General features: G+C 50.1%; 1 protein-coding gene across 2 annotated transcripts; it reads left to right on the forward strand.

Annotated features, from left to right (window-relative positions):
* Nucleotides 1-8,591: 8,591 nt before the first annotated feature.
* On the forward strand, nt 8,592-54,417 carry PARP1 (poly(ADP-ribose) polymerase 1). 2 transcript variants are annotated; one of them, XM_008268352.4, is made up of 23 exons: nt 8,592-8,827; nt 12,584-12,749; nt 24,670-24,785; nt 25,963-26,177; nt 27,632-27,731; nt 29,821-29,937; nt 30,653-30,829; nt 33,033-33,180; nt 34,533-34,673; nt 35,206-35,445; nt 35,740-35,808; nt 36,011-36,143; nt 37,546-37,741; nt 41,723-41,851; nt 45,298-45,381; nt 47,885-48,007; nt 49,154-49,282; nt 50,680-50,778; nt 51,260-51,412; nt 52,285-52,412; nt 52,859-52,920; nt 53,481-53,595; nt 53,875-54,417. In XM_008268352.4, exons 1-23 carry the CDS (start codon nt 8,708-8,710, stop codon nt 53,954-53,956), a joined length of 3,042 nt encoding a protein of 1,013 aa, XP_008266574.1. In that variant the 5' UTR covers nt 8,592-8,707; the 3' UTR covers nt 53,957-54,417. The 2 variants fall into 2 exon arrangements, with proteins under 2 accessions (XP_008266574.1, XP_051677349.1); XM_051821389.2 differs by lacking the exon at nt 8,592-8,827 and adding an exon at nt 8,912-9,623.
* Nucleotides 54,418-70,287: the final 15,870 nt, after the last annotated feature.

Raw genomic sequence — 70,287 nt, forward strand, 5'->3', positions numbered from 1 at the left:
GAATGGGGAAAAGCTGAAGGCTCTCTCTGTTCTGGAATGATACAGATATATTGATCCAGACCTTCTTCTCACCCTTATTCTCTTTCCTGCCCCTGCTGCCCACACCTTGGGGCCACCCGCGCTCATTGCCTTTGCTTCTCTGCTCGTGCTAAGCTGCTTGTGGCTGCTCATAATCAAACACTCACCACATGTGGCTCTTGGCCTGCTTTCTGCTTGAGATGGACCCCAACTTAATTTCTGGACTTTTCTTTCTCCCTTAAGGGCTTCACTCCCCTATGCATTTCTCTCACTAAATAAAAAGCTTAAAACCATATAAAACATATTGATCCTACATCAAATTTTGTACAGATTCAATGTCCTAACAAAACACTAACAAAAGACATCCTATGTTCATGGATTGGTAGAATCGATACTGTTAAAAATATCCATACGACCTCAAGTTATTTTCAGATTCAAGGCTCGATTGAAACACCAATGATGTTCTTCATAGAACAACAAAAAACAATCCTAAAGTTTGGAATCAGAAAAAAAAAAAAAACCATGAATAGCCAAAGCAATCTTGAGCAAAACGAGTAAAGCTGGAGGTATCACAATACCTGACTTCAAAATATATACTACAAAGATACAGTAATTAAGGTGGCACAGAATTAGCATGAAGAAGACGTATGCACCAGTGGAACAAAAGAGAGAAACTACTAGTAAACTTATGCATTTACGACTAACTGAACTTTTTTTTTTTTTTTTTTTTTTTTTTTGACAGGCAGAGTGGACAGTGAGAGAGAGAGACAGAGAGAAAGGTCTTCCTTTTGCCATTGGTTCACCCTCCAATGGCCACCATGCTGCGGCTGGCGCACCGCGCTGATCTGAAGGCAGGAGCCAGGTGCTTTTCCTGGTCTCCCATGGGGTGCAGAGCCCAAGGACTTGGGCCATCCTCCACTGCACTCCCTGGCCACAGCAGAGAGCTGGCCTGGAAGAGGGGCAACCGGGACAGAATCCGGCGCCCTGACCGGGACTAGAACCCGGTGTGCCGGCGCTGCAAGGTGGAGGATTAGCCTATTGAGCCGCGGTGCTGGCCTCGACTAACTGAACTTTGACAGGCCTGCTAAGAACATGCATTGGAGAAAAAGCAGTCTTTTCAAGACATGGTGTTGGGAGAGTTAGAAATCCAATACAGAAAAATGAAACCAAACCCTACTTATCACCATATTAAAAAATGGATGAAAGACCTAAGTCTAAGATCTGAAACTATGAAAACTACTAGAAGCAAATACAGGGGAATTGCTTCTGGACATTGGAATGGGCAAGGCTTTTTTCTGATGACATCTAAACGAAAGGAAGAATAGATAAATGGAATTTCATCATACTAAAAGGCTTTGTACAGCAGAGGAAATAACCAATGAAGACACTTTACAGAATGGGATGACATATTTGGAAACTATACACGGGGTCTTCAAAAAGTTCATGGAAAGTTCATATTAATGGAAAATCTAGAGGTGGATTTCAAAATTTTCTCACAACAAAATAAATATTTTTAAATTCCATTTCTCATAAATGTTTTGAAGTACTTTCATGTATACAACAAGAGGTTAATAACCAGAATAAATAAGTTCAACAACTTAATAGCAAAAAAAATGGCTTAATAAATGAGCAATTGATGTAATACTTATTTTTAAACAAAAACATGTGTGTGTCCAGTAGGTACATGAAAAAAATGCTCACCATCACTAATCATCAGGAAAATAGAAAGCAAAATTTACCTCAGTACAATTAGAAAGGATATTAGCTAAAATATAACAAGTGCTGGTGAGGATGGGGGAAAGTGAACACATGCACGCTGTTTGTGGTAATGTAAACTGAAGACTAGCACAGCCATTGTGGGAAACAGTATGGAGGGTCCTGAAAAAATTAAAAATAGAACTGCCATGTGATTCAGCCATCCCTGCACTAGATATATATCCAAAGGAAATGAGAGCTGTCTGTTGAAGATACATCTCCACTTCCATGTTTATTGTGTCACTAATCACAATCACCAAGAAATGGAAACCACCCAAATGTCTACCAACTGATAAATGGATGACATGTATAGTAAAAAAATGTACACAGTGAAATACTATTCAGTCTTTAAAAATGATGAACTCTTGTCATTTGCTACAACATGAAAAAAACAGGAAAAAATTTTCACCCATGATTAGAAGGACAAAAGGATGGTTAGGGAGATGCAATATTGCTGGCTTTGAACACTGAAGAAGTACCCACAAGGCATACTCAGGAATACCAAGTGGTCTCTAGAAGCTTGAATAGGAAGGGACATGAATTTTCCCAAGAGTCTCCAGGAAGGAACACAGCCCTGCTGACATCTTGATTAACCCAGGGAGACCTGTTAATTTTCTCATGTAAACTTCCAAGTTTATACTTAATTTTTTAATGACTGAAGTAAAAATTAAATATAATGCAACATAGGAACATCCCTAGGAAAATAATGATAATAATTTATGGATTATTTTCATTCAATATTATGTTACAAAAAATTTGAAGACTGTAGAAAAAATTTACTTATAAATGAATACCCATACACCCATCACTTATTCTATAGGAAAATTTTTGCTATGTTTACTCTATCACATATATATATATATATATATATTCATCTTGCCATCCTTTTTTAACATTTACATTTCAATGCAACTTGCAGACATCAGTACACTGCATAATGATACATTTCCTACATCTTTGCATTCTTTGCAGCACAGCCACAAACCAAATACTTATACACATACATCAAAGCAAAATTTTTTTTTTTTTTTTTTTTTTTGACAGGCAGAGTGGACAGTGAGAGAGAGAGACAGAGAGAGAAAGGTCTTCCTTTGCCGCTGGTTCACCCTCCAATGGCCGCCGCTGCAGCCGGCGCACCGCGCTGATCCTGGCAGGAGCCAGGAGCCAGGTGCTTTTCCTGGTCTCCCATGGGGTGCAGGGCCCAAGCACCTGGGCCATCCTCCACTGCACTCCCTGGCCATAGCAGAGAGCTGGCCTGGAAGAGGGGCAACCGGGACAGAATCCGGCGCCCCAACCGGGACTAGAACCCGGTGTGCCGGCGCCGCAAGGTGGAGGATTAGCCTATTGAGCCACGGCGCCGGCACATCAAAGCAAAATTAACTTAGCACAGTGAGTACCACTTGTCCCAGATGAGATACCACCCATAGGGAAAAAATCTGGCAGTGCCAGTTGTTAATCCCTTGATTTATAAATCTGTGTACAAAAATAATTTATATTACTTATATTACTTATGCCTAGTCATTTAATGATCAAGCATGACAAGATTACAGGGGAATTTCTTTTTAAGACGTTCTTTTTTACTAATTTAGCTATATATATAAGAATACATAGAGGTAACAGAGCCTTAATATATGGATAATGCATATTTCTTGAATTCCTTTTTAACATTATCTGTACTTTTTCAAAAACCTATTTATTTGAAAGGTAGAATAACAGAGAGTGAGGGACAGAGAAGAGAGAAGTTCCAGATACTAGCTCATTCTCCAAATGGCTGCAATGGCCGGGGCTGAGACAGGCCAAAGCCAGGAGCCAGGAACTCCATCCAGGTCTCTTCTGTGGGTGGCAGGGGCCCAAGCACTAGGGACATTTTCTGCTGCTTTGTTGGGAGCATTAGCAGGGAACTGGATCTGAAGTGGAACAGCTGGGACTTGAACTGAGAGTACCCAGGTTTAATTCTTGGCTCCAGCTTCTGACTCTAGTTTCCTGCTAATGCAGATCCTGGGAGGCAGAGGTGATGACTCAAGCAATTGGGTTCTTGTACTGTGTGCTCTTTCTCTCTCAAATAAATTGAAAAAATTAAAATCCAGGAAGTTTTATTTAAAAAGAAAATGTTTATAACTTTGGTACAGCTACACCAAAAGAAATGAAGAAATGTAATCTAACAACAAGAAGTGAAAAACCCCAGCCATTAGAAAATATACAATATAATGGTTAGAATGTGTTCATTTGTGATAGTAATCAAATATTGAAGACACTATATCAGTCACTGTGTCAGAAGACAGCAACATATTCAAAGGGTTACTTAGGGGTGAGCATCTGTTCTTGGGGTTAAGAGGCCAGGTAGGACACCAGCTTCCTGCCTGTGTACACCCTGGGAGGCAGCAGGTGATAGCTCAAGTACATGGGAGACATGACCTGAGTTTCCAGACCCCAGCTGTGGCCTACCCTAGCCCCAACTATTCTGGGCATTTGGGGAGTGAGCCAATGGAACTCTCTACCACCTCTTAAATAGAAAAAAAATAGGGAAACAATTTCCAAAGGGTTCCTTAAACAGAATATAGACAAAGGTCTCTTTACAGAGGTGAGGATGAGGTTAAATATAACAAAACTGGAAGAGTTGGTTGTCTTATCTAATACACAGAAATCAACACAGAGAGTCAAGGAAAACAGAGAAATAGGAAAATCTATTGCAAAAAGAAAAATAAGATAAATCTCCAGAAACTGATACTAATGAAATGGAGACAGGTGATTTACCTGACTGGGAATTCAAAACAGCAGTCATAAAGGTGCTCACTGAAGTCATGAAAGCAATGCATGTAGAAACAGAACATCAACAAAGCGAGAAAACATTAAAAAGTAGCAAGTAGAAATCATACAAGTGAAGGAGACCATAACTAAGCTAGAAAATTCAATAAAGGGGATAACAGTAGGTGCAATTAAGTGGAAGGAGGATTAGTGAACTTGAAGACAGGTCACTGGAAATCACTCAATCTGAGGAATAAAACTAAAAAAGAATGAAAGTGTGAAGACAGAGGAAAGGACTTAAATCATGCAGTGAGACAATTTATGTAATTGCTGATATACCAGAAAGAGAATAGAAACAAAAGAGGGCAGAAAACATGTCGAAGAAATCATGGCAGAAAACTTCCCAAGCCTAGAAAATGAAGTAGAAATCCAGATCCAAGACCAAACAGGATGAATGCAGACACCTACACCAAAATGCATTCTAATCCAACTGTCAAAGTTTAAAGACACAGAGAATTTTGAAAGCAGCAAAGGAAAGGTGATTTATTAACTACAAGGGAATCACCATAAGACTATCAGTAAGTTTTTCAGGAGGTTAGAGCAAATGGATAACATTTTAAAAGCTCAAAGCAAAAATTGCCAGCCAGCACTATACATGGTAATCTTGTGCTTCAAATCAAAGGAGAGATCAAAAACTTTCTCATATATCCAAAAGCTGGGGGAATTTATCATCCCTGGATTTTTTTTTCTACAAGAAATACTAAAGGAAATTTTTCAGGGTGAAGGAAAAGAATACTAATTATAGTAATATGAAAATTATGAAGTTACAAAACACTGATAAAAGTGCATAGTCAAATTTAAAATATAACACTGTATAAATCAATTATATACCCAATTATATCTCTAGTATGATGGTTAGTAGACAAAACTAGGTATAATCATTTGTTAAGGTACACAAACACTTCAAAAACAAATCGAGGGACGTACATAAATTAGTCAATGTGATCCGCTGTATTAACAGAATAAAGACAAAAGCCGCATGATAATCTCAACAGAGGCAGAGAATCATTTGACAAAATTTAACACTGGTTCATGATGAAATACTCTCAACTAATTAGGCAAATAAGGAAAGAACCTGAATGTAAAAAGCCTATTTAGGAAAAGCTCCAGCTAATGTTATAGTCCATGGTCAAAAGTTGAAACCTTTCCTTTACAAAGAGGAGCAAAATAAGGAAACCCACTCTCACTTGTATTCACCTTAGTACTGGGCGTCCCAGTCAGAGCAATTAGGCAAGAAAAGGGAATAAACTCATCCAAAGGAGAAAGGAAGAGGTGAAATCATTTGTTTTGCTGATGACATGATATTATATGCAGGAAAGCCTAACGACTTCACCAGAAAACTCTGAGACCTGATCAACAAATTCAGTAATATTGCGGGGTATAAAATCAACACACAAAAACTTTCTCTTCATTCCCATGCACTAACAAATCTGAAAACGAAATTAATAAGACAAATCGGCGTACAATAGCATCAAAAATAAAACACTAAATTTAAATTTAACCACGGAAGTTAAATAAGATCTGTATATTGAAAACTAAAAAATATTGATAAAAGAAATGAAGACATAAATAAATGGAACAATAACTTGTGTTAGGGGACTGGAAGAATGAATATTGTCAAAATGTCAGTACTAAATCCAGTCATTTGCAGCAAAATGGATGAATCTGAATAACATCATACTTAATGAAATGAGCCAATCCCAAATATGTTCTCCCTGACCTATGATAACTAATACAGCACCTAAAAGGAAACCTGTGGAAGCGATATGGACACAGTGAGAAGCAATGACTCGAACAGCCTTTGTCTTGACTGTCAAGGAACAGTTTTTTTTTTTTCTTAATGGAGAATGGATCTGGAAATGGGGGGTTGGGAGGGCAGGTATGTTGGGAAGAATCACTATATTACTGAAGTTGTACTTATGAAATGTGTGCTCATTAAATAAAGTTTATTTTGAAAAAAAAAAATGTCCATACTACTCTAAGCAACCTACAAATTCAGCACCATCCCTATCAGAATATCATTTTGCATGGAAACAGAAAATCTGCCCCCAAATTCATATGGAACCACAAATGACTCATGTGTTGGAACTGAATCCCCACTGTTAAGCTCTAAACGGGGGAGACCTTATCTGAGTATGGGGCTGGGAGTTCATGCCTTTGGGAGGTGATGAAGATTAGGTAAGGCCTGTAGGGTCGATGTCATTGTTTGGATCCTGACGGATTTCTAAAGAAAAAGACAGAGACCAGAAGAGGCACAGACACATGTGTACACCGCCTATCTCCTGCCATGGGATTCCCTAAGCCACCTCGAGACTCTGCCAGCAAGGAAGCCCTTCAACCCCTTGACCGTGCACTTCCAGAACTGTGAACGAAAATAATTCTCTATTTTATAAAGTAGCCTGCCTGAAGTATTTGGTTAATAGTCATGAAAATCAGGCTGAGCAAGACTCTGAAGAACCAAAGCAATCTAAGGCAAGAAGAACAAAGCTGGTGGGATCACACCGATTTCAAAATGTTACAAAAGTATAGTAATCAAAATAGTATAGTACTGGCATAAAAACAGACGTATTGATCAATGGAACAGAATAAAAAAAAAACAGAAATAAACTCATTGATTTATGGCCAATTGATTTTCAACAAAGATGACAACAATATATGATAGACTAGGGCCAGTGTCATGGTACAACAGGTTAAACTGCCCATCGCAAGGTGGGCATCCATCTCAGTGTGCCAATTTAAGACTCTGCTACTCTGCTTCTGATCCAGCTTCCCCTTAATGTACCTGGGAGGCAGCAGAAGATAACCCAAATGCTTGGGCCTCTGTCATCTAGTGTGTAACTTATGCCCATGTCTCCCAGCCTACTAAACACCCAAGATTCTCAAGCTACTAGCTTCCTTCTTTATGCTTAACTCTATCCAGTTGCCTTCATCCTGTCTTTTCTTGTCCTCTGTAAGCATAACTGAATATTCATACATACAGCACGCTTATGTTACAATGTTTTAAGTGAATAACATGCACGGGATTTCTTTTTAAAGAATCATTGGGTTTATTTATTTATTTATTTTTTTGACAGGCAGAGAGGACAGTGAGAGAGAAAGAAAGGTCTTCCTTTGCCGTTGGTTCACCCTCCAATGGCCACTGCGGCCGGCGCACCGCGCTGATCGAAGCCAGGAGCCAGGTGCTTCTCCTGGTCTCCCATGTGGGTGCAGGGCCCAAGCACTTGGGCCATCCTCCACTGCACTCCCTGGCCACAGCAGAGAGCTGGCCTGGAAGAGGGGCAACCGGGACAGAATCCGGTGCCCCGACCGGGACTAGAACCCGGTGTGCCGGCGCCGCAAGGCGGAGCATTAGCCTAGTGAGCCACGGCGCCAGCCAGCGGTAGTTTTTTTTTTTTTTTTTTTTTTTTTAAACATAGTTCTAGATTAAATCCGACCTAGTGGCGACAGGTCTAGCAATTACCACAATTTCAAGTTAGCGAGGAGCTTAATGTTTAGAGCGCTCGCTCTGCACCACTGCACGTGGCTAATCCTCCCGGGAGCTGCGTCCTGCATTTCTAGGCCAGAACCAAGGAAAATACACTTCCGAGGCTGTTCGGTCCCAGCCGTCTTGGGGCTGCAAATTCGCATGCCTGCCCAGGGCCGGGCCAACGTTTCCTAGCCAGCCCCTTGCCTTCTCGGATCCCAGAGGGCACCTTCTCAAAACGGGTCGGGGCAGAATTCGAGGCGAGAATGCGTCAGCCTACCCCGGATAAAACAGTTAAAGAGGTGGCGCGCTCCAAGCCCCGCCCCGGCCCCCGGCAGCCGCTGGAGGAGCTAGAACCGCACACGCGGCCCGCCCCGCAGACGCCCCGCGGGCGTCTGGGAAACGGCGGCTCCTGCGGCCAGCGAGGGGCGCGCGCTAGCTGCCCGCCCCTTGAACGCCGGCGCCGGGGGCGTGCCCGCGGCCAGGCATCAGCAATCTATCGGCGAGCGACGGCGGCGGTCGGCGCGGCGTGCTCAGGGGCGGCCCTAGGCGCTCGGGCGTCTGCGGGCGGCGCACGGGTGGGCGGCGCGCGCGCGCGGGGCGGCGAGGCGGCGTCGGCGGCGGTGTCGGCGGGCTCCGGGGGCCAGGGTGAGCGAGAGCTGGAGGATGGCGGAGTCTTCGGACAAGCTCTACCGAGTGGAATACGCCAAGAGCGGGCGCGCCTCCTGCAAGAAATGCAGCGAGAGCATCCCCAAGGACTCGCTCCGGATGGCCATCATGGTGCAGGTGCGGGCGGCGCGGGCCGTTTTGTGGGCGGCACGGCGTGGGAGGGCGGAGGGCCCCTCCGGGGGCCCGCGGGGGCCTCGGGGCGGCGCGCAGGGCCTGTGGGCGCTGCTGCGGCTCCCGGTGCGGCGTGCGGCCCACCTGGTGGACCCTTCCGGGAGGTCCGCTCATCCAGCATGAAAAACCCGGGAAACAGACCCGGTAGCGGGTGATTCCTTACGCGCTCGTCGCCATAAGGAGCCGCTTCTCTGGTTTTTGGGCGGTGCAGGAGTTCTTATTTTACTGCTGTTGGCCTCAGGGCGAGGAAAACGTGTGCCGGACCTTCTGAAGCGGCTCTGATTTTTGACCTGCCTTGTTCTCCAAGGTTTTTGGCCTACGTCTCCCAGCCAGACTGGCTGGTGGGGATTTTTTTCGTTTCTTAAACTAATTTTGGCTCCCCTTGCAACAGCCGCTGTCGTATTTTGAATCCTAATTATGCGAAACCTGTGCAGGGCAGTGGCATTTTTGTGTAGTGCGTTCGTTTTGGGCCTGATTTGTGGTTTTAAGGTATTTTCCCCAAACTTTCCAGATTCACACACTCATTCTTTTGCTGCATTTGCGGCTATTTCGAGTGGTCATCTGGACTTTTTGATCGATTGGGGATCCTCTGATGTTGTTCGCAGAGGTTCAGAGATGGGCAGCTGGGGGGTTGGGACTGGCCCCTGCCAGTGTGCCTTTTCGATCCTGATTCTCACCTGCCACGGAAAGATTGTCACCTTCAACGGAAAGATTCTACCCTGGCTTAGTGCTCAGGGCCCAGGTAATTTGGCTTCTGCGGTGCTTTTTAGGGGTGCTTGGCCAGCTCCTCCATAGGCTTCTCAGTACTGAACAGGGCACCAGAGCGGGACACATGGACCAAGTGGGTCCCAAGTGCCGGCTCTGCCTGCGTTGCCTGATTTCACAGCCTGTCGGGGGCTGAGGCTGCCCTCTTGGAATCCCCAGAGCCTCCCCCGGCGCAGTACCTGGCACACAGCCCCAGTACTGTTCCTCCAATGGACGTGTACTGAGTACCTGGTAAGTTCTAGGCCCTGTGTTAGGGTCTAGTGACGCAAGGAAAATCCACCCTCGGGAGCTGTGAGGAAGTGGGTGACACGAGATGGAGCTCCAGGAGAGCAGCCGGAGGTGAACAGGGCTGGGGGGGAGGGGTGAGGATAGAGGAGTACCCGGGGCTTAACAGTTGGAAGCACGGGGAGAGCCTTATCCCCCCCACTAAGTTCTTTGGGTTTGCCCTGAGTACAGGAGACAGCCTATTCAAAGTTGGCAAGGGTCCTGTGCCTGGTGTCTGGGACATTGGGCTCCAGAAGTCCTTGCATTCAGATGAGAAAAAATTTACATCTCTGTTTTCCCTGAACTCGAGGTGAAACACCTTATTTCCTCTAATCCTGATTGTAAGCAGCTACGCAAAGGCATAGTAACAGTACCTGGATTTTCTCCTTGTTTATTTCTGAGGCAGAGTTAGAGAGTCTGAGTGCAAGGGAGAGCGAGATCTTCCGTCTGCTGGTTCACTCCCCAATTGGCTGCAGTATCTGGGCCAGGCTGAAGCCAGGAATTCTGACTGGGTTTCCCATGTGGTTGGCAGGGGCCCCTGTACGTGGGCCATCATCTGCTGCTTTCCCAGATGCATTAGCGGGGAGCTAAATCAGAAGTGGAGCAGCTGGTTCTCAGACCAGTGCCCTGATACGGATGCCAGCATCACAGGCTGGAGCTTAACCCCTCTGTGCTGCAGCGCCATCCCAGACCTATGATTTTTATCACCACTGGTAATTATAATATTTTCATGCTGCTTTATGGCTGGGGCTATGTCAAAATCTTGACAAAATTACAGTAGCTATTAGCATGAGCTCTAGGTCTGGCTATTTATAACTTTAAAGTGCATCAGTTACTGTAATCCCAATTTACTTTAATGTTTGATTGTTTTTCAGTAGAATCCATTTCCTTTGTGAGCTTGCATATTTTAGAAAGGGCCAGCCTTGGAGGACTCTGTTCTAGTGGAAATGTCAGCCAGGAGGAACTTGAACCCGATAAAGCTGAATGGTACTGGGCCCTCCTTGATAGGGAAAGAGACTAGGGAGTTTCAGTTCTGAATGTCAAGTTGCTGGGATGGGCTGGGCTGTGAAAGAAAGAAGCCTTTCTTCTCCTTGCAGGAATATAAATACCTTCTTTTACATTTGTATGGCAGGATTGTTCTCTGAGAATCAAATACCTGATACTTCAGCCTTCCCCTTGTGCCTTGCCGGCCCTCCTACATTTTGACTGGGAGGATGGGTGTTCCCAGAGGGTTTGAGCGTTGAGTGTCTCCTCTCCACGGGGTGGGCAGGCCAAAAGGGTGGCCAGCGTTACACACAAGGAAATTTGAGCAGCCGGTGGGTGGCTGAGGACGTGGGTACCGTTAGCTGCTAGATGTTTGCCGGGTGCACAGAGATCCTGCGCCTTAGTGGTACAGTGTGGCTGCACATCGCAGCGAGCGTGTTTTGATGTTGCTCAAGGGCTCTTTTGCTGAAGGATAGGGCTCTGGTGATCTTCCAAGCTTGGGATGTGAGTGAGCCCTTGGGTGTGCAGCACTAGTGGTTGAGAACACAGTCCCCATGCTTGGGAAGAAACCCCACCACGGCTTACCCTCTTGCTGGGGGGGGGGGGAGGTAGTGTCATCAGTGCCTCTCATTTGGTCGCAGCCCAGTCTGGGTAATTTTAAGAAGCTGTTCTGGCAGGCAGCATGCTGGAAAGCTCTGCGGTGTCGCATTCAGATTTGAGCTGAGTCAGTTCCTGCCGGTGTGTGACCACCACCTGCAACCTCAGTGTCTCCATCTGTGAAATAGGGGTGCTGGTTGCCCCCTAGAGCCGGGTTGTAGGGTTACACAGGATGGCTTGTAAAAGGCACGAGGAACCCAAGAAATGCCAGGGCTCATCCCTGTGCCTAGTCACTGTCACCATCCAGTCTGTGAAGCCAGACAGTGCTGGGGCGTGGGAGCAGAACCTGACCCCATCACGGAGAAGGGCCCTGTGCCGCTAAGTCCCGGCCAGCCTGAGTGTGAAGGGTCACAGGGAAGAAAATGCAAGTGGCTGCACTCCCTGGAGGCCGGGGATGAGCTGACAGACCTGCCGGCCTGCTGCCCCGAACTGTCCTCTTTTGTGTTGCCCTCATACAAGTTAATTCATTCTGCTCACATCTGTGCTGCTGCTGAGAGCTTGACGCTTCTTCTGACACATTTTTTCTGCCTTGCTCATTATCTGGGTCTTGTTCCTTATTATTCTTCGTTGTGAAACCCTCACAGAGCCCTTTCTGGGCCACACAGGCCCTTGGAGTCCAGGCGTGACGGGAGCAGTTGTCTGGCCTTTCCCGGCAGGAGCCGTAGGGCCATGACACTGAGCAGGTGTGTTGTGAGAGGCGAACCACGGAAACGAGCAGTGTGTGGCTCAAAGGGACAGGGGGCCGAGCTCTGTTCTGAAATGCTGCGGGTCTGCTGGCCTGGCTTTGCGGCCTGAGAGAATGGGCTCGGGAGCAGCGGGCACGTTTTCTGAGCTCTCAGGGAAGATCTTGGGAGGAGGTGTGTTTCCTGGGTGCTGCTTCTCGTGCATTTGCAGTTCCGCGTGAAGAGGCCCACGGGGAGAACGGGTGTCCCGTGTTGGTCCCATGCTAGAAGCTGGAGCTACAGTAGGCATGGGTGAGTCAGGGTCATGGTGAGCGGCTCACTTACCTCCCTCTGTCTCCCCTCCTTCTAGTCGCCCATGTTCGATGGGAAGGTCCCACACTGGTACCACTTCTCCTGCTTCTGGAAGGTGGGCCACTCCATCCGGCAGCCCGACAGCGAGGTGGATGGCTTCTCTGAGCTGCGGTGGGATGACCAGCAGAAAGTCAAGAAGACGGCGGAGGCCGGCGGGGTGACTGGTGCGTACAGACTGGGGAGGCCAGCCGTGGGAGTCAGCCCCTTCCCAAAGCTGCCAGGGGGCACTTTTCTGAAAAAGCAAAGCCAAAGCCTCCCAGCTCGTTCTCTCTGGCACATGTGAGGATTAGGAGTCTGGTGCTGAGGTTACTGCACCAGCGTTGTCTGTTGAGTGGTATTTTTCCCCCAGGTACTTGAAATGCATTCTAGTGTTTAAATCCTTGTTTTGCTTATGTTTCTAATAGGGCAGTTTGAGGGGTTTTTTGTTTTGGGGTTTTAATTTATTTGAAAGGTAGAGTTACAGGCAGAGAGTGGGAGAGAAAGAAAGAGGTTTTCCATCCTCTTCCTAAATGGCCACAATGGCTCCCTTAATGATTCACTCCCTAAATGGCCACAACTGCTGGAGCCCATCCGAAACCAGGAGCCAGGAGCTTCTTCTGGGTCTCCTACATGGGTGCAAAAACCCAAACATTTGGGCCATCTTCCACTGCTTTCCCGGGCCATAGCAGAGAGCTGGATCAGAAGAGGAGCAGCCAGGATATGAACCTGGTGCCTGTATGGGATGCCGGCACCTCAGGGGGAGGCTTAGCCTACTACACAACAGCACCAGGCCCAAGTGCAGTTTGAGTTTGAAAAGAGAACTGAGCAGAGTTCCTGTGTACCCCCTGACCACCGTTTCCCCCGCAGCTTCCTCTGCCATCCACATTCCCCAGAGTGGCACATTTGTCGCAGTCCGTGGACCTGCCTTGACACATGACTATTTAAGTTAGGGTTCCCTCTTGCTGTTGTGACTGTGTGGGTTTGAACAAATGGAGAAAGACACATTGCCACCCTTAGAGCATTGTGCAGAAGAGTTACCGCCTGGACAGTCGCCTGTGCTCTGCCTGTTCCTCCCTCTTACACCTCACCCTGACAGCCACTGTCTATTTACTGTCTCCATAGTTTCCTCTTATGTCTTGGCTCCTAGTGCTGTCTAGAGGACAGAGCATAAAGCAGAGATATTAAATGCCTTAATCAGAGATAGAATCCTAGGGCAGCAAGAGAGAGGGTAGAAAGGGAAGCAGGAAGGCAGATATAGTTGTCCCTCCATGGCCACATCATCTGTAGGAATTGGTTCCTGGACTCCTGTGGGTACCAGAATCTTGAGGCCCTTATATCAAATGGCATAGCATTCGCATACAGGGATAACTTGTGTGCACCGCACATGCTGCATAGGGTTGTTACAGGGTGTTGGTTAGGGAATAATGACAAGGAACGAAGGCTGTCACTTTCAGGACAGGTGCAGTGATTATTTTGTGAAAATGTTTGATCCTTGGCGTGGTTCTATCTGTACTTGTGGGCCTGCTGAATAAGGTGGGGTGTTTTCAAGCTGGCCACAGCCTCAGAAGAACCAGCCAATTGCTTGGTCATGCAGGATGCCTCCAAACAGGCCTTGGCTTCTGCCACTGAGCTGCAAAAAAGCCCCGCGGAGGAAGCAAGACGCCTCGTCCGTTACACATTTCTGTCCTGTCTCTTGTCAGTCCGGGCTCACCCCAAGTGCAGTTACTGCAGTACACTCCTGCTCGCGTTGCTCTGCCTCACGGCCCACAGCCGCACCTGCATCTGGGAGTAGCGGGAGAAGGCAGAGGCTTCCCAGGTCTGTCAGTCCCCTGTGGTCAAGGTGCTGAGCCTCCTGTGGGGTGATCTTTGGAGGTGAGGCCAGGCTGGCGCTTCCCCGAGGGTGGCGGCATCAGGGCCTGCAGCCGTGGCTCTGGTGGTCACTGTTCTCAGTGGGGCAAGTGGCCCAGGCCTGGAAAGGGGAATGTGCTGGGCCCAGTCCATGCAGTTAATGGGTTTTTTTCTTTCTTTCTTTTAAAATTCAAAGACTTAACCTATTTGGAATTTGTCCTTATGTGTGGTATGAGGTATGGCACGGTTTTGGGTTTTCTCCCCCAGGTCACAGCTTGGATTCCCCAACTCCGTATGGACTAGATTACCTTCTCCCCCACTGCTTTGCCTTAGACAAAATCCCTTTGCTTTGGGTCCTTTGAAGAATTTCCATTCCATTGGTCTATTTAAGGTGTTTTGTATTTTTATTATTTTATTATTTTACTTTTAAAAAGAAAGAGATTTATTTATTTATTTGAAAGGCAGAGTTACAGAGAGGCAGAGACACACAGAGAGAAAGAGGGAGGGAGAGGTCTTTCATCTGCTGATTCACTCCCCAAATGTCTGCAACAGCCCAAGCTGGACTGATTCGAAGCCAGGAGTCAGGAGCTTCTTCCAGGTCTCCCACATGGATGCAGGGGCATCCCATATGGGCACTGGTTCCTGACCTGGCTGTTCCATTTCCCATCCAGCTCCCTACTGATTTGCTTGGGAAAGTATAAAGTGACCCAAGTGATTGGGCCCCTGCTCCCCATGTGGGAGACCTGGAAGGGGCTCCTGGCTCCTGGCTTTGGCCTTGACCCTGACCCAGACCCAGCTGTTGCGGCTATCCAGAGAGTGAAACAGCGGCTGGAAGACCTATCTTTCTCTCTCTCACTTTCAAATAAATCTTTAAAAACAAAGTAAAATATGGGTAGGTTTTTTGTGTAGATATAAACTTTCAGCTCATTTAGGTAAAAACCAGGGAGTATGATTAGATAAATACCAGGAAATCGAATGGTAAGTTAATCTTATAAGGAACTTCCAAACTGTAATGGCTAAACCATTTTTGCATTCCCACCAGCAATCAGTGAGGGTTCTATTGCTCCACATCTTTCCTAGTGTCCTGTGGTTCAGTGTTAAGAGTTCTTTGTATATTTAGATAATAGCCCTTTTGTCAGATATGTCTTTGTAGATATTTTCTAACAGTCTGTGGCTGATCTTTTTCAGCATCTTTCACGGTATGGAAGTTTTCAGTTTTAACAAAATCTAGCTTATTGAATACTTTTTTTTTAAAAGATTTGTTCATTTATTTGAAAGACAGAGTTAGACATAGAGAGAGATCTTCCATCTACTGGTTCCCTCCCCAGATGGCCACAGCTGCTACAGCTGGGCCAGTCCAAAGCCAGGAGTTTCATCCAGGTCCCACACATGGGTGGCAGGAGGCCAAGGACTTCGCTGCTTTCCCAGGCACACTAGCAGGGAGCCGGATTGGAAGTGGAGCAGCTGGGAATTGAACTGGTGTCCAGGTGCTGGCATCGCAGGCACCAGTCCTGATTACTTTCATAGATTTTGCCTCTGCTGTTTCTAAAAGTCACCACCAAACACAGGATCATCTAGGTGTTCCCCGTGTCATGCTGTGGTTTTGTGTTTTACATATAAGTCTGTAATCCAATTTTTTTTTTTTTTTTTTTTTTTTTTTTTTGGACAGAGTGGACAGTGAGAGAGAGAGACAGAGAGAAAGGTCTTCCTTTGCCGTTGGTTCACCCTCCAATGGCCGCCACGGCCGGCGCGCTGCAGCTGGTGCACCATGCTGATCCGATGGCAGGAGCCAGGAGCCAGGTGCTTTTCCTGGTCTCCCATGGGGTGCAGGGCCCAAGGACTTGGGCCATCCTCCACTGCACTCCCTGACCACAGCAGAGAGCTGGCCTGGAAGAGGGGCAACCGGGACTAGAACCCCGTGTGCCCGCACTGCAAGGTGGAGGATTAGCCTAGTGAGCTGTGGCGCTGGCCTATAATCCATTTTTAGTTACTTTTTGTGAAGGATATAAGATCTGTGTCGATTCTTTTTTCTACATGTGTATGTCTAGTTATTCTAGCGCCATTTGTTGAGAAGATTCTTTTTCCTCCTTTGCAAGAGATCAGCGGACTGTATTTGTTTGGGTCTATTTCTAGTCTCTCTTCTGTTCTGTAGGTCTTTTTATCCTTGTGCCAAATACCACACTGTCTTGTAGGCTGTAACTTTATAATGTCTTCAGGTTGCATAGAGTCAGTCCTCCAACTTTATTCTTAAATTTGTGTTGGCCACCTTATTGTGTTAGCATCTTTTTGCCTCTCCATATAAACTGTAGGGTTGATTTGTTGATGTTCGCAAACTAACTTGCTGGCTGCCTTTTAATTTTAAAAAGTCCATTTTCATCACTTTTGGAAAGAAATCTTCTGAGACTGCATTCTCATTTCTCTGCCTTCCTAAATTGACCCAGTTTAACCTGTTCTCATGACTCTAGAATGCTGGTGGGAGCTGAACTGTCCTTCCTGGGGAACTGCTTCTGCCATTGTTAAATTGTGTTTTATCTGCCTGTCCTTTTTGCAACTCTCAATGGGTTTGACTCAGCTGCGTTTGGACTACTGTGAGATTGAGATACCTCTCACAGTTGTGAACAAAATTATAGGGAGTTTGCCAAGAAAGGATCCAGAGGTGTGTCAGTTTTAGAGGATTGGTATAGGAAAAACTTTCTTAAACTGTGGCTGATTTCTCTTTTGTATTTAGGATTGTAGAAGTTATAGGTTTAGAGACCCAGATATGTTATATCTAGTTATAACTTGAATGTATCAAGTTATAATTTTATAATATGGAAAGGCATAATAAGTTTGCTGTAAATGTGTCTGTTTTGTTAAGGCCTTGTAACCATAAAGTTAAGATGCAACCTACTAATTGCCTAGTGTGTGTGTAGATGTTATATATACATATTAATTATTTAATTTAATGATTTAATAATAATTATTTAATACATTTATATTAAACAGTTTAATTCATACCAGATTCTATCATTCAGAAATAAGTGTTGTGAGCATTGTGGGGTTGTCTCCTTAGAAAATACCAATGGGTATGTGTGTGGGTGTGGTATTTCTTCCTTCCTGCAGAAATGGGATCCTACTCAGAAAAACTTTTGTGGTGAAGTAGACATAAAATGTATCCTCATCAGCCATTTTTGGCTGTGCGGTTTAGTGGCATTAAATGCATACACTGCATCTGTCCTCAGAACTTTCTCATCTTTCCAACTCCCTCTTTTTTTTTTTTTTTTTTTTGACAGGCAGAGTGGACAGTGAGAGAGAGAGAGACAGAGAGAAAGGTCTTCCTTTGCCGTTGGTTCACCCTCCAATGGCTGCCGCGGCCGGCGCGCTGCGCCCGGCGCACCACACTGATCCGATGGCAGGAGCCAGGAGCCAGGTGCTTTTCCTGGTCTCCCATGCGGGTGCAGGGCCCAAGCACCTGGGCCATCCTCCACTGCACTCCCTGGCCACAGCAGAGAGCTGGCCTGGAAGAGGGGCAACCGGGACAGAATCCGGCGCCCCAACCGGGACTAGAACCCGGTGTGCCGGCGCCGCTAGGCGGAGGATTAGCCTAGTGAGCCGCGGCGCCGGCCCCAACTCCCTCTTCCAAGGCCCTGGCAACCGCTGCTCTGTCTCTGAATTGACTACCCTAGATACCTTTACATGAGTGGATTATGTGTGTCCTTTAGTGACTGACTGATTTCATTCATCTTAGTACCTTCTAGGTTAATATCTGTTGTAGTATGTGTCAGAATTTCCTTCCTTTTTAAGCATAATATTCCATTTATGGTATGCATTTACCACATTTTGTTTGTTCAGTCATATGTTATTAGACATGTGGGGTGGTTTTCGCATTTTGGTCATTGTGAATAATGTGGCTGTGAACCTGGGATTCAAACAGGTTAGAGACCCCGCTTTTACTTCCCTGTTGGGTGTCCCCACTGTGTACCTGGAAGCGAAGTCATTGGATCCTATGAGAATTCTGTGTTTGATTTTTCAGAGAACCTGCATACTGTTTTCCACAGCAGTAGTGCCTTTTCACATTCTTGCCAGCAACACTTAGGGATTGCAGTTTTTCTACATTCTTAACAAGATTTTTTTCTGTTTTTGAGTTGTTTATAGTGGTGTCTCAGGTCGGTGTCTGCAGGGTGGAGCATGTGCTGTTCCCTCCCACCAAACTGAGAAGGAATTCTGAGACCCCAAGATGAAGGAAGCTCCCCGTAGTAAAGAGATACAGGATTCCAGATCAGGGCACTGGGCAGTGTAGGCAGAGCTGCAGCAGACACAAGGTTTTGAACTTTTTTTTTTCTTTTCTTTTCTTTTTTTTTGACAGGCAGAGTGGATAGTGAGAGAGAGAGACAGAGAGAAAGGTCTTCCTTTTCTGTTGGTTCACCCTCCAATGGCCGCCGCGGCCGGCGCGCTGCGGCCGGCGCACCGCGCTGATCTGATGGCAGGAGCCAGGAGCCAGGTGCTTCTCCTGGTCTCCCATGGGGTGCAGGGCCCAAGCACCTGGGCCATCCTCCACTGCACTCCCGGGTCACAGCAGAGAGCTGGCCTGGAAGAGGGGCAACCGGGACAGAATCCGGCGCCCCAACCGGGACTAGAACCCGGTATGCCGGCCGCAGCGCTGGCCAAGGTTTTGAACTTTTTACAAATGAATAGGAGTAGCCCTGGGGTATCTCTGTGCTGTCCCACCTTATCTGAAAGTCTCTTGATAGCATTTATTTCTTTTTTAAGATTTATTTATTTATTTGAAAGTCAGTTACACAGAGAGAGAAGAGGCAGAGAGAGGTCCTCCATCCGATGCTTCACTCCCCAATTGGCTGCAACAGCCAGAGCAGTGCCGATCTGAAGCCAGGAGCCAGGAGCTTCCTCTGAATCTCCCACATGGGTGCAGGGGCCCAAGGACTTGGGCCATCCTCCACTGCTTTCCCAGGCCATAACAGAGAGCTGGATTGGAAGTGGAACAGCAGGGTCTTGAACCTGCGCCCATATGGGATGCGGGCGCTTCAGGCCAGGGCATTAACCTGCTGTGTCACAGCTCTGGCCCCTCTTGATAGCATTTAGATTTACAGCTGGAGAGGGAGAGGATCAGCTGATAAGCTTAATTAAATAACTTAATATCCACTCTTTTAGTGTTAAAAAGTTATAGACTTCTGTAATTTATATATATATATATTTTGAATTTATTTGATTGCTGTCCCAACTGGTGGTTCACATCCCCAAATGGCTGCAACAACCACAGCTGCATCAGGCCAAAGCTGAGAGCCAAAAACTCCATCCAGGTCTCCCACATGGTGGCAGGGAGCCCAAACACATGGGCCATCTTCTGCTTTCTCAGGTGCATTAGCGGGGAACTGGATCTGAAGCTGAGCAGCTTGACTTGACTTGAACTGCCTGTCCAATGCGGGATGCCAGAGTTGCAGGCAGCAGCTTAACCTACATGGTACATACTACATGCCATACTACAAAGCTGGTCCCTGCCGTTGTTTTTTTGAAGCTACATAATATTTGTTGAGATGTTGCTGAATTCCACACACCATTCTAAGCACTTAATTTGGAGTTCTTACAGTAGGCTTGTATCTGTTTTTATAACAAAGGAAGTTTATGTACAGAGAAGTTAGGTCACCTGGGCCAAAGTTATGCTGGTGGTAAATGCCTGAGCCAACATCCAGGCTGTCTTGGCTTTTGCTAAGTTACAAATAGACGTGCAGATTTCTTATGCCTCCTGGGCACCTGAACAGTTGTTTAATTCCAAAAAGTAGAATTACTGCCCAGTATATATTACTGCCCAGATGAATAGCTTTATGGCAGCTGCACTTAATGCCAGTGATGCATAACATACCCATTTCTCTACCTCTACAGCATTCCTAAGTGTAATTGTTCTTTTTCATTTCTCTCCTGGTTAGGTGAATTTCATTGCTAGTGAGGTAACATTTTGTCATGTTTATTAGGTTAATCCCTCCCCCCTCTTTTGCATTAGTCAACCCCCCTCTTCACGGACTGATTTTCTTCTGTTGATTGAACTACGCTTAGATCAAAAATGTCATTGAAAAGAAATTACATGGGGCCGCGCTGGGGCTCACTTGGCTAATCCTCTGCCTGCAGCGCCGGCATCTCATATGGGCGCCAGGTTCTAGTCCCGGTTGCTCCTCTTCCAGTCCTGCTCTCTGCTGTGGCCCAGGAAGGCAGTGGAGGATGGCCCAAATGCTTTGGCCTGCACCCTCGTGGGAGACCAGGAGGAAACACCTGGTTCCTGGCTTCAGATCAACGCAGCGTGCCGGCCTTAGTGGCCTTTTGAGGGGTGAACCAATAGAAGGAAGACTTCTCTGTCTCTCTTTCTCTCTCTCACTAACTCTGCCTGTCAAAAAAAAAGAAAGAAAGAAAGAAAGAAAGTACATATAATTACATTTGTATTAAGCATGTATAGACTTTTTGTCATGCCCTAGAGAACACAGGATTATGTGTAAAAGCAATCTAGAGGTGATTTAAAGTAAACATACAGTGTATGCAGATACTGTGAGCTTTTATGTAAGCGACTGGCTCATCCTTGCATTCTGTTACCTCTTGGTCCTGGAACCAACCCCCAACAGATCATTATTTATGTCCTTGCTTCATTTTTCTTATGGAATATTTTGTCTTTTTCTCAATGAAGTGTAAAATAGACTACATCTTTGTCATAACATTTTGCAAATACTTTCTCATTTTGACATTTTTCTTGAGTATTGTCTTGTATTTTGGCTACATATTGTTTTTGGTTAATGGTCATGTAGTCATATCAGTCTTCTCCTTTGCTTGTCTCTTTGATGTTGTCTGTTGAATTTTAAAACTATGTTACATAGGATATTATGCACATATCTGATGGATGCAGCTCAATGAGCTTGGGCACACATCTAACATATACCCTGTTTCAAGTTACAGAACATTTCCAGCCGGTGCCGCGGCTCATTAGGCTAATCTTCCACCTTGCGGTGCCGGCACACCAGGTTCTAGTCCCGGTTGGGGCGCCGGATTCTATCCCGGTTGCCCCTCTTCCAGGCCAGCTCTCTGCTGTGGCCCGGGAGTGCAGTGGAGGATGGCCCAAGTCCTTGGGCCCTGCACCCGCATGGGAGACCAGGAGAAGCACCTGGCTCCTGCCTTCGGATCAGTGCGGTGCGCCGGCCGCGGCGGCCATTGGAGGGTGAACCAACGGCAAAGGAAGACCTTTCTCTCTGTCTCTCTCTCCTCTCTCTGTCCACTCATCCTATCAAAAATAAATAAATAAATAAAAATTTCCTGTCACTCCAGGAAATTCTCTTTGTGCCTTTTTCCCCCTACCCAGGTACCAGCTGTTCGAATTTCAGGAAGGGAAGAATCACAAGTGCTCCTTCCTTCATGGGCTACCTTCACACAGCATCGCATCTGTGAGACTTTGAGACTTGTCCAGATCATCTTGTGTTGGTTTTTTCCTTATCACTGAGGGCAGCCCTTTGCTAGAATCACTATTTCTGCAGAAGTGTTTTCCAAAGTGGCTGTACCATTTTATATTCCCATGTGTATGTGAGGGTTTTGGTTCCTCCACATCCTTACTAAGAGTTGACACAGTCATTCTTTTAATATCAGCCATTTCAGTAGGCTTCCTAGTAGCATTCCTACCCTGAAGCTCCAAAATCCAAAAGTTTGAGCACTGACATAACACCACAAGTAGCAGTTTCCACATCTGAACTCAAGATGATTGACAGTCAAAAGGCAGGCACACTAAAGATGCTGTGTAAAATTACTTTTAGGCTGTGTGTATAAGGTATGCATGAAGCAAATGGGTTTCCTGTTTAGACCTGGGTCCCACCCCAAAATGTCTTATTAGTATATGCAGATATTCCAAAATCCAGAAAAATCAAAAATCTGAAATACTTCTGGTCTTGAGCATTTTGGATAAGAGATACTCAAATACTTTTCTTTATTCTTGGATTGTAAGAGTTACTTGTATATTCTAGGTGCAAGTCCTTTGCTGGAGTTAATATCATGAACACCTTCTCCCAGTCTGTGGCTTGCCTTTTTACTTAATTACTGGCATCTTTTAAAGAGCAGTCGTTTTTAATTTTGATAAACTCCAGATTGATTTTATTTTCGTTTTTTAGTTGGTGCTTACTGTCTCCTGAGAAATTTTTGCCTTCTCTAAGATCATTCTTTGTTTTTCATAAAGATTTTGTAGTGTCAGCTTTCACATTTAGCTGTGAGATCTGTTGATTTTGGCTTGAGGTGTACGAAAGAAGTTGGAATTTTGCTCTATGTGGACAACCCATTGTTCAGTACCATTTCTTGGAAAGACTCATTTCCCCCATTGAATTGCTTTGGTTTTTTGTCAGACCAGTTAATTGCTTATTAGTATGGATCTCTGTGTCATGATTGACTTGTCTGCCAATACCATTGTATTTTTTTTTTTTAAGATTTATTTACTTATTTATTTGAAAGGCAGTGTTCCAGATGGAGGGAGGGACAAAGAGAGATCTTCCATCCACCAGTTTACTCCCCAAATGTCCAAGGGCTGGGGTTGAGCCAGGTAGAAGCTGGGAGCCAAGAGCTTCATCCAGGTCTCCAGTGTGGCTGTAGGGGCCCTGACACTGGGTCATGCTGCTGCTTTCCCAGGTGCATTAGCAGGGAGCTGAATCAAAAGTACAGCCCCCGGGACTCACACTGGCACTCATGGATGCCGGCACTACGGTTGGCAGCTTAACGCACTGCGCCACAGCCAGCCCTAGTAGCATCTTGATTACTGTAACTTTGTATAAGTCACGAAATTGTGCAGTGTGATTCCTCCAACTTTGTCCTTTTTCAATACAATTTTGGCGTTTCTCGTCCTTGTTCAGTACCGTATACGTTTTGTAGCAAACATCCATTTCTTCCTCAAAAAACCTGCTAGGAATTTCGTTGGCACTGCATTGGATCCGCAGATCAGATTTCAGATAGTTGCTTTTTTTTTTTTTTTTTTTTTTTTAAGGTAGAGTTACAGAGACAGATCTTCCATCTGCTGGTTCAGTCCCCAAATGGCTGCAACAACTGTGGCTAGGCCAGGCTGAAGCCAAGAACCTGGAACTCCCTCCTGGTCTCCCACTTGGGCCAGGTGCATTGGCAGGGAGCTGGATTGGAAGTTGAGCAGCTGGGCTCAGAGGGGATGCCAGCATTTCAGGTGGCAGCATAACCTACCATGCCCCAACACTGGCCCCAGATAGTTGATGTCTTAAGTGGATCCTTCCAGTTTGTGAACATACCATTATCCCTCCTGTTAATTTCAACCAAGTCATGTCATTTTTGGTATAAAGGTCTTGCATGATTTTATTAAATTTATCTCAGAAGTTTTATGTCTTTTAATGTTGCTTAAATAGCAGTGTACTTTATTTTCCCAGTGTTTATTTCTAGTATACAGAAATGGTCTGTGTATTTGTGTCAGTATACTGACCTTGTGCCCTACAAATTTGCTAAATTCACCTAATAGTTCTGGTAGCTTTTTGGTAGCCTCCTAAGCATCCATGTTTACAATCATATTATTTGCTAATAGAAATGGTTTTGCTTGATTTTTTTTCTACATTTAGTTCTTTTTTATTTATTTTTCTTGCCTTAATGTTCCAAAACTTCTACTACAGTGTTAAGTGAAAGAGAGAAGAGAGGGACAGCCTTGTCTCATTCCTGATCTTAGGGGAGAAACATTCAACCCGAAAATTATTTTTATGTAATAAGATAATCTAGCTCGTGTCCCAGGTCATTGGCCAGTTATCCTCCTAACCCTGTTGAATGACTCAGCCTTTCCCCACTAGTCTGAAACGGCTCTTTTAGCACCTGTGCAAGTCTATTGTACATTTGTGTCTGATCTCCTTTTGGTAAAACATGTTGCATCGATACAGCATAATGGAAGTTAGAAGGGGGGTGTTTAGTATGGTGCCAGAGCTTTATAGTCAGCACATACGTAGTACTTCCCAAAGTGGAGGGGGCACTCCAGAGAAATTGGAGGACAGGAAGGCCGGACAGCTGGCCAGCAGCTAGCGTGGTGGTGTTTTAGAGAGCTTGTCTGAGGAAAGTCACCATGTTGCCAGGAAGAACGCGTTAGTGACAGACCGGGGTGGTTCCAGACGGAGATGAGACCAGTTGCAGTTGCCCAGAGCTCAAGGTGGCCTAGTGGGAGGGTCCTTGTGAGGAGGAGGATGGGTGTTTCAGCAGCTGTGGTGCTCTGGGATGGCTGACATGGGCATCGCTGTGTGTTTGACTCTTAAGGCAAAGGCCAGGATGGAACCGGCAGCAAAACAGAGAAGACGCTGGGTGACTTTGCAGCCGAGTACGCCAAGTCCAACAGAAGCACATGCAAGGGGTGCATGGAGAAGATAGAAAAGGTGAGAGCCCAGGGCCCCGGGGTCTCACTTTGCGAATCACTCACATTGAATGTTGCTGGCTGTCTCAAGTAGGGCTTTAGCTCAACATAAGCAGCTAAGTATGAGGATCTTAGTAGAGGCTGGAGATGACAATGCCTCTTCTTCCAGACAAGCCTGGCACTGCTTACTCCTGGTCCAGTGCTGTGTGTGTGGCTCCATCCACCCACCCGGAGGACACTGGGAGAGTCTGGGCCTCCTTTAGACCCAGCAGTGGTGGGGAGGAAGGCTGTTTGTGTCCTGGAAGGGTTAAGTGAGTGTTTTCCCTGGTGTGAGTCTCCAGCTTTCTTTAATCTACTCAGAGGAACTTCATTACCGTCCCCACTAATTCTCGTCCCTGAAGGCTGACAGCCAGTGAGATGGAATGGGGGCCGTCCAAGGAGCGGAGACACAGGCAGAGGGAAGACCCGTGCCCTCCAGCCTTCTCACCCTCCTCTGATGTTACATCCAAATACTAATTGATTCACTTACGGCGTTGATGGAGAGTTGCTGCCTCCTCAAGGGTGTTGTGCAGGAAATCGAGTTGAGCCAGTGAGAAAACCGTGGAACTGCTAGATCTTCTCCAGCCGTTTCCAACCACCAAAACTGTGGGGCAAGAACGACGGTCCTCTTCCCTTGCCTGGCAGTGCCGGGCGCTGCCTGGCATGAGTTAGGGAGAGCAGCAGCAGCCCCATGCTCTGAGTTCTCTGACGAGAAACTTGCAGGAACCCCAGGCCTGATCATTGCAGGACTGGGTTCTTGCCTTTGGATTTATTACTGAGTCATAGGGGGGCTTCCTAAGTGTACAGTCCAAATTGTCCATGAGAAAGTGGGAATGAGCAAAAAAAAAACTGGCTCTGCCCAGTGTACCATGTCAGGTTTTCCTGTGCCTGCCCCAGGTCGGGGAAGTTCTCCTGTGTCCAGGCAGGTAGGCCAACAGCATAATTTGGAATTGCCCCTATTAAAGATGTAGGTGCTGAGGTTGAGAGTGGTGCACAGTCCTGGGGGGCACAGGAGAGCCATGACCTGCCATGGCCTTTGAGTTGCTGGCAGAGTCTTGGCTTGGACCACGACCCCTCACTGGCTGGTGTGGAGCCTGGCCCCTGATGTTTACCCTCCTGCCATGTCATTCCCTAGAAACTACACGTGCTTTCCCCCTTAGGGTCAGGTGCGCCTTTCCAAGAAGATGCTGGACCCAGAGAAGCCACAGCTGGGCATGATCGACCGCTGGTACCACCCGAACTGCTTTGTCAAGAACAGGGAGGAGCTGGGTTTCCGGCCCGAGTACAGTGCAAGTCAGCTCAAGGGCTTCAGCCTTCTCTCTGCAGAGGATAAAGAGGCCCTGAAGAAGCAGCTCCCGGGGGTCAAGAGTGAAGGGTAGGTAGAGCACAGGGGGCCTGGGGGCTCTGGGGATTGGTGAGGGGCCTTGGGGGCCCCAAGAGCCCTCCAGATTTCACAGCTCTCCTGCGTCCCTTTGCTGACTGTCAGAAAGCCAGGGAGAGGCAGGCTGAGGGCCGTGAGAGCAGAGCTGTGGGAGTAGGGGGCAGGATAGAGGAAGACTGCAGGGAGCATCCAGTGCCTATTCCTATAGCTGTAGCCCCTGCCAAGAGCCCACTCCCCTCGAAGGTCTGCTTCCCAGTCTGAGTTTTCCCCTTGCCTGGGGCAGCTACCACATTTCCTCCAACCCACTCATGACCCACCTTCACAGGAGTGCGTGTGAATTGTGTTCCTGTGTGTCGGTCTCTAGGAATGGTGCTGGGAAAGTCTCAGCCATTTTTAAATGCAGAGTGGACCATGGGTAATAAGTTCCTGGCTTGGAGTTGGGGATGGTACAGATCTCTTGTGATGTTTTCATTTAGGATGGGAAGGATCATCAGTGAGGGTCTTCAGTCTGTGGTCACTGCCTAGTCCTTCCCGTGGACCCTGTGCGGGCTCCTTGGCCCTGACCTAGAGGTGCTTGCAAACAAGCACACTGCGCAGTGTGGCAGGGTCGTGTGCCCTGTGCTGCTTGGACAGCAACCGGACCACCGTCATGGAGCAGCCTTCGTAACGTCTTTTCAATTCACAGCACACAGATTGTTGAAGTGACAGTGGGATGAGTGAGAAAATGGAAAGTCCCTGGGGCATTGCAGCACGTGACGTGTGCCGCAGTTCATGAGCCACTCTCCTGCCATAGTGGCCAGAGTGTGCTGAGCACGTCTGATGGGTGCTATGCTTGGGCTGTTGCATTTGCCCATCACCGCGATCCTCAAAAGTCAGTGGCAGCCTTTTCCTTATTTTGTGGGTGAGGTGAACCCAGGCCTGCATGCCAGCTGAGGCTGTGTCTTAACTGCTGGGCAGAATGGCTAGTTAGCAAGGCTCCGACTTTGACTGCTTCTGCTTCTGAGCAGTGTGGCCCAGCCTCTGAGAACAGCTCCTTGGCCTTGGGGGCAGCCCTGTGTTTTGAGCTCAGAAGGCTCCGTTCTGGTGCTTGAGTGGGCTTACCTCCTGCTTTCTTTGTTCCAGCCAAGAAACAATATGGGGTTTTTGACATCGATGGCTCTTGAGCCTTGGATCTTGTTCCAAGGCCCTGGAGCAACCCACAGCCCCCTTGCTCAACTGGTAGATTTTCTTCTGAAATAGATAAAGTCTCCTGCCTTGGTGGTTGCAGGTGCTGCCCAAGGAGAGACAGTGAGCTCCTAAGAGCACTGAGCAGGATGCATGTGGGGTGAGGGCACTGGTGAGAGTGAGCAGGGCCCAACAGGTCTTAAAATACTCCGTCCTGCTTACATGTTGGGTGCCTGAGTTGTTCCGGCCCTGGGTCTTTGTCTTACATCCCATGTCTCTTGCAGAAAAAGGAAAGGGGATGAGGTGGATGGAATGGATGAAGTGGCCAAGAAAAAATCTAAAAAAGAAAAAGACAAGGAGAGTAAGCTTGAAAAGGCCCTCAAGGTAAGTTCTGTGGTCTCAGTTCTGTAACTTCTAGCAAGAAAATTCAGGGAAGTGTGTCCCACTCACTAGGACCTGCCAAGATCACAGCTGTCACTAGGTAGCCTGACTTTGCCCCAGCTTGTTTTGCTTCCCTCCTCTTCCCTCAGAAGAGAATATGCATTGGGCTATGGGTGCCAGAGCTATAGCCAGGCCCAGGCAGGCACTGGCACCCTGTCCCCTCTCCCCTGCCTCACCTCAGGATGGTGGAGATGGCAGCACCTGCCAGGTCTCTTGCATACACTGGAGGCCAAATGTTGAATTCAAGGAAGCCAGAGATTCTTAGCATAGACAGATTGCCTGAAGAGGTAGATTTCCCACGTTTTTACAATGAAGATCTCTTGTTTAAAAGTAAAAGGGATAATGGTAACAGGGGAGAAGACTGTTCAGTCGATAACCATTGACCAAGGAGAGTCATCATGGTATTGATTATGCTACAGGTGGTGAAGCAGTGTGAAAATTATCAGTCAGAAAATGCTGGGTGTTGGAGAAAGTAGGGGCAAACAGTCAGAAGTCAGTCTCTGAGGACCATGATTTCCATGAGCCATGTGCTCTTGTCTCTGGTATGAGTACTCAGGTTTTGCTTGTGGTATGAAAATTAGCACGTGATTCTTACAAAAGAATCACAGATTTGTGTTATGGGGAATAAAAATGTCCGCTCTGCATCACATCTGGCTGCAGTAGAGCCACAGCCCATAGTGCATTTGCCCTTCAGTCCCTGTGCTCTCTCCCTGATGTTGTCAGAGATGGAAAGAAAGAAACTCAAAGTGCTTCCCCACGCTTGCACCTCTGTTTCTGCTGGCTCATCTGGTGTTGGAGGTTCAGGAGTTATTCCACTTGCATTTGACCTTGTACCCAGGACTTCCTTGAAGTGCAGGGTGTCCCACCATGTGCTGAGGGAGGAGGAGGAGGGCAGGGGAGATTGTTGAGTCCCTAACAGTGGAGCTGGGAAACAGGCGCAAATGTGAGTGACTGCAGCTTTGAGTCAGTGTTCATTTGGTGCTGATGGTGAGTCTGTGGGTATCATAGGGTTGGCATTTTCGTCTCCATTTTTTCACATGGAGGGAATCTGAGGCCAAGAGGGTGAGTCCTACAGAGAGAGGAGACCCCCTGGCCTCCACTCTAAGATGGGGAGGCCCATGCTCTTCCCAGCCAGGCACTTGTGAGAGTAAGTGAGGTGACCTGTCAAAGTACACAACAAAGAGCAGGCCCTTCATAGACATTAAAAACTTAAAAGTCCTTTTTCAGGAGAACTTAAATGTGTCCCTGCATGGTACTGAATTGATACACTATTAAGAAATTAGTGTTCGGAATCATTCCTACTGTCAAATTGGTAGAGGGGCAGACATTTGGTAAAGCAGTTAAGACACCACCTGGGCTACCCACATGCCATATTGGAGTGCCTGGGTTCTAGCCCTGGCTCTGCTCCCAGTTCCAGCTTCCTGCTAATGTGCACCCTGGGAGGCAGCAGGTTAGGCTCACATACTTGGGTTCCTTCCAGCCATGTGAGAGACCCAGATGGAGTCTTATTTTGGTGTGACCCAGTCCCAGCTGGTGGTAGCATTTGGGAAATAAACCAGCTAATGGAGGCTCTCTGTAGATATCCTTTGTGTGTGTCTGTCTATCTGTCTCTGCCTTTCAAATAAGAAAAGATTGACAGAGAACAGGCACACCCTACCTCCTTTGGCCTCTGGCTATTGGTGGTCGACACATGTGGGCCATTTAGCACTTACAGGCCCCTGTGTGTCTTGTGGGCTTGGTTTCTGAGGGATGCATTCCAGGGGCTTTGGTGACTTTGTTACGTCCTTCCCCACACTTGTTAATGGTTTCTTCCCCACCTTGCACAACTCTTTGAGAGCCCATGCTTCATATTCAATTTGAGACCTGCTGGAGCATGGCAAGGACTTAAAATCTACTGCTCAGACCGTCTTTTCGGGAGAGTCAGTTCAGCTAATCCTCTGGTGTGTGCTTGAGGCCAGGCATGTCCAGGGGTATACTCTTCCTTCAGTTGAAAAGAGAGGCCTCTCACTCAGCTGCTGGGTCTTGTCCCTAGGCCCAGAACGACCTGATCTGGAACATCAAGGATGAACTAAAGAAAGTATGTTCGACCAATGACCTGAAAGAGCTGCTCATCTTCAACAAGCAGCAAGTGCCTTCCGGGGAGTCGGCGGTGAGCGGCCTTAGTGTTAGAGCGGGACACGCCTGTGAGGCCGACTGTCCTAATGGAATATGCGAGGCCCTCCGTTTGAACACCTACTGGTATTAGCTGCGAGGAGTAAAACCTCGGTGGTCATGTTGTACAGTCATCACTGCCATTGTGGTCACCATTTCCCCAGGGGCAGTTGGGACAGGCCCTACCAGACATTTCTCATGTTGACACTTGCTGTGGAATTCTGCTGGGGGCTAGAGTGGGCCATGTTTGCCTTGAATGGTCATACCACATACTTTGGCCTGAGTAGCACTCTCAGCTGCCTTCTGCCCAAACTCCCTGGGGCTGCAAGGCTTGTGGAGGGAAAGAGACCCTTCTGCAAGGTGGTATGCCAGGGTCCCAGCATTTCCCCAGCTGCTTCTTCCCTGCCCTCCTCCTCTGGAGTTGAGGTTGCCTTGGTACCTTGTGCAGGACCAGGGCATGCTCTGGGCTCTCCCTGTATTTCCCAATCTGAGGGATGGGGAAGGTGAAGGAACACTTCACTTAGAGATGGGTCTCTGAAAACCCAAGAACCCAAGCCCCCTAGCAAACCAGCTGCCCAGGGGGCAAGTTCAAGAGCCCCAGGCAAGCCTCTGTTGCAGTGAAGGAGGTCTGTGCAAGTTCTCCATGCCACATTGCACAGCGTCTTCTCTGGAGTGCCTCCTTTCCCCTCTGACCATTTCATTGCTGGCTTCAGATCTTGGACCGGGTAGCTGATGGCATGGTGTTCGGTGCCCTCCTTCCCTGCGAGGAGTGCTCGGGCCAGCTGGTCTTCAAGAGCGATGCTTACTACTGTACCGGGGACGTCACTGCCTGGACCAAGTGTATGGTCAAGACACAGACACCCAACCGGAAGGAATGGGTGACCCCAAAGGTAAGGGGTCTGTTGCAGGGAGGGATGGTTCTGGGATCTGTTGGTGGGGCTTGTCACCAAGACTGCAGTGGCAGACTTTGTCACAACTGGGCCATTCTCATGATCAGAACATAAAATTTTATGGGTTCCATATGTTTGCAGACTGTACAAATATGGAAACAAAGCGTCTCTGAAGTGTGGAGTCAAGGTTTGTCCAATTGCTTGTGAGGACCATGAATTACTTGATTTATTGGGGCCCATTGTGCGCTGTTACTGTGAGGGACATATGGTGAACAGATAGTAGTAATTCCTGCTTTTATGACAAGCATTTCCTTGCCTTAGTGCCGGAGGGAGAGTTAGGTCCAGAGTTCATGTATCACTAGGTACTGAGTGCCCTCTATACGAGGGACCACAAGTGGAATTTAGTGGGCGCAGACCCCTCAGTTGGAGAGTTGGTGGCTGGATAAGCTCCTGCCCTGTGCCCTCAGGCCGGCAGGAGCTGGGGCAAGGTCCCGGTTCTCCCTTTGCTCGCTGCACCTGCTGTGTTCCCATGCGGGGAGGACATTTGAGCCAGTCCCCTCGGCACTTGGGTGTCCATGCTAGAGCAGGTCTGAGCTTGTCACCTCCCTTCCTTCAGCATCTTACAGACCCATTGTGTGGTGTTTACTATCTCTCAAGGAGCAAATCAGATGACAGTTAGCAGCGTGGACTGTTTATAGTCCATGTGCCCACAGTAGCGCATCTGAGAGTGTGTGCGGGTGCATGACACCTCTGCAGTCTGGTGGCACTTGCTGCCTGTGTGGATTCACGGGCCCAGACCCAGGCGGTGATTGTTGCCCCCAGCTTGTGTCCCTGTGGTGACAGAACCAGGATCTCTCCATGATCTGACTCTGGGCCTTCTGCAGCCTCTCCTGCCGCCGCCTTTTCCTCCCTTATCGCTCTCCCCGCCGTACTCCTTGGCTCTTTACACTCCCAGCCATGGACAGCTCCCTAGGGTTCCCCGTAGGCCATCTAGGTTCCTGTAGTAAGCAGACACTTGCCTGCTTTTCCAGCTCCTAATAGACTCAGCAGGTCACTGGCCTGTGAGTGCCCTCCCAGCATTCCCACTTTCCTGTCACCTTAGCTCACCTCCAGTTTAGAACTTGGCTCCAAGTTTAGAACTTGGCTTACCATCGTATATCTGACGTGGTCGAGACTGAGCCTCCTCAAGGGCAGAAACCGTCTTCTGAACCTGCCTGTGATGTGTGGCAGTATTAGGTGGTCAGTGTATGTTGGAGGCTCTTTGTTAGCCTTTAATCCAACTGGCATTCATTGACTGTGGCATCGTCGGAAAGGCCTGTGTATTGATTGGATGAAGTCTTAGCATAGGAACTGTGGTCTTTCCCAGAGCTTTGTGCATTTGACTTTTATTGAGTGACCATCTAGAATAAGTCCCTTTGTAAATCTCCTGGGACAGAGAGTGAACTGTGCCATTTGCTGTTGAGGGATTTTGTTGTAAGTTCAGTAAAAAAAGGAAAAGAGTTACTCTGACTTAGAGGTAATGATGTGTGTGGTCCTGGGGCCCTTCTGGTCGTAGATTGGGCACCTGAGGCCCCAGGAAGGCCTGTTCATTCTTGAGAATGATTCAAGGATGGGGTGGGGGCAGCAGTTAAGTCACTGCTTGAGACCCTTCATCCCATGTCAGTGCCTGGGTTTGAGTTTCCTGCCTGCCTGTGCACACTCTAGGAAACAGTAGGTAAGGCCTCAAGTGGCTGGGTCCATACATCTGGTGGAAGCCCAACACAGAGTTCCCAGTTCCTGCCTGTGGCCTGGCCTAGCTCCAGCTGTTGCGGACAGTTGGGGAACAAACCACCGAATAAGAGACTCGCCTCCCTCTCGTGGAAAAAATAAATGAGTGGGGCCGGGGAGGTGGTTATAGGCTCCAGCAGTGGTTCCCTGGCCAGATCATCAACTGTCATTTTGTTTTTCATTTTCTTAAAGGAAAAGACTCTTCTTTTAACATAGCTGCAGTGCCAATTTGATCATAAAATGGAAATACTGGCCATAAGTACCATGGTGGCAGAACTGCCATCCTTCATCCTAGAAGCCTCCCATTTTCCTATTCTACATTCTTTATTAGAAAAAGAGATCTTTGAATTTGCACCAGCCAGATCTCTTTTGGCCTGTTAGGTGGTCGTTTATAGAGGGAACTAGTTTCTTAAAAACTAAAACTTAAATTCTTCAGGAATTCCGGGAAATCTCTTACCTCAAGAAATTGAAGATCAAAAAGCAGGACCGCATATTCCCCCCAGAGAGCAGCGCCCCGGCAGCAGCGGCACCCCCTCCCTCCACAGCCTCGGCCCCCGCTTCTGTGACTCCCTCCGCTCCAGCAGGTACACCTCCAGGGGCTGGGCGCCCCGACCTCTGAGCCCTGATTCTACAGTGACCTGAGAGCAGCCGCCTGGGGTCTCTGCCTGTCCTCTGGGAAGCCCCACCTGCCTGGGTTAGGGCTCTTCCCTTGCCCTGACGCATCTGGAGGGCGGAACCCAGGGAGCAGGCATTAAGGACAAATGCTTTCTTACTCTGGAAGCTAGGCAGGGCTTCTTAGGACAGACCAGCCAGCAGCCTAACCTGGAGTGGCATTCAGGATGTCCTGCCTGACCACACAGAGCCTCCTTGCAGGGCTCCTGCTTTCCCGAGGCTCAACCGCTCTGCCCCCACCAGGTGTGCCTGGTGAGACGCTTGGGTCTGTGTTATGTGCAGGGCCAGGGAGGAGCACCCTAAGCAGCAAGCACAACCCTATCAGCGAGTGTTCGGGCAGAGGAGACCCTCTGCTCCTTTACTTGGAGACACGTGGACAGTGTAAGGTGAAGGCCACAGTTTGGTGGGTGGAGGACAAGGTTCCGTCCCTGAGCATGAACCCCTTAGAGGCCTCCTTCCTGCCCCCTGGAGGGCACCTGTGGTCACTGCAGGGCACATGCATGGTTACCCTGGATCCAAATGCAGGTGTCCCTCCTCAGCTTTCCTCTCACTTGCCAGTTCACACCCAACCCACTGGTTTTGTTCTCTGGAGACTTTGCCAGTTTTCCTTTAAATGACTCGGCCTTCCCAGAATGAGCAGGTGGGACTTCTCCCTGCAGCTCCTCCGGGTCTGAAAATGTCACCAGCACTACATTATTTAGAGCAGGCAGAAGGCACTTTCCATCCTAGGCTTTCCAGCTTGGCCGGCGCTGGGCACTGCAAATGCAAGGCTGCTGCTTTTTAATAAGAACTGCAGTTTGTTTGGAGACATGAAGTGGGAGGAGGAGAGCAGAAGGGTTTGGAAGTTCATGTGACCTGCCCTTCTCCCCCTCCGCTGCAGCCTCCTGGTCCCGTGGCCCGTGTTGCAGCCTTCCGAGTCTGTGGAGCAGACCCAGGGCGGCCCACAGCTGCCCTGTTCATAGAATGGCCTCTCATAGTCCACCCTTGCCCGGTCCTGCCTGTGTCAAGGGTCATGTGTAGGTCATTGGGCAGCAGGACGCTGTTCTGTGCTCTGCTTCCCTGCTTGTCCTTTGCCTCTATGTTCACAGCCTTTTCCTGAAGGAGAAGCGGGTGAAAGAGGGGTGCCGGGGCCATCAGGGACACTGCAGTCTGCCCTGGCTTTGCCCTGGGAGCTCGCTGCTTCATGTTCTGCTCCTCGTCCACCACATCCTGGGGAGCAGTGCCAGGGTTGGCCATGCTTCATGATGCTCCTCTCCCTCCCCAGATAAGCCACTGTCCAACATGAAGATCCTGACCCTTGGGAAACTGTCCCGGAACAAGGACGAAGTGAAGGCCGCCGTCGAGAAACTCGGGGGGAAGGTGACGGGGACAGCCAGCAAGGCCTCGCTGTGCATCAGCACCCAGAGTGAGTCTCATCTTGCTTGTCAGGCAGGGGTGGGGATGGCGCGGCTGTGCCTTGGAATCGTGAGGGGCGTTCATGGAGGAAAGATGCGTCTCACCCTTGGTCAGGCCCCTTGTGAAGGGAAGCCAGTGTTCCGCATGCTGCCACAGCAAGAGTTTGCGGCTCAGTGTGTTTGGGAGGCACAGGGTTGCTCTGTCGCCACCCTGTGAGGTGCCCACTGCTGGTCCCCAGGGCCAGGGAAACAGTGCTCAGCCTTCACATCGGTGTTTCATGTCAGGGTCATTTTCCCTCTGGAGTGCGTGCCTGTCGATCTCTCGTTCCATAGGCCGGTTTGGAGACAGGTGCCCTGGCTCATGGATGTGGGGGGGGGAGGGCCGGTTTGGAGACAGGTGCCCTGGCTCATGGATGTGGGGGGAAGGGGGACAGTGAATGATGAGGGTTGCAAGTCCCCGGGAGTTTACCCCTGTTTGAAGTTTTAAACTTTCTGTGTAGTTTTGCATGCACACACGCACTCACCCCCTTTCAATTTGAACAGAGGAAGTGGAAAAGATGAATAAGAAAATGGAGGAAGTCAGAGAAGCCAACGTCCGCGTCGTGGCTGAGGACTTCCTCCAGGATGTCTCCAGCTCCGCCAAGAGCCTGCAGGAGTTGCTCTCAGCGCACATCTTATCCCCCTGGGGGGCCGAGGTGAAGGCAGAGCCTGTTGAAGCAGTGGCCCCAAAACCAAAGTCAGGGGCTGCTGTCGCCAAGAAGAGCAAGGGACCAGTGGAGGAAGGTGAGGGCCTCCAGCTGCCCCTTTCTGGGCCGGGAGCCAAGAGGGTCCACAGCCCTGCCCTGGCCTACCCCAGTTCAGGGGCCTATCCCAGGCCAGCTAGGTTGGCTTACATGGAGCCTCCCTGTGTTTCCTGCACCGCTTTCTGAAATCAGTTCTCACTGGGCCAGGGCAGCCGGCTCTCGAGGTGGTGGGAGGCAGTACATTAATGCCTTGCTGGCAGGCCGTGTGCATGAAAGCTACTCAGTTGTCTTCTGCCTTTAGAAAAATGTTCACATTTCTGTGTCCCACTCCAAGGTATGAACAAATCTGAAAAGAGGATGAAATTAACTCTCAAAGGAGGTGCAGCCGTCGATCCTGATTCTGGTAAGCAGACAGGGATGTGAGCAGAGGGGAGGTGGGGCCTCGGACCTGAGGATACGGGCGTCTCTTGAGGCACCTCGCAAAGATGTTGTTCATGTGTCCAACCAGGCATAAACCCCTAGACCAGCAGACCCCCTCTCCCTGAGAGCACTGGCCCCCAGGGACGAGAGGACAAGAGAAAACTAGGAGCTTTCCCCCGGGGCAGGTCTGGAGCACTCGGCACACGTCCTGGAGAAAGGCGGGAAGGTGTTCAGCGCCACCCTTGGCCTGGTGGACATCGTTAAGGGAACCAACTCCTATTACAAGCTGCAGCTGCTCGAGGATGACAAGGAAAGCAGGTGAGTTCCGGGACTGAGCCTTGGGAAACCCAGGTTGCTCCTGGAAGCGGGGCACAAGATGTCATCACAAAGAGCAGAGGTGTAGCCTGCAGCCTTTCGCGATGGGAGAAGAAGCTGCCTGCCACAGCGATGGTGCTGTCCTCACCCCGCCCTCAGAAGATGGCTGGATTTTGTCATTTGCATGCTTCTAGGCCCATGGGCCCCTCGCTTCACCCAGCAGAACACAGGGTCTGTGTGTAAAGGGAAGACTTGTGTAGGAACGCTTGCTAAATTCTAGTGGTGACGGGTGTGTGCCTTTTCTGGTTGTTTAGAGGTTCTTCAATTTTGTTTCTTTTAATTTTTGTTTACGTATTTTAGAGAGAAGGCTATCTCCCCTCTGCTGGTTCACTCCCCAAATGCCCACAGCAGCCAGGAAGTCCAAAGCCAGGAGCGAGGAACAGTGCCTAGGTCTCCCACATGGGTGGTGGGAACCTCACTACTTGAGCCATCACTGCGGCCTCCTAGGGTCTGTGTTAGCAGGAAGCTGGAGTCAGGAGCCAGAGGTGGTGTGCAACCCGGGAACTCCACCACCACCATGTGGGACTCTGGCGTCTTAAGCAGCAGCTTAGCTGCAGTTTTTAGAGTGAAAGGGTCCTGTGGGCTGTTAGGGTCAGCATTAGTTACAGTAGTTCTTCCTAAACATTGCTACAGAAAAAAAACAACAAAGGATGAATTTACACACTCCTGGATAGTCCAGAAAACACACAAGAAGTCCCAAGTTTTCTCTGGAGTCTTTACCTGTACCTTTAAAGTGCATGCAAATCTTGTATGTGGATTTGTTTTATGTCTCTATTGTAAGAAAATTATTTTGCATAAGGAAAATGAGCTCACCTAAGGCTAAGCAGCACGTGCCTGGGTGAATGTGTGGTGTGCGCCCTGGGCTGAGATAGAAATGGAAAATGATAGCCTGGGCCTCCGCTAGACCTGCCATTGCCCCACTTCATTTCACCACGGCAGCCTCTGGCTGCGGCAGAAGGTCTGTGTTATTGTGAGAGTGCATCTTCAGGTGCTGTCTCACCCTAAACACATGACTGCCAGTGTAGTTGCTGTGTTTTCTGTTGGAGGAAACAAGGAGTTTTTCTGCAGGGCCTGTTAATTCATCCCTCCAGCTTGGTTGCCAGATCTGCTTGTATCCTGTTCTTGGGCTTTTGTACAGTTTATTTGGCAACATGATGTGAGAAAGGGCATTCTTTAATTATGTAATGCAAAATAAAATCCCTTTATTTTAGTAGCAGTCCTTTTTGTTCTTTGTCAGCCACCATTATTTGGAAGTATTTGATCTTCCTCCCCTGAGCAAAATGGCAGGGAAGGGACACTCATCCTGAAATGTAACCAGCTGTCTCTCTTTTCCCCAACCCCGTAGGTACTGGATATTCAGGTCATGGGGTCGCGTGGGAACCGTGATTGGTAGTAACAAACTGGAGCAGATGCCATCTAAGGAGGATGCCATTGAGCACTTTATGAAATTATATGAAGAAAAGACTGGGAACGCCTGGCACTCCAAAAACTTCACAAAGTATCCCAAAAAGTTCTATCCTCTGGAAATTGACTATGGCCAGGTGAGCATTTACACCACATACTTTTTTTTTTTTTTTTTTTTTTTTTTGACAGGCAGAGTGGACAGTGAGAGAGACAGAGAGAAAGGTCTTCCTTTGCCGTTGGTTCACCCCCCAATGGCCACTGCGGCCGGCATGCTGCACTGATCCGAAGCCAGGAGCCAGGTGCTTCTCCTGGTCTCCCATGCAGGTGCAGGGCCCAAGCACCTGGGCCATCCTCCACTGCACTCCCATAGCAGAGAGCTGGCCTGGAAGAGGGGCAACCGGGACAGAATCCGACGCCCCAACCAGGACTAGAACCCAGTGTGCCGGCGCCGCAGGTGGAGGATTAGCCTAGTGAGCCGCGATGCCAGCCCAACACATACTTTCGTGAAAGGAAGGGACATGTTGTTCCTTGAAGTATACACCATGGATCAGATGGCATCCCTGGTGAATGCCACTGAGCTGTCATGCAACAATTGACGCCAGTTCTCCCCCCAAAATAGAAAGAAACCCTTCTCAACTCATTGTTTGAGGTACCAAAGACATCGCAAGAGAACTACAGAGCAATATCATGTGAATGTAGATGTAAAGTCCTCCACATCAAACTAACATAAGCCAGCATTATATAAGGATTTACACACCATGCCCAAGTGGAATTTATCCCAGGAATGCAAGGTTGGTTCAACATTTAAAAGTCAATGTAATACACATATGAGTAAAATTAAGGACAAAAAAGACATGATTATCTCAATAGATGCAGAAACAGCATTTATGAAAATCTACACTGTGAAGTCTGAGAAGGAGCTTAGTTGAGAACAGTAATGACACTTTGAGACTGTCAGAGAACAGTCTTTGAAGTTGCTCCTGAAGCACAGCAGAGGGTAGTACAGGAGTTCCAAATAAGGCTTTTCATTCATCATACTTCAGCCTTGAACTAGAATAACTTGACAGGCTCTGCTAGGTCAGTTTTTGTTTATAAATTATTCCTAATAATATCTGTAGCCATAGTTTGGTATTCTTTCTGTAGACAAGTACATTACCAAAGAGCATTAGGTTATTTCTTGAACTTTTGTGTAGGTTTGTTTTTGTCTTTTGGCAAAATAATTTACTTTTTTTTAAAATGAGAATATCTTTTTTTTTTAATTAGGGAGAGGAGTACCATTTATTTAATAAAAGAATGTTCATAGGTAGGGACAGATTTTAATTCCAGTGTTTTAGGGACCTGGCAATTCTTTTTTTGAAAGACAGAGTTAAAGAGAGGGAGAGAGAGACAGATCTTCCAGCCACTGGTCCACTCACCAGATGGCTGCCACGGTCAGGGCTGGGCCAGTCTGAAGCTAGGAGCTTAATCTGGGTCTCCCTGGTGGGTGGCAGGGGCCCAAACATTTGGGTCGTCTTTCATCAGCAGCAGGGAGCTGGATCAGAAGTGGAGTAGTCTGGACTCGAACTGACAACAATACTTGATTTTGGCATCTCGGGCAGTGGCTTTACCCTCTATGGCACAACACCAGCCCCACCTGGCAATTTTCAAAGTGGGGGGGGGGGTAGTCTTCAGTGCCTAGAGGGTGTCATGAGCTCTCTGTATTAAAATAGAATTTAGGGGCCAGCACTGTGGCATACTGGGTTAAGCCACCGCCTGTAGTACCAGCATCCCCATATGGGTGGCAGTTCGAGACCCGACTGCTCCACTTGTGATCCAGCTTTCTGCTATGGCCTGGGAAAGCAGTACAAGTCCTTGGGCCCCTGCACCCATGTGGGAGACCTGGAAGAAGCTCCTGGCTCCTGGCTTTGGATCAGCTCAGCTCTGGCGATTGGATCAGCTCAGCTCTGGCGATTGTGGTCATTTGGGGAGTGAACCAGTGGCTGGAAGACTTTCTCTCTCTCTCTCTGCCTCACCTCTCTGTGTGTAACTCTGACTTTCAAATAAACAAATCTTTAAAAAAATAGAATTTAGCTCTTACATAATTATTGAGATTGAAATTTTGGACTTGTAGGTAGATGGATTCGGTCTAAGTGTACCTACTGAGTTAGAAAATTTTGAAGAGAAATACGAAGGCACAAAAAGTGGAAACCACCCATCATTAACTACAGTGGAAGTCATAGTATATGTCTGTCTCAGTCTCTGGAATCCTGCCTTCTATACTCTGTTGCCACTCACTTTTGCCCTAATACAGCTGGAGCAGTGCTGACCAGAAGAAACAGAACGCAAACCACCTCAGCAGTTTCGGGGTTTTCAGTAGCTGCATTTTAAAAAGCAGAAAGAAAATACTGAGTTAAATAAATTTGTGTGTTCCAAATATCGTAATGTCAACCTGCAGTCAATACCAGCAGTTATTGATGAGGAAATTTCCTTTTCCTTTCTGTGTCAAGTCTTTGAAATCTGGTGTGTGTGTTTTGCACTTACAGTGCATTTTAATTTGAACTGGCCATATTTCAAAACCTTAGTAACCATATGTGGCCGTTAAATTAAACCAGTCCAGAGCATCTTTTTTTTCTTCTTCTTTTTTTTTTTTTTTTTTTTTTTTTTTTTTTTGACAGGCAGAGTGGACAGTGAGAGAGAGACAGAGAGAAAGGTCTTCCTTTGCCGTTGGTTCACCCTCCAATGGCCGCCGCGGCCAGCGCTCTGCGGCCGGCGCACCGCGCTGATCCGATGGCAGGAGCCAGGTGCTTTTCCTGGTCTCCCATGGGGTGCAGGGCCCAAGCACTTGGGCCATCCTCCACTGCACTCCCTGGCCACAGCAGAGAGCTGGCCTGGAAGAGGGGCAACCGGGACAGAATCCGGCGCCCCGACCGGGACTAGAACCCGGTGTGCCGGCACCGCTAGGCGGAGGATTAGCCTAGTGAGCCGCGGCACCGGCCCAGAGCATCTTTTTTAAAGGCTGCATAAAATTCCAGCCTGTGAGTGGGCCAGAATCTATGACTGATTAGAGCAATCCCTCCCTCTCCTTTGAGACATTTAGACTATTTGCAGGTATTTGCTAGAATGGTGTGCGTGTATTTGTGTGCCTCCATGATTGTTCCCTTCAGTAGAGTTACCAGGTCATCAGGCATGTGCACTTCAGTTGGGCTAACACATTGATAGTTTGCCCTCAGTGAGTTACATTAAGAGAATAGAAGAGTGTGTTTAAGGCCCCGTATTACATTAGACACTCTGAAGGCGAGCCCGGCAACCGTGAGCGCTAACACAGTGCCGATGAACTCTGCATCGTGGTTACACCAGGCAGATGCGCGGTTCAAAGCTTAAAGCCAGTTACCTTCTGTCCGCACAAACAACAAACACTTTATTAGTTGCTAGGCACAGTGTGATTGACAGCACACAGCCCCTGCCCTCACAGGGTTCAAGTCTAAAAATAGGAAGAGTTAAGGTAGTTTGTGGACAGTGTACTCTTGACAGCCTGGGGTCTTCAGGTGGCAGAGGTAAAGTCTCATGTGCTGGGAGCTCATGAAGTAGTGTGAGCAGACGTGAGCAGGGAAGGGGGGAAGTTAATGCCTGGATGCACTTCAGCTGTCTGGCTGGCAAGAAGTGGAAGTGATTGCTTGATCCTTAGTGACTATAAGAAGGCTGTATGTACGTAACACTTGAGTCTTGTAACTGCCCTGGTGAGGAAGTGTAAGAGAAAGAGTTTTTCTTCCGTCTCAGTGCCCATTGTCCAAGGTTCACCTTCAGAGCTGCGTAGCACTTCCCTGTTGACTGTGAGTGGGCCCTGGGGGGGTTCCCTGGCAGAGCACCAGCATTGGCCAGCCCATGCAGGTGCTGCTTGGCAGCTGGGATAGGAATCTGGGGCAGCCAGGAGAACTTGGCAATACCCTGGAGTTGTCTAGGCCATGAGCAGAGTCATGCGCTCGTGCTTCTGACCACTGTTACCCAAACCCTTGTGGCTAGCATTCAGCTTTATTGCTGGTGGCACTCCACCAGCAGCCCCAGGTCCCCACCATCACTGCCACTGTTCCTGGGTTGTTGATTTGGGTCTCTGACTGGTTTCCTTTTTGTTTTCGCTGAAGGATGAAGAGGCGGTGAAGAAGCTGACGGTGAGCCCTGGCACCAAGTCGAAGCTCCCCAAGCCCGTTCAGGAACTTATTAAGATGATCTTTGACGTGGAAAGTATGAAGAAGGCCATGGTGGAGTATGAGGTGGGTGACTTGGTTATTGGTGGGCATTGGCCAAGGATCAGCCTGCGTCGGTGCAGAGCACTCTGGCAGTTCTTGTTTTCTCGTTTCTCTTCGATGCCAGCTTCTTGTACCTGTGCTTTAGTCTTTGGGCCCAAGACTGCTGAGGCCTGTGGTACTCGCTCTTTCCTTAGGGGTCATTTGTCTCGTTAGGAACTGTGTATTATAGAGTGTATCCCCTGGTTCCCTTCTTGTTGCCGGTGGTGGATGGGTGAACCAGCCAACTGTAGTGGTCACAGGGAGTCCAGGACTTTGCCCACTGAGAGCACAACCTGCAACCTTCCCTGTCAGGAGGAGCAGAGCATGTCTGCCACTTGCCTCACAGGACACAGTCCACACTATGTGTGCTTGGAAAAAGCAGACTTCACACCTGCTGGTTCACTCCCCAGATGCACCCAACAGCCAGGGCTGGACCTGGCTGAAGCCAGGAACCCTGAACTCCATCCAGGTCTCCCATGTAGGTGGCAGAGACCCAAGTACTTGAGCTGTCACCTGCTGCCTCCCAGGGTGTGCATTAGCAGAAAGCTAGAGTCAGGAGCAGTGCCAGAACTTGAACCCAGGCATTCTGTTAGGAGATGCAGACTCCAGTGTCTTCACCACTGTGCCACACACCAACCCCATAATGGCTGCTTTAAGAAAAAATTTGGAAGTGGAATGGAGTAGAGATGATGGTTGTTGCCCAGGAGAGAATGGCCGGAGCATGACAGTGGGCAGGGGACAAGTGTTTCCTGTTCTCCTTCCCATCCCCACCTGCCTCTGGGAGATGAGTCTGGAAGGGCCCTTGTAATTGTTGCCCCTGGCATCAGAGCTGCCCCCAGGGGCCTTTAGTGTTGTGCTGCCTGGCTGGCAGACAGTCCATCCCTCTTCATCATCTGCCGAGCAGCTGCGGTGGGTTGGGTCTTCCCTTTGCCCTGGGCTCCTGGGAACATAATGAAGAGGACAAACATCTCACACCAATCTTGGCCATTACCTCCTTTCTCCATTGGATTGCTGCCGTCGTGTTGACATCTTGGCACTTCGACGTCCTTCCTGTCTGGCGCCTAGTAATGGGCAGCCTTGGAGCTGGGTCATATAAACCACTGGCAGCCCTTCCTCCTCAGCCCTGGGGACAGTCAGGAGCAGCTCAGCGTCTCCCTCGCAGGTGCTCAGCCCAGCAGTGCTGCTCACGGCCGAGCTGTTGGTAAATGCAGCGGATTCTGAGCCAGATGTCCTCTAACCAGTGGAAAGTAGCAGGATTCAGTGTGTTTGTTCAGATGGAGAACTAGCCCAGCTTCTGTCGGGCGGGGCGAGGCGAGAGGGGTCCTTGGGTTGGAGCAGCTTGTGGGTGTGCTCACCAAGAATGAGGGTAGGTGAGAGAATTATTTGAAGTCCCACACATCGTACCCAGCCTTCCATACTCAGATTTTGCTGATTCATAATGTTCTCAGCTTTTCTCAGACCCAGGTCCTTTCCTGTGCAATCTCATTTTCATGTTGTGTTTGGCTCAGACAGGTAACTGGTTTTTACCCAGGGAGGAAAGGGACAGGGGCCCTGCTGTTGGCGCAGGCTGGAAGGCGACCCATAGGAAGTATGTAGAAAGCAGAGTGCCGGCTCCCAGCCTGCGGGGCCCCTTGCCTGCGTGGGATTGGGGTCTCCACGTGGATAAGTGGACGAGGTGACTGAGGTGACCAGGTCCTTTCCAGCATTAGGCAGCATGGGGAACGCTGCTGCCCTTTTCCTCAGAGCTGCCTCCAGGCCTGTGCTGATCCACACTGAAGCCACTTTTACGGACCTTGTTCTTGGCTCCAAATGGGTTACCCCCCCCTTCCCCCAGACACAGCTCCAGGTAATTGACCCTTGCCAGAAGTCAGAGCTTTCATGAGAACTTTGCAGTACTGAGCGTGGAGAGATGCCTGTGTGCCAGGCTGTGGCTGTCATTCAGAGCTGTTGCTCCTGGCCCCTAGTTGCTGCCCAATGAGCCACAGGCAGCTTTCACAGCCCACAGTGTAGTCACCAGAACAGTCCCGTTCAGTCTTGTTCAGCTTAGTCCTCGTTGCAGACACTGGAGGAGGCGAAAGGTGTGCAAGATGTAGTCTCAGCCCCCGAAGAACTCAGAAGGTTCTGCGGGGAAAGTCCTCAGGGACAAATGTCTCAGGATAGAATGTGGGCTCAGTCATGCACAGAGGAATTACTCTGGGGGCCGAGCAAGCCACACAGGCAGCCTCAGCTCACAAAGGAGAGCCGGTGCCTTTTGAGCAAGGTGGCGCTGTGGGGAGCAATCCGGACTAGACTAAGTTACTCGAATTAAGACTTATTCTATGCATCTGCTCTCCCACAATATGGCGCTGGGAGAGAAGCAAACAGCTTCCGCACAGCTGCCTCCAGTTCAACCAATTAACTGTAGGACTTGCTCCTGATTGGAGAGCAGCGTGCTCGGCGTGTGGGCAGCCGAGTTGGGATTGGCGGAGGACTATAAAGGAGGAGAGAGACGGCATGCACCGGGAACATCTATGGGGAACATCTAAGGGAACCCGTGCAGCCCCCGAGAAAGCCGGCCGGCGGTGTGCCGCTCCCCTGCGGAAGTGGGGAATGTGGCCAGGGGGAACTGCCCTTCCACGGAGGTGGAAGGGATAGTAGCCAACCCGGGAAGAACCAGCAGCAAACCCGGGGAGGGCCGAGCAGACGAAAGAACAGCGCAGGGTCCTGTGTTGCTCCTCCGCGAAGAGGGGGAGCGACATGGCGCAGTCTTAGAAGTGGAACACAAGGCAGCAGGTGACCGCCCTGTGGCCAGCTGGTGATGAGGCCTTCTGGCTGCACATCTGCTCTTCCCATTAGAGCTCATGGCCTCTCAACATGGTTCTCAAGGTACTGTGGGCAGCAGTGGTATTGTTGAAACAGAAGTTCATTCAACCTTTCAACTCATCAGGAAGGGACAGCATTGATTGGAACTTAAATAAGTTCAAGAGTGTGTTCCCTACTTCCACCATTTAGAAATTCTTGGTTCTTGTTTTCCGGCCGGGAACCTGTTGGGAAGGTGGTACCTCCTTGGCTCTGGGACTCCAGGGAAGGCCACCTGGCCGGGGCCTGAGATGCAGAGCCATAACCAGCGTTCCCTATCTTCTCCTTGGAGTTGGGTGGGAATTGTGCTGTCTCCTGTTCCAGAAGTACAGGACTGCTTGAGCAGAGGGGTGGGGGAGCTGGGGTTGGCTTGTCCCGCCCATAAATGAGGTGAGCAAGATTCTTCTTTCCCAGTGACTCCCAGCCCTGTGTGGGTGGGGATGGACTGCACACTGGAGTTGGGTCATGATTCTCCTTGAGAAGGTCCAGCAGGCTCCTGACTGCTTCCCCTGGGGGCCTAAAGCGAGGGAACTCGGTGCCACTCTCCTGTGTGCTGTGCCTCGCTTTAAAGGGGAACCCCCTTGTCTCCTCAGATTGACCTTCAGAAGATGCCTCTGGGGAAGCTGAGCAAAAGGCAGATCCAGGCCGCGTACTCTATTCTCAACGAGGTCCAGCAGGTGAGCAGGGGCCGCGCGCGGCCTCTCCGGGCCGTGTCCTTATCCCTGGTGTGGGATGGCCTCAGGGTTAACAAAATAAACATACAAACTACAGTCCACGAGGATTCGGATCCTCTCCCACCACAGTGGACGTGACAAGTGCCTACTGTTCATAAAGCTAATGAAATTTTTTTTAAAAGATTTATTTTATTGGGGCTAGTGCTGTGGCGTAGTGGGTAAAGCCACCACTTGCAGTACTGGCATCCCATGTGGGTGTCGTCCGTTCGAGTCCTGGCTGCTCTACTTCCTATCCAGCTCTCTGCTATGGCCTGGGAAAGCAGTGGAAGATGGCCCAAGTCCTTGGGCCCCTGCACCCACGTGGGAGACCCGGAAGAAGCTCTTGGCTTCGGTTCAGCACAGCTCTGGCCGCAATGCGGCCAACTAGGGAGTGAACCAACGGATGGAAGACCTCTCTCTCTCTCTATCTCTGCCTTTCCTCTCTTTGTGGTAACTCTTTCAAAATAAATAAATAAATCTTTAAAAAAAATTTATTTATTTGAAAGAATTACAGAGAGAGGAAGGGAGAGAAAGAGGTCTTCCATCCACTGGTTCAGGTTCACTCTCCAAATGGCTGCAATGACTGAAGCTGAGCCAATCCAAAGCCAGGAGCTTCTTTGTGTCTCCCACATGGGCGCAGGGGCCCAAGCACGTGGGCCATCCCCCACTGTTTTCCCAGGCACGTTAGTAGGGAGCTGGATTGGAAGTGGAGCAGCTAGGACTTGCACCGTTACTCATGGGATGCCTGTACTGCAGACCAGGGCTTTAACCCACTGTACCACAGTGCTGACCCTACTAATGAATGTTTTCAGTTACCAGGTTTGTCATGAGCTCTCTATAAACTTGATAAACAGTGTGATGCTCCTCTTAAAGATAACTGTGATTGGCCGGCGCCGCGGCTCACTAGGCTAATCCTCCGCTTTGCGGCGCCGGCACACCGTGTTCTAGTCCCGGTCGGGGCGCCGGATTCTGTCCCAGTTGCCCCTCTTCCAGGCCAGCTCTCTGCTGTGGCCCAGGAGTGCAGTGGAGGATGGCCCAAGTACTTGGGCCCTGCACCCCATGGGAGACCAGGAGAAGTACCTGGCTCCTGCCATTGGATCAGCGCAGTGCACCGGCCGCGCCAGCCATTGGAGGGTGAACCAACAGCAAAGGAAGACCTTTGTCTCTCTCTCAGTGTCCACTCTACCTGTCAAAAAAAAAAAAAAAAAAGATAACTGTGATTTTGTTTTGTGTGTCTTGAAGAGGGTTTATTTTGCAGTTACTAGAAGTCATCAAAAAGACAATTTCTTTCTTTCTTTCATTCGTATCCATTCAGCATTTTTGTTGTTCATTTATTTTCATCTTGAAAGGCAGAGCAGCACGGAGGTCCTTGTCCAGGTTTCCCACGTAGGTGGCAGGGGTGCATTATCAGAAAGCTGGGTCCGAAGTGGAGTAGCCAGGACTCAAACCAGCACTGCCATAATGGATGTAGGGGTTCCAGGGACAGCTTAACCTGCTGCGCCACAACATCCACCCCCATTCTACACTTACTGAGTGTCCACCAAGGTCCTCCAGCCCCTAGAGCCTTCGAGCTACATCAGGACAGAGTGCAGGCTTGGCTTGTGGAAGAAGAAAAAGAAAGAACTAAAGCGGGCCCAGGAAGTGGACTTTGACTGGTGCTGGAGAAGAAGCCCTAAAATAGCTATTTAATCCAGAGTAGTGACCTCTCTGCTTGTTACCCACTGGTTGACAATATGCAAAGTTCTCAGTCCAAACTCGTTCCTGGTCCAGAATCCCCAAGTGGGAGGGCTGAGTGGCATCCTGGCCCTCACCCAGAGCCAGCTGGGGCACACATAGCAGCTGTGAGACTTGGTGAGGTCCATGCCTTGACAGGACCTAGACCTGAGGGTGCCAGGTCTTTGACTGTCCAGATAGGCAGCAGCATCCCAGTGTTCCAGCTCCTCCGTCTCTTCACACACTTAGTGAGCACCCTCTGTATACAGAGCACTGAGTGGTACCATGGCAGTTTTGGTTGTTGAGCTTCTCTCTCTGGCCACCTGAACCTCCTCAGGTACAATAAAAACAAATTCCCTGCCCCAGAGATGAGATCGGGCAGTGGATAAAGACCTGATGGAATTTTATAGCAATTGGCGGCCCCTCCCCCTCAACATTTTATTGTGAAAAATTTTCATACATGCAAAAAATGTTTTAGCAGTACCTACAAGCCAACTACCTAGAGTTTACAGCTGACTTTTAGCATGGCTGGGGAGGAGGGGCTTTACGTAACAGCACAGTTGTTTGTTCAGAGGGGATTTGAATGAGAAGCTTGTCATATGTTGAGCTTGCCGTTAGCAGGGTAGGGGTTCTGCCCCTGAGCACCCTGGCCTATGCATGCAGCAGGCTGCCTTTGAGAGGAGAAAGTTGGCCAGGTGCTGGGGGCACTGATCTGCCCTCCCAACCTCATGTCCTTCTGTCTCCACACTTCCAGGCGGTGTCCCAGGGCAGCAGTGAATCTCAGATCCTGGACCTCTCAAACCGCTTCTACACCCTGATCCCCCACGACTTCGGGATGAAGAAGCCCCCGCTCCTGAACAACACAGACAGCGTGCAGGTAGCACCATGTTCACAAGGGGGTGGCCGTCTGCTGGCCCGGGTGTCACTCCCCGGCCAGTGCCTCCACGTGAAATGGGGTTTGTGCACACATGGGCGGAGTCGGCTGGGGCAGCACTGATTGTTTCTCCTGCCCTTGCTGTGCCCAGGGAGGCTGGGGGACAGTGCGGTTGGGCAGGGAGTTCCTCACTCTGCACCCCCTTCTTGGGAGCCCACAAAAGGTCTTAGCTGAGTGTGGTATGTACTGCTGGTCCCTGCTGCCACCACTGTGTGAGAAAAGGGACTGTTCTTACGTCTCCCCCTCACCTCCCCAGGCAGTGAGGCCTCGTTAGCATCCCAGAAATTCTTGAGAGTGTCCACTGTGGACAGCAGGTGACAGGCTGTCCCTGACCTGAAGGGGGGTCCCCCCTTCTCTGTGCTGAATGCTATTTGCATGTAGAATTCTTTTTGTGTTTTGTTTTTAATTTTTTGAAAGAAAGACCTCCTGTTCCCTGATTTCCCCTCAGATGCCCACGGCAGCCAGACTGAACCAGGCCAAGTCTCCCATGTAGGCGGCAGGGATCCAAGTACTTAAGGATCTCGGCTGCCTCCCAGGGTCTGCATTAGAAGGAAGCTGGACTCAGAAACAGAGCTGGAACGTAGAGCCTGGCACTCTGGTGGGGGATACAGGTGTCCCAGTGGCAATTAACCACTAAGCTAACTGCCCCCCCCCTTTGCAAATGTGACAAGTGGAAAGTCTAAAATTACATAGATGTCTTGCATTTTATTTCCTTTAGGCAGAGCTGATTTAGATTTATGTTTTTGAAAGCCAGAGAGTTGCACACAGAAAGATCTTTCACCCACTGGTCCAGACCCCAGATGCCTGCAATAGCTGAGCCAGGCATAACCTGGGAGTCAAGAGCTCAATCCAGGTCTCCCATGTAAGCAGGGGCCCAACTACCTTAGCCATCCCCTGCTGCCTCCCAGGGTGCACATTAGCAGGAAGCTGGAGTCAGGAGCGGAGCTGAGACTCAAGCCCTAGCACTCTGATATGGGATGTGGGCCTCCCGAGGGGCATCTAAACCACTGGCCAGATGTCCACCTCTGCTCTTGGTTTCCTGTGCCAAAACTGGGTGAGTCTGTTAACTCAGGGTGTTTTCTTTTGCAGGCCAAGGTGGAAATGCTGGACAACCTCCTGGACATTGAGGTGGCCTACAGTCTGCTCAGGGGTGGATCTGATGATAGCAGCAAGGACCCCATCGATGTCAACTATGAGAAGCTCAAAACTGACATTAAGGTGACAAGACCAGTCCTTCCTCAAGTGCCTTAACCGAGAGCAATGGTCCTTAACCTCAGGCAGTTCCCCTGGATGCTGGCCCTGGGTTGCAGGCAGGCTTCCAAGCCACGGCCTCAGCTTGGTGCAGAGCAGGGGTGGGGAACCTCTTACGAGGCCTGGGCCATATGAGACCCGAACATCGCTTCATCTGGCTCTGCCAAGGCAGCCATAGGCAGGGCTCAGTTCAGTACATCCACAGAAGGCTAATTTTTAAGCTGATTATAAATACCCAAATGGCCTTTGGCAGGGAAAACGGTTCCCCACTCTTGGTGTAGAGATGGATTTTGAGGGGGTTTTCCTGGAAGTTACTTTTCCCCTTGATCTGGAGAGGAGCTCTGTTGGCATGAACTTTCAGAGGTGCGACAGCCCGAGGGCAGCTGTAATAAACAGCAGTGCTTGGGCTCCCTAGGGTGCTGAACTGCGACTAAGAACTTGAAAATACAGGAGAACGCACATGGCCGCCTGCACGACACCCTCTGCCCTCTTCAGCAGAGTTCCCACTTGCTGGCTGCTGGTCTGATGGACATGCTCTGCGCCAGGCTCAGCAGCCATAGCCCTGAGGATAAGAGCAGCTGAGCTCGTCTCCACGCTCAGAAACCCCTGGCAGCTGATTGCATATTTACCACTTTAATCTCAGTCATTGTTGTGAGATTTCATTTGTTTTTTGGTTTTGTTCTTTTAGAAAGAGATAGATACAGAGATTGTCCACCCACTGGTTCACTCCCCAAATGCCCACAACAGCAGGGGCTGGGCCAGGACAGAGCCAGGAGACAGGAACCCTCTCCAGGTCTTCCACATGGGTGGAAAGAACCCGGCTGCTTGCGCCATCACCTGCTGCCTCCCAGGGCATGAACTAGCAGGAAGCGGAAATCAAGAGCAGAGCCAGGACTCGACCCCCAGCCGCACCCCCCGCACGCTGTTGTGGGTTGTGGACTTCCCAATGAGTGATTTGACCACTTGGCCAAACACCGGCCGCATCCATCATGCTGAAACTCAAGATGAGCTGGACTGCCTGTGCCAGGAGCCAGCTCCTCATTCTAGAAATTCCTTATTCGCTCACAGCCCTGGGTTTTTAGCTTCCCTGGTACTCCAAAGCAAGGAATTTTAAGACAAAAGAAAGCCTGAGATCTTCCGGCAACCTGACTAGAAGAGGCAGGTGTGAGAAGAAAGTGGAACCGCCAGCTCAGGGCCTGCCCACTGGATAGACCTAGAACATAGGCTCTTGGTCCTGCCTGAGCTGCCACTGAGGAGGGTAGTGTTGATCTGAACATCCACGAGCCTGTGGACTAGGCTTCCTGCCTCCGTGGAGGCTCTCCTGGGGTCTCTGTGGCTCTAATCCCAAGATGCCTGTGTTGTAGGTGGTTGACAAAGATTCCGAAGAAGCTGAGGTCATCAGGAAATACGTTAAGAACACACATGCAACCACGCACAATGCATATGACTTGGAAGTTGTTGATGTAAGAATCCCATCCTCCCCACCCCATTTTACCTCCTGCCAGCTATTCTTGCCTGTTCCTCCATCCTGGGCCTGGGTAGAAAAGAATTGCCTACTTTGCCAGATAATCAGAGGAAGTGACTCATTTGTTGAGCAGGAAAATTAGTAGTCTTACAGTTTTGGGGTGGCTTTCTAGTCTGTTTGAAAGAACATTTCCTATCTGCAGACCTGGTTTTAAAATCAGAAAATATGATCCCAGAGGGGTACAATTGCTCAGGTGAGCAAGCTTTGGCCCAGCACTGCCTGGTGTCATGGCCAGTTCCTGCTGGGTGGGACCTTGACGGGTTCTCCACTTCATCTCGGCCTAGCGCCTCCCATCCTACAACAAACCTTCAGCTTTCTGGCTGCAGGGACTCGGCTCCGTCCTCCCATATCCCATCCCATCTTGTCATTTATCAGAGTAACACCTGGCTGCTTCTGTTTCCCTTTGATACCTGGACCAGATCTTTAAGATAGAGCGTGACGGAGAAAGCCAACGCTATAAGCCCTTCAAGCAGCTTCATAACCGACGGTTGCTGTGGCATGGGTCCAGGACCACCAACTTTGCTGGGATCCTGTCCCAGGGGCTGCGGATAGCCCCACCTGAAGCGCCTGTGGTACGTGCCTGGGCTGGGCGGTGAAGGGTGAGAGTCCCTGTCTCCATAAAGAACATTACAGATCCCAGGGGTTGGGGCGGGGGGAATCCATGTGGCCCTGTATAAGGGGCCTGTTTGAAGATGTGCATTGGTGGCTCATCTGCCCCTCAGCCAGAGCTCCCAGATGGTGTCTGTACCTTCATCCTCCAGACCCAGCCCTGTGGATGGTGCAGCTGCACATGTGTCAAACAGTTTCTGGGTCAGAAGTGTCCAGGCCATGGCCTGCTGGGAACACTAACTGGGGGTGTTTGTGTGCACGGCACAGACTTGGGCCACAGGCCAGCCTGTGTCCAGACCTGTCTCTACCACTTGCCAGCCAGGCGGCCTCCATGAACTTCAGCCTCCTCATCAGTAACATGGATAATTACTGAGGAAAGCGCCACCCGTGCACAGGGCAGCGTTACGTCACCTGCTAGATTACAGAAGTGACAGGCTGGACAGGACCTAGAGTGCTCCTCCAAGCCTCTCACCTTGAAGAGCTTGTGTGATCCTGGCACCGTCCTAAGCACTCTGAGCCGCATGTTTCACATGAGAAAGGAGTAGAAATGATGGCCAGCCTTCAGAGGGTGCTCCACAGCAGCCCCATGTGATTGTTTTCCTTGGTTGAGAGAAGAGGCACACAGGGTCCAGAGAGGTTTAGTAACCTCTTAGAGTCCCTGGGCATGCGACAGTACCGAGGCCTGAATGGCCCAGCCTGATGCTGAGTGCCGACCTCCAGCAAGTGAGGGGTTGCAGCACTTGGCTGGGCGCCTGCCTCCAGTAGGCACTCCGTAAGTAACTGTTCCTCCCTTCCTGGGAGAAGGTGTTCAGCTGTCCCTTTTCCAACCCTGCAGACGGGCTACATGTTTGGTAAAGGGATCTATTTCGCCGACATGGTCTCCAAGAGTGCCAACTACTGCCACACGTCTCAGGGAGACCCCATCGGTTTGATCCTGTTGGGAGAAGTTGCCCTTGGAAACATGTGAGTAACCTGGCCCTGAGACGCAGAGCTGACCCTCAGCTTCCTGCCAGTCAGGACTCTGCTTGTAAGGAGAGAACCCAGTCAAGTTAAGGGGACGAGGGAGTGCAGGGAAGCCTCAAATCGCAAGGACGGGAGTACGGCCTAGCCTCAGGAGTGGCCCTGGCGGTTCTTCCTGTGCACTGAGAAGCAGAGGTAGAAGTACACCGAAGATGGTCGTGCAGTAGCTCCCCAGCCCTCACCAAGACCAACTGAGATGGGATCGGCCGCCTAAGCCTGGTTCCACATTCTCCACAGAAAAAAATCTGATTAGTCCATCTTGGTCCTAGCAACAAAAAGAACTGCACCTCGGAGCTCCTGGCCGTAAAGGTGGAGTGGGTTCTACAGGTGCTTGTCTGATCTGGCCTTGTTCCTTGGAGGCTGTTCTGAGCCCGTCCTCTCTTGAGCAGGTATGAACTGAAGCAAGCTTCGCATATCAGCAAGTTACCCAAGGGCAAGCACAGTGTGAAAGGTAATGTCTCCGGAGCCAGCCCCACACCCTGCGCAGCACCAGAGGGCGGTGCGGGAGGGAGCTCTTTTCTCGAGGCTGTGTTCTTTGGCTGGCTGTTAAATAGGTGCATGCTTTGAAACCAGCTGGCATTGCAAGTGTCATAGGGGAACCGTGGTGTGGGCCCCGCAGCCGGGTGCACTCATTGGCGGAGTTTCAACCTGCTTCTCTAAGCAGTAGCGTGAGGGCTCTCCTAGGGCTTGGTGGTGTTGGGAATTTCTGGCATTACTGGAGCTGGCAGCACTTGATGATTTAGGGCCTTCGACTGCCTGTGTGAAATGATGGCTTTAGAATTCTATTCAGAAATATGGACCCCATAGCAGGGGCCGCTGCTTGCTAAAAATCTCTTAAGATTGATGCCTGGGAATCTTGATCCATAGCCCGTGGTTTTACGCCTGAGGGATAGGATATAGGATCTGTATGTTTAAAATGAGCACACAGACCCAGCATAAAACAGATCTCACCTCCGTGGAACATTGTCAGCATCTGTTCTCTCGGTTCATCGCACTTGCACCTTTTTGCAGGTTTGGGCAAAACCACTCCTGACCCTTCTGCTAGTATTACTCTGGATGGTGTGGAGGTTCCTCTGGGGACCGGTATCTCGTCTGGTGTTAACGACACCTGTCTGCTGTATAACGAGTATCCTTTCGTGTGTGCTGTGGGTGGCCAGGCGGTGCGCTGGGATTCCCTGTGGCAGACAGCGGGCAGAGACTGCCCTACAGTGTGTCTCATGGTGACCAGGTCCCCTGTTCCCAGAGGATTTGCTGGGAATCCAGAATTACCTGTCTGAGAGCCCCCACCCCACCCAGTGCTGGGAGGTACCCTGAGTGAGCACCGGGCACACTGCCTTTCGTGGGGCAGGGGCCCATTTACTAGCCGTGGTGCAGCCGTTGGCTCCTTGACAGTGCTTCCCTCCAGGTACATTGTCTACGATATTGCTCAGGTAAATCTGAAGTATCTGCTGAAACTGAAGTTTAACTTCAAGACATCGCTGTGGTGAACGGTGAGATGGGGCCCAGTCGCCCCCCGAGGCTCTGCTGCGGCTCCCCCCTCTGCGCTGGAGCCCCGGCAGGAGTCCTGCTCACCTGTTTGGGTGATGGCTGTTTACCTGTGCTAGATCTCCTTAGAATGGATTTTATATGAACGTATTCAGAGGTGGTTCCCAACTTCCGACACCCCTTGTTTTGTGTGATGTTTGGGAGAGTCCTCCCCGCCAGACACAGCCCTGGTAGATGCAGCTGCGGATGGAGGGAGAGCCGGGTGGGGGTTCTGTTTGTTCTGTTGGCCTAGACTAGCCTTTTGGAAAGAACCACGCCTCGTTAGAGCATCCGCCTTACAGGCTTCCCGGGAAGGGGCAGGAGCGTGCTCCACCCTTTTTTCTAAGTGTTCGTCTTTAGTTTTGGTTCGGGCAAAATGTTAAACATTTATTTTGAGCTAAAAATAAAAACTAATTTCATACTACTTAGATTTTCTTTTTTTATCTTGTATTTATGCTCCCCCTTTTAGTTTTGGGGGAGGTGCTGTTGGTTTGGGCTTGGGCAGTGGGTATGGGGAGTCCAAATGGAGGAATGTTAAGTTTCTTACACTTAGAAACAAGAAGAGCTTTCCTTTTCCAGAAATGCTTGAACTTGGAAGCTCTCAGAATATATGTATAGTAAATTAAAAGTTAGATTTTAAATTCTCGATTTTCCTATGAGCAATCTTGTCTTCCAAATTAAAACCATCTCTGATGCCGCTGTAGCTACTTAAGGGCTAATAGTCATTCTCGATTAAAATGTAAATGGCTTCTGTTCCTGCGTGTTGTGTGTGTGGTCTCATTCTCACTATGGATGGGCTTCAGTGTTCACTGTGCAAGGTCCAAAGAGCCTGCAGGGGGATTGCGTCCGCACGCACGTGTCTGCAACTCCAGAATACGCCCCAGCACACAGGGCTCTGCCCGCTGGGAACACCCCCCTGAGTGCAGGTGGACCACGCATAAGAAGGCGCGCTCTGGCTTGCTCTTCAGCTTTTCAGAGAGACAATGCCGCGATGAAGCACGTGCCGTGTTGCTCTATGCTTCACCCAGACCTCATTGCCTCACAGACAACCCTGTGTTGGCCGTGACACCTAGATGTTCACATGTAAATTCTCTGCAAACCGGGGACATGACGTGTGCCACTGCTGACCTTTAGCAGAGGGCAGATGGCAAGTGTGGGCCAGAGAGCAGAGTCCCCAGTTGTGGCTGAGGCTGGGAAAAGCACACGGGCAGGGCTTTAGAGCCAGGAATTGGGTTCTAGAAACCAAGTGAAGAGCTGCTGTCTCCAACGCAAAAGGAAACGCTGTGTGATTTGGCGAGGAGAGCAGAGGACAGACCTTGCCCAGGATGGGAAAGAAAAGAAACGTGGAGTGTCCTTCACGTTGAGCCACTTGCAGTGAGGTCTCCTGGATGCCGTTTGTGAACCCGGGGCTGTGTCCTGTGGGTGGTGGCAGCCATGTTTGTGACTTCATGCAAACCAAAGGTGAGGGGTGTGGTTTCAGGTACAGAACGACAGGTGGTACATCCATTTGATGACTGTGAAGTTCTTAGCTTTTCTCCGTGTCTGTAATCTGATGAGCATCCTTGGCACCTTCGACCTGACAGCCCACATCCCAAATATTGCATACTTAACAGCACGGAGAAAGGCAGTTACCCTCTCATTGCCTGAGTAAACAAGTATTTTTAGGTTGGAGTGATTGCTTAATGGGTTCCCTGTAATCAAAACTGATTTCTCTTCTGAGATTGACGTTTCCGAATCTAAGGGAAACCTACCCTGTTATGCCTGAATAACTGCTTTCTACTTTATATTTCAAAGAAATTCAAGCCCTGTTTCAGAGTAGCTGCTAAAAGCAAGCTGTTAATTTAAAATTTTTGGAAAACCAGCCTTGGACTGAAACTCGGGGTCCTGCTGTGCGCCTCTCCTGCGAGCTGCCGCGCCCTGACAGCAGTACTGTCCCACGTGGCGCTTGGCTCACGCCCCAGAGCACACCGTGGCGCATGTGTGTGTTGGCCAAGGTGGTGAGAGGCACTGGCTGTTCCTGCAGCGTTTCGGCCAGGGGATGCCACGCTGGTGATTTTCTTGCTGCGCTTCAGGTGCTGCCCCCTCCTGGCGGTGGAGAGTGGCCCCCTCAGCTTCCCAGACCCGGCCGGAGAGGAACCGTGGAGTTGTTGGCCTGATGCCGTGCATGGGGCTAAAGCTCCAGCTCCGTGCTTTTAGGAGGGAACTCGCAGCGGCCCGGCAGCTGGCGCAAGCCTAGTGTGCGCTCTGCATGAATACTCACGCTGATGTCCTGGAAGCCCGGTCCTCTGCTGATCAGCGCAGGTACCTGAAGGACGCGAGTGGTGTGTCTTGGACCCTTTCAGCTGGCTTTGTTCTGCTCTGAAGTGCGCCCAAGCGCTTGCAGATGTCCCAGTTCCCAAAGGGCTGTCATCTCCACTCCTTTGAATTCTGTGTCTCAACTCCCAGAAGCTTTGGGAGTTGATTTTTGGAGACAGGCGTTGCCACCGCTTCTCCAGGCAGGGATGTTCACATCTGGTCTCACTGTGGCAACGCAGCCCAGTAAGGTCTCGTGGTGCTTGATGAGTGCTTGTCAGAGCCATTCCTGTGGCTTACATCAGTGACAGTTTGCCCATTGTCTCTCACCTCCCCTGGTTATAAGATACATTTTTGGAGATTGAATTTGAAAAGTAAAGAAAATGGGACCAGCCGGCGCCGTGGCTCAATAGGCTAATCCTCCACCTAGCGGCGCCGGCACACCGGGTTCTAGTCCCGGTTGGGGCGCCGGATTCTGTCCCGGTTGCCCCTCTTCCAGGCCAGCTCTCTGCTATGGCCAGGGAGTGCAGTGGAGGATGGCCCAGGTGCTTGGGCCCTGCACCCCATGGGAGACCAGGAAAAAAGCACCTGGCTCCTGGCTCCTGCCAGGATCAGCGCGGTGCGCCGGCTGCAGCGGCGGCCATTGGAGGGTGAACCAACGGCAAAAGGAAGACCTTTCTCTCTGTCTCTCTCTCTCACTGTCCACTCTGCCTGTCAAAAAAAAAAAAAAAAAAAAAAAGAAAATGGGACCAAACTTTTTAGCATTTAGTAAATTAGCCCTCGTGTAAAAGAGGTTGCCCTGCACTGGCCTAAGAGCAGAGCTGTTCTCAGGGACACTGAGGTGTTTGTCCCGAATGCCAGGTGGGCCCAGTGCTCCTGCACCCCCGTGGGCTCCCACACAGCTGGCTCTAATTGAGGGACTTGAACCTAGCAGTGGTCCCATACCCATGACTTACCTGGTTCTGCCACATAGCTGGTCACCCAGAAGTGGCCTGACTGAAAGGTGGGATGGGTCGTCGTGCTGCCACTTGTGAGACCACACCCTGAAGGCATAGGGTTCCATCTTAACAGGATGCTGTAGATGCTTTGAATCAGAGATCAGTACGTGCTGCTCTTCCCACAGCCGCAGCTCACGAGCCTGGAGCCAAGGATTGGAGTGGGAGTAGCCCACCTCACTGTGACCCCCTCTAATACCCCACACCCAGTTTCTATCTGGGGGTTTTAGTCTCCAAGGGAAAATGGTCCCACTGGAAGATGTCACCTTGCTGTTAGGAGCTCCTTATACTACTGACCCAGTAATGCAAAGAGAGTTACCCTACTGGCCTGAGTGACTGATCCTGGTTCCCCAAGGGAAATACTACCTGGTGGAGGCCAGGAGGACTATGTCTGGAAGCTGGGGGCTCTCAGGAGTGCCTCCGGGTACCACCACATCCAGTAAAGGCCACCAAAAGTACAACCACCAAAAACACTGCAAACCAAAAGAAATAACTCCAAAAGTCACAAATAGATTCATGACCAATTAGAGAAATGAAGACTGAAGCAACTGGTTAGGGAGCTACAGGCAGTGCAGTTCTAAGCCAGGGAGCAACTGTCCCAAGTCTAGGATTTTTTTTTTAAGATTGATTTGTTATTTTTATTTGAAATGCAGATTTACAGAGAGAGTGTCCATCTGGTGTTCCTGCCCCAAATGGCTGCATCAGCTGGGACTGGGCCACATCAAAGCCAGGAGCCCTGATATCTGTGTCTCCCACAAGCACAGCAGAGGCCCAAACACTTGGCCCATCGTATGCTGTTTTCCCAGGCAACGTTAGCAGGGAGCTGGATCGGAAGTAGAGCAGCCAGTGAGTCTAGGATTTCTGATGATGGGTTGGAATGGCTGTTTGCATATTAAACTGAATTCTCAGTTATGGAGCATCTGTGAATGTCCAAATCATGTTTGCGATTTGGGGCTTTTTTTAAGATTGATTTATTTATTTGAAAGTGGGGTTACAGAAAGACCGGTCTTCCATCTGCTGGTTTACTCCCCAAATGGCTGCAAGGGCCAGGGGTAGGCCAGACCAAAGCCAGGAACCAGATCTCCCACGTGGGTGGCAGGGGGCCCGAGTGCCATCTTCTGCTGCTTTCCCAGCCGCATTTGCGGAGGAGAATGGGCTCAGAAGTGGAGCGACTGGGACTCAAGCTCGTGCAATATGAGACAGCAGTGCTGCAGGCGGTGGCTTGACCCTCTGTGCCACAGCACCACCCCTAGGTCACATTTGTACACAAATTGTTCACCCCTTAGATCAGTGGATTCTGAATTCTGAGTGGCACGTCTGTCCAGAGAGGGTAAGCAGGAGTCAGGGTCCCTAGGAGAGAACTGCTAGACTCTTGGGATAATCTGTGCTTGGGCTCTGCCCATCTGGTGCTTATAGCCAAGCTTTTCTCTTTCTTGTTGACTCCCCGAAATCTGAGGTGCCAGTCTCTCAGGTGCTTACTGTGTGTGGCTGCTTACCTGTAGGGAGCTATAGGTAGTAAATCCTGGCCATTATTAATGAAGTCCAGAGAAAGGTTTTGTAAGGAGTCTGAATCCAAACAGGCAGCTCCAGGCAAGAAAGCGGGGTGGGGGGTGGGGGTTTGCCAGAGAGCAGGATGCGGGGACAGCATGTGCATCTTCCCATCTCCTGGCAAGTGGCCTTCCCTGGCCATTGACTTCACCCTCCTGTCTCTCCCCAGCATCCCCCTTGACCACAAAGCCACCAGCCTCGGCCACACGGTCCCCCCAGGCCCAGCCCCACTTCCAAGCAAGATTGCCGGGGCTCAGAATAGCGCAGCTGCTGCCTCAGCAGATGGCCGCGCTAATTTTAGCCATGTGGTGCTCACTCGGGGACCAGGCAGGGCCTTCTGGATTTGAATAAGCCAGTGTGCAATGTTGGTGTGGAGCCAGTAGCAAAGCTCTGAGTTGTTGTGATCTCTGTGTCTGCCCGGCACTTTAGAGGAATTCCAAAAATAAAATTTTAAAGCAGTTTGTTTCTCTGAACCAACAAGAGCCCAGGCTGTGGAGCCAGCAGGCAGTTAAGCCAGCGGGGTGCTGATGGAGGGTGGGGAGAAGCAGATGGTGACACCAGCGCCTGCCGCCGCTCCCTGGTGATGGGCAGGAGGCGGGTCCTGGGTCTCCTGGGCACACTCACTCTCCTCGCTCCCTCGGTCAAAGGGGCAGGCGGCAACATCTCCGCTTCATGGTGCTTCCGCGGAAGCGCTGCTGAGCGCTGGGCTGCATCTTGGTGCCGCAGGTGGGCTGTGAGGGGAGGAAACCCTCACGTGGCAAGGAGGGTCGGCCTCGGCACTGGGGTGCGCAGTCCCTCGAAACAGCCTCAGCCCAAGTAGGTAAATGTGGAAACTGAGGCACAGGCAGATGAGAGGTCCCAACACAGGTTGGAGCCGAGGAGGAGGCAGGTTGAGAACCGGTGTTTTCCAGTGGCACAGGTCTAAGTCCCCGTCCCCGTCCAAGAAGACTGCTTTTCACGCTAGCTCTCCCAGAAAGCGGAGACAGCCCCGTGACCCCTGGGAAGCTCGCATTCCAGCCTGCGCTGACCTCTCCAGATGGGGACTGGTCCCTGAGGGCTGCTGAGGGGCAGAGATGATGTCGGTAGGATGAGGAGCCCCGACTATCTGCGCTGTCTCAGCTGGGTCCATCAACTCTTAGCAGACCCTTGGGTGGCTTTAGGGCGTCCACTCGTGCCAGTCTGGCTGCTCTCACCTATGAGAAAAGGAAGCCCCAGTGACCACCAGCTTACACAGTGAGGCCACATCCAGTCTCCCTGCCAGAAGCAATCAGGACAGGACTGGGTCTTTCAGCTTCTCTGGGTTTCTCTTCAGGGTTGCAAGAGGGCACCTGGACTGCAAGCACCCACATCCAAAGGCAGGAAAGAAGGAGGGGCACCCCTTTCTGCTTTTCACCAGATAGAAAAGCTACAGCTTCCCTCCCACTAGACCTGGGCCAGGGTGGGGACACGTGGTCTTGCGCCAGCTGCAGGGAGGCGGGCGGGTGGGTATCTGGTGCTTCAGCTTGTTCAGGAGTAGGTGGGCCCTGTCAGCAAGGGCAGTTGCTGAGGCATCTCAACCCTGGGAAGTGTAGGCAGAGGCTCAGGCATAGGCACTTTTCTTTTTTCAAGATTTATTTTATTTATTTGAAAGGCAGACTGGCACAGAGAGGAAGAATCAAATCTTCCATCCCCTGGTTTACTCCCCAAATGCTCACAACATCTGGGGCTGGGCCAGGCCAAAGCCAGGAACCTGGAACTCCATCCAGGTCTCCCATGTGGATGGCAGGGGCTCAAGAACTTGGGCTGTCTTCCAACGCCTTCCCAGGTGCATAAGCAGGGAGCTAGGGAAGCAAAGCGGCTGGGACTCGAACCGGTGCTCCAGGATGGGGTGCTGGTGTCGCAAGCTGTACCACAACTCGTGGAGCCCACTGGACTCTCAGAGCTCATGGCCCACAGAACCATAGCTGCAGACAGTCACAGAGGCTCCCCGCTGCTCTGCTGTTCTGTGACTTTGTGGAGACAGACAGACACCACCACAGAAATAGAAACCGTTGCCCAGAATAGTCGAGATGGCGGTGCGTAGTGCTAATCTCACAGGCGTCGATGACTCCGTGGAGGTCACTGTCAGACGCCAAGGACAACCAAACCCCTCTTTCCCTCCTTGGCTTGTCTTCGTGCTGCGCACACAGTGGCCTTGCCCGGAGGACCGTCCTGCCCTGCTGGTCTGGGCGGTTCCTGGATTCCAGTTCTCCTAGAATTTCCTGAGAATCCTGAAGGCCTGTGACTTTCCTTCTGTGAAAGACAGTCCCCCACAGCGACCGGAGAGTCAGACCCAGTTTCCAGTCGGGAACTGGAACGCCCTGTCCAAGATAATCACCAAATCTCTGAAGTTGGCACCTGTATCTCCTTCCTGGACTGGGGTCTGCAGTGAGAAAAAAACCCACTTGCTTGCTTTTCCATTTCTCAGCCTCTCCCCTTCCTGTCCTACTTTGTTTCATCAGTTCTTAGGGGCCCCCTCCGGCCTGGCAGGTGGACACCTATTGTGGTCCCTGTGTAGTTCTGAATAATCAGGCCTTTGCCTCCACTTAGGGCTGCTGGGCTTCCCCTTGGATAGCACCCAAGAGGGCTCCCTGCTGCTCGCTCCTGGCCTCCCACACCTGGCCTGCAGGAGGCACTGACTGCATCAGAGAGGTCGGCCGACCCCAGCGCAGCATCGCTCTCCCTGCAAAGCAGTTAGTCCTGTGTCTCCCAGGTGAGGACCTGACCCTGGTCCAGATCCTGGGGTTCAAAGGCCAGCAAGGGACATGGGAGGCAGGAGCCATGTGCCCTGGCCCTCAGAACCGGAGACCAGTTCTGTGTGTAGTGTCTGCAGAGCCTCGGCCATCGATGGTGCCCACCCACGTCAAGCATCTGGTCCACTCAAACTCAGCTGATCTCATCTGGAAGCACCCTCACAGACACATCACCATGACGCTTCTCCGGGCTTCTAGGCATTGCTTAACCCGGTCAGTTTCTCCATCACAAGCCTCTGCCTCATAGACCTGCTCTGCAGGTAATTTTCATGTTTCTGCTTTTTCCCCGAGTTAATGGAGGGGAAACTGAAACAGTGCCTGGCACGCAGGTTCGGACTTAGACAGTCACAGCAGCTGTCCTGGGTCCCTTCCCCATGGCTCTGGGGAGTCTCCGGACTGTCCACACTGACCCAGCCCCCGACACACACTCAGTTTGTGCTTGTGCCACGGCCCCTCTTGTCAGCTCCCTTGATTATCCTATTTTTCTTTTTTTTTCTTTTTTTTTTTTTTTTTTTTTTTGACAGGCAGAGTGGACAGTGAGAGAGAGAGACAGAGAGAAAGGTCTTCCTTTTGCCGCTGGTTCACCCTCCAATGGCCGCCGCTGCAGCCGGCGCACCGCGCTGATCCTGGCAGGAGCCAGGAGCCAGGTGCTTTTTCCTGGTCTCCCATGGGGTGCAGGGCCCAAGCACCTGGGCCATCCTCCACTGCACTCCCTGGCCATAGCAGAGAGCTGGCCTGGAAGAGGGGCAACCGGGACAGAATCCGGCGCCCCAACCGGGACTAGAACCCGGTGTGCCGGCGCCGCAAGGTGGAGGATTAGCCTATTGAGCCACGGCGCCGGCTCCTATTTTTCTTTTTTTAAGAAATCTATTATTCCTTTATTTATTTATTTGAGAGGTAGAGTTACAGTGAGAAGTGAGACAGAAAGATCTTCCAACCGGTGGTTCACTCCCTAAATAGCCACAGTAGCTGGAGCTGAGCCAATCCAAAGCCAGGAGCCAGGAGCTGCTTCCAGGTCTCCCACGTGGGTGCAGGGGACCAAGCATTTGGGCCATCCACTACTGCTTTCCCAGGCCACAGCAGAGAGCTGGATCAGAAGAGGGGCAGCCAGGACACGAACCTGCACCCATGTGAGATGCTAGTGCCAAAGACAGAGGCCTAGCCTACTACACCACAGCACCAGCCCCATTCCTCAATTATTCTAAACCTTTACCTGTTGCACTTGATCAAACTAATTTATTAAAATAGAAAATTTGAAATCTCTTCACTCAAGTTTACTACTTTTTTAAGAATATTATATAGCATGGTACAGTTCTGTGAGAAGAAAATGAAAATACAAATGTGTAGGAAAGGGGCTGGTGCTGTAGCATAGTGGATAAAGCCGCCGCCTGCAGTGCAGCATCCCCTATGGGCACCGGTTCAAGTCCTGGCTGCTCCACTTCCAATCCAGCTCTCTGCTGTGGCCTGGGAAAGCAGTAGAAGATGGCCCAAGTGCTTGGGCCCTGCACCCAAGAAGACCCGGAAGAAGCTCCTGGCTCCTGGCTTCAGATCAGCCCAGCTCCGGCTGTTGCAGCCATCTGGGTGCAGATGGAAGAAATCACTCACACTCTCTTGCTCTCTCTGCCTTTAAAATAAATAAATCAATCTTTGCAGCAGGGGATGGATCTGGGCCCCTGCCACCACATGGGAGACCCAGATGGAGTTCTTGGCTTCTGGTTTTGGCCTGGTCTCAGCCGGGCTATTGCAAGCACTTGGGGAGGTGAACCAGCAGAAGAGATGGGAGACTGTCTCTCTCTGGAACTCTGCCTTTCAAGTAATAAACCCATCTTCTTAATGTGATTGGGAAGTCTGCTCTCATGCTCTCATTATCCCTGCTGCTGACCACAGGTCTGCCCTGGTCTGGGGTGGCCCTGCATGTCTTCTTGGCTTTCCCCTTGTTAAACTAGTGGTGCCTTCAACCCAGGCCAGGAGGCACTCGGGTCGCCGTGGGTAGCTTCCCGCTGGCACCTCCCGTCCCAGGCCGGCATCTGCTGGCTTCTCAGGCTCTGCAGTAGGCGCCAGGCGGAGGCACAAGCTCGGGCCAGTGCTGGCCATCTGCAGGAAGCTGCTGGCCCCGACCCCAGGACACCCGCCTGAAAGACCATGGCCGACCTCTGCGGAAACTTGGCTCCCCACAGGCCTTGTCCTCAGCGGCTGTCTTACCGCTGGAGAGACCCGGGTGCTCCTTGCTCTGCCCAGGTCGCTTCAGAAGTACAGGTGGTCATTGCTGACTGGGAAGTGGGCTTCATCAAGGAGTTCTGCGTGGCTGAAGGTGAATTCTGAGGACGGGGCCCCGTGAGCCCTGCCTGCTGGTTACGCTCCTGCGGGGGCACAGGGACCGTGGGAAAACTCAAAGGGGATCGGGCTATTTGCTTTTAATAACAGCAAGGAGGAAGGGGGCCAGGGAGTGCAGGTGTGGGTGGAGGCGGGGCTCTGGGTCCCACAGGGTGGGCCTGAGCCAGGGGCAGGTGGAGGCCCTGGCCCCTGCTACGAGGAGCCCGAGGAGGCTCTCTGGGAGCTGCGTGCAGTTCCCCTGCCCGGCCTGCTGTGATGTCACCAGCTGCCCTCGGCTCAGGGACGGGCGCACGCAGGGTCAGGGCCCCCTGTGTGAGGGACCCTGGGTGGTGTCCTCTCCGTCCTGAGAGCCTGGGAAGGGAGGCCCCTGTGGCAGAGGCACCTGGCAGGCACCACGGGGAAAGCTCAGAGGAAGCGGAGGCGGAGGCGGAGCCCGGCTGCGCTCTGCTTTGATCCAGGGGTGATCAAAGGGCAGCAAGAAGTCAAACTGGCAGCACCGCCAGGCCAGGAAAGGCACCGGGTCTGAGCTTAGAAACCCCCGGCTCTGCTGGTGTTGGCACCGCGGGCTTGGCCGCTCCAAGGGCAGGACACCAGGCATCCGTTTTTCTCCACTGTGCTCCATCACGCCTGAACAGAGAAGGTTCCATATCCGAAGCCTATAGGCACTTCCTGCTCCATTCTGAGAACAAAATCATTGCCAAGAAATGGTGTTGTGGAAAATCTTGAAAAGTAGCTAAATAAAAATATATTAAACATATAAATAAAATATATAAAACATGTATAAATTAAGAATATGAAACAAAAAGCATATATAAAACATATATAATGGTATATATAATGTATATTATATATTATATATATTATGGTATATGTATATGTATATATGGTATATATATGGTATATGTATGGTATATATATAATGTATATATCCTGTTCTTTCTTATTCCAAGGAAACCTCTTGGGACCCCCATCTTGGGGGAAATTGCTTTTGTTTAATGGAAGCAAATAAGTGACTGGAAAGAAATTAAATAAGGTGTCAGGAACTCTGCCAGTGACAGCCCTGCACCTGTGTGCATGGCCTGCCCGGCTGTCTTCGCATGAACTGAGCACATGGCCTAAGCTCACACTCGGGTTTCTCTGGCTACACCATGAGAGCGCCCTTTATTGGAGCCATTTGTAACAGTCCTTTGGTCACATCTAAAGGGCAGGGGGTCTTCAAACCTCAGCCAGTCTTTCTGTTGAAATGAACCTCAGCTCACCAAAGTTCAGCACCTGGTTCTGCTTAGCATGAAATACAGTGAGTGACACATTAAACTGCAAGGACTTTGGATTGAAAACCCAGAAGGAGGAAAAGCGTGAACCAGGGATGAGATCCCGAGGGGTTTGCGGTTTCATTTTGTTTTGACAGCAACGTGGGAGGAGCAGAGGAAACAGAACGTGGAAGGAGAGAGGGAAGGAGAATAAAAAGTCAAGAGCTAAACAGACAGAGGAATCCATACACGTAGTTTGAGAGGATAGTAAACCTTAGCCATAGGATTAGAATGCTACATGAAGTGGGTGGGCATTTAGCCAAGGGGTTAAGACACAGAGTGCCTGGGTTCAATTCCTGCCACCAGCTCCTAACTCCAACTTCCTGCTACTACAGCCCCTGGGAAGCAGTGGTCATGACCCAAGCGGTCATGATCCACGTGGCTGACCTGGATTGAGTTCCGGGTTCCAGACCTTGGGCCCCCTGACCATCCTGGAGATTTAGGGAGTGAACCAGTGGATGGAAGCGCTCTCTTTTCTTCTGTATGCTTCTCTCTGGATGTCTTGCTGCCTCTCAAATAGATTGATTTTTATTTTAAAAAAGTAATACAAGAAGAAATTAAGAGGAGGTACTAAATAATTTTGATAACTTAAAATTGCTAATGATTGGAACAGGCGTGTGGCACAGCAGCTTAAGCCACTGCTCAGAGGACTGGTTCAAGTCCTGCTACTCTGCTTCCAATCCAGCTTCCTATTAATTGCACTACAGAATGCAATAGATGGGGCCAGCACTGTGGTATAGCAGGTAAAGCCGCCGCCTGCAGTGCCGGCATCCCATATGGGCACCGGTTTGAGTCCCGGACCCTCTACTTCCCACCCAGATCCCTGCTAATGCACCTGGGAAGGCAGTGGAGGATGGCCCCAAGTGCTTGGGCCCCTGCTCCTGTGTGGGAGACCTGGAGGAAGCTCCTGGCTCCTGGCTTTGGATTAACTCAGCTCCAGCTGTTGTGGCTATCTGCGGAATGAACCAGTGGATGGAAGACCTTTCTGTCTCTCCCTTTCTCTGTCTGTAACTCTACATCTCAAATAAATAAATAAAATTAAAAAAAAAAAAAAAGCAGATGACAACTCAAGTGCTTGACAACTTGCCACCCACATGGGAGACCTGTATGCAGTTCTTGGCTCCTGGCTTTGGTCTGGCCCTGCCCTAGCTAATGCAGGCATTTGGTCTCTCTCTCTCTCTCTCACTCTCACTCTCACTCTAACTCTGCCTTTCAGATAAATAGTCTTTAGATACCCCTTTTAAAAGTAAGTGAATAGAGGCTGGCGCTGCGGCTCACTAGGCTAATCCTCTGCCTTGCGGCGCCGGCATCCCGGGTTCTAGTCCCGGTCGGGGCGCCGGATTCTGTCCCGGTTGCCCCTCTTCCAGGCCAGCTCTCTGCTGTGGCCCAGGGGTGCAGTGGAGGATGGCCCAAGTACTTGGACCCTGCACCCCATGGGAGACCAGGAAAAGCACCTGGCTCCTGGCTCCTGCCATCGGATCAGCGTGGTGCGCTGGCCGTGGTGCGCTGGCCGCAGCGCTTTGGCCGCGGCAGCCATTGAAGGGTGAACCAACGGCAAAGGAAGACCTTTCTCTCTCTCTCTCTCTCTCACTGTCCACTCTGCCTGTCAAAAAAAAATTAATTAATTAATTTAAAAAAAAGTAAGTGAATAGAAATGTTGATTATTAATGAAGATGCAGCATGCTCAACACAGAGACCATGGTAAGGAAAAGAATCAGAGAACTAAGGACTAAGGTAGTAGGAGGATGAACGAGTTCTAGAACCAGCTGGGAGTCTGTGAATATACAAATAGGAAACACTTGTCTGTGTCAGCTCATGCAGGTGAGCAATAAATCCAACCACACTTGCATCCGAAGTGGGAGATTGCTTTCAGAGAAACACTGCAGAGCACTTCTTGCAGGATGTAAGATGTAAGCTGTGAGCTGTGCTGAGCCAACCCGGGACAGAGGATATACGTGGGCAAGGACATGCTGAAAGGCCTCATAACCGTGTGGTGGGCAAACTCAAAATTGCAGATACCTGGCGCTTGATGCAGGCCAACTGAGCCATATGCTTCTGCTCAAACGACAAATGCATTCTCAATGCAGTGGAACTTGATATATGACTAATTGTTCTTTTTTTTTTTTTTTTTTTTATTTTATTTTTTTTTTTTTATTTTTGACAGGCAGAGTGGACAGTGATAGAGAGAGACAGAGAGAGAAAGGTCTTCCTTTGCCGTTGGTTCACCCTCCAATGGCCGCCACTGCAGCCGGCGCACCGCACTGATCCGATGGCAGGAGCCAGGAGCCAGGTGCTTTTCCTGGTCTCCCATGGGGTGCAGGGCCCAAGCACCTGGGCCATCCTCCACTGCACTCCCTGGCCATAGCAGAGAGCTGGCCTGGAAGAGGGGCAACCGGGACAGAATCCGGTGCCCTGACCGGGACTAGAACCCGGTGTGCCGGCGCCGCAGACTAATTGTTCTTAATGTCAGAAAATGCGAAGTATTCCATTCAAACCGAAAAATGTGTGAAAGAGCTCGAGAGTGACTAACTGAACCCGTGCCACTCTTTTCAAATCTTAGCAATTGTCACATTTTGTAATCAATTAACAGGCATCTCCTAGAAGTTACATTGAAAGGGAGCCTTTGACAAGGCAAAGAGAAATCGGAGCCGTCAGTCACTCCAGGGTGAGGCGGATCTGCAGGGCCCTGTGACCTGGGAAAGTTACGCTTTCAGGACATCGATAACACGGGGATAGTAACAGTGCTGCTCTCAAAAACTTGTGAGGGTTAATAGAGCGAGATTCAGTACAGTGTTAACTGGGGACTGGTGTGCAGTGGGCAGTCAGTAATGTTAGCTCCTCCTCCTCCTCAGCTGGTTCAGGCTGTGACAACACGACATAGTCTAAGCAGCTTACAAAGCACAGACATTTCTTTCTCACTGTGCTGGAAGCAGAAGTCCGAGATCAAGGCCCTGGCAGATCTGGTGCCTGGTGAGACCCGCACCTTCTCACTGTCATCGCTTGGCTGATGGAAGGGACTCCTAGCCCCCAGGACCCTTTTATAAGAGCCCTAGTCCCATTCCTGAGGGCTCCATCCGCATGACCTAACCCCCTCCCAGAGGCCCCACCTCCTAAAACCACTGCTTCAGGGTTGGGATTGCAACATATGAATTTAGGAGGAACACAAACATTACAACAATTATTATATATTATTACTATGAAACGAACACACCATTTATCATTAGGTAATAGAAAGTAACAATCACACAGTCATGGGAAATAATCTAAGGCCTAAAATCAAGTATGCCAGGAATAATAAAAAAAAAATCAACAATTGCCAAGTAATAACCAAAGATGGCTACCCAGCATCCTACTAGCTTTCCTTCCACCCTTTCTCTATGAAATGCTTTGGTTGTAACCGTACTGCACATGCAATTCTGCATCCTGCTTTCCTAGAATTCACCTCTTAAGATCTGTACCTGGGAGAGGGAGCGGGAGATGGGAGGGGTGCGAGTGGGAGGGAAATTATGGGGAGGGGAGGGGGGAAGCCAATGTAATCCATAAACTATACTTTGGAAATTTATATTTACTAAATTAAAAAAAAGGAAAAAAAAGATCCATACCTTTCAAATCATTCTGCCATCAGTTGGAGTTCTGTCCACATGCACTCTTCTGAGCTTTCTTTCTGTAAATTTGGTTTTGCAGAGCGCTGTCTTGCCCCAGGCATGTGGACACTCTTTGACCAGGTTCTGTGATTCTGGAGGGCAGAGGCACTGACCAATTCAGCTTTGCATGCTCAGCTCTGAGCAGGTGCGTGGCATCAGGGCAGGGCTAACAAATGTTGGCTGAATGAATGAATAAGAAAACAAAGTTAAGAGATGCAGGTTGCGTTAAAGCTCATCTCATGACTAAGGAAATCTTCAAAGTCAACTCACTTTATTCTGAATTGGGGATTTGCTCTGTCTCTCCCTGTTTGTCTCTGTATGTGGCCCTGGCTGTGTGTCCGTCTCTCTCTCTGTGTATGTTCTGTGTGTAGGTCTCTGTGCATCTGTGTCTTTGTCTTTCTCCATCTCTATTGTTGCTTATGCACATATGGCAAAACAGAATTAGGCCTGGATACTAACTTTTTTTTTTTTTTTGACAGGCAGAGTGGACAGTGAGAGAGAGAGACAGAGAGAACGGTCTTCCTTTGCCGTTGGTTCACCCTCCAATGGCCGGTGCTGCCGGCGCGATGCGGCCGGCGCACCGCGCTGATCCGATGGCAGGAGCCAGGAGCCAGGTGCTTTTCCTGGTCTCCCATGGGGTGCAGGGCCCAAGCACCTGGGCCATCCTCCACTGCACTCCCTGGCCACAGCAGAGGGCTGGCCTGGAAGAGGGGCAACCGGGACAGAATCCGGCGCCCCAACCGGGACTAGAACCCCGTGTGCCAGCGCCGCTAGGCGGAGGATTAGCCTAGTGAGCCGCGGCGCCGGCCAACATTGATTTTTTTTTAAGATTTATTTATTTATTTGAAAGAGTTACACAGAGAGAGAAAAGAGAGAGAGAGAGAGAGAGAGAGCCGGAGCTGTGCCGATCCAAAGCCAGGAGCCAGGAGCTTCTTCCTGGTCTCCCACACAGGTGCAGGGGTCCAAGGACTTGGGCCATCTTCTACTGCTTTCCCAGGTCATAGCAGAGAGCTGGATGGGAAGTGGAGCAGCCGGGACTTGAACCATATGGGATACTGGTGCTGCAGGCAGCGACTTCACCCACTACGCCACAGTGCCGGCCCCTTAACATTGATTGTTACACAACCTTGGCTCCTTCCCAAAAAATGGATGCCCAGGGCACTGACGGTCGAGCATTCTGGTCTGGCTCACACCAGTTGTGCTGTACACACAAGCATCCTGGGCTGGCACACACAAACCACGCCCCTTCATACCTCTTCCCCGTAACCTGAGGGCACTTTTCCCTGCGCTGTGACTCTGTGGACCCCTTCAAAACTCGGCTCAAGCATCGTCCCTTCCAAAGGCCTTTCCTGCCTCAGACGAACCCACTGTGCTGTGCTCCAGCTGCAAGCCTGGCCTGT

This window comes from Oryctolagus cuniculus, chromosome 13 (genome assembly GCF_964237555.1).
Source record: "Oryctolagus cuniculus chromosome 13, mOryCun1.1, whole genome shotgun sequence".
Lineage (NCBI taxonomy): Eukaryota > Metazoa > Chordata > Mammalia > Lagomorpha > Leporidae > Oryctolagus > Oryctolagus cuniculus.

What these genes read in the sequence shown, in the direction of transcription:
- PARP1 (XM_008268352.4), top strand. Translation starts at nt 8,708, where the DNA reads ATGGCGGAGTCTTCGGACAAGCTCTACCGAGTGGAATACGCCAAGAGC. An exon ending in CCGGGGGTCAAGAGTGAAGG is followed by an intron (nt 26,178 to 27,631) that starts GTAGGTAGAGCA and finishes TGTCTCTTGCAG; the next exon opens with AAAAAGGAAAGGGGATGAGG. An exon ending in ACCTGTCTGCTGTATAACGA is followed by an intron (nt 53,596 to 53,874) that starts GTATCCTTTCGT and finishes GCTTCCCTCCAG; the next exon opens with GTACATTGTCTACGATATTG.